This window comes from Medicago sativa, chromosome 7 (genome assembly GCF_051527215.1).
Source record: "Medicago sativa cultivar Bolivia chromosome 7, Bolivia_mono, whole genome shotgun sequence".
Lineage (NCBI taxonomy): Eukaryota > Viridiplantae > Streptophyta > Magnoliopsida > Fabales > Fabaceae > Medicago > Medicago sativa.
The window spans coordinates 65,258,298-65,329,940 of NC_140755.1; the positions used below are offsets into that span (position 1 = coordinate 65,258,298).

The window sequence follows — 71,643 nt, forward strand, 5'->3', positions numbered from 1 at the left end:
GGTCAAAGATGACTATGAAAATTGCTTAATAGGCATCTTAATTTTATTTTTGATCGGACCGTAATTTTCGATCGGCTTTGTTTTTTATGTAATTTTCTATCAGATCGTAATTTCTAATTGATTTTTTCAGCCAAATAATTTATTTTGAGATGATTATTGAACAACCATCGATGACTAAATGAGAATGGTAGACCAAAAATATATTTTTTGCTTTCTCAGAAGGTAGACCAAAAATCACTAAGCAAACAACAACAACCGACAACGAAAGGCCCAAAACCAGTGACGAATACGCTCCTTACAAAAGATATTGGAAGAATTTTTTTTCCACCCAAAAAACATTCCATGTAGGAAGTATTTGACTCCACACAAAAAAAAAAATGTAAGAGTATTTGAAAAGAAAATGCAAATTTGGTGTCGTTTAAAATATACCTTAAGACAGAATATATCATTGAATTTTGCTCTCCACCCAGCACGTTTTGCTCCCACCCTGCAGCCGTTCCATATTTACCCTTGCGCATGTTAACTAACGCAAGTGTAAAACTATGCGTTAGTTAACATGCGTTGCGCAACTTAAGTAACGCAGGTGTTAAAACACTACGTGAGTTAACTCAAGCACCCATTACGCACCCAATTGCACATGCGTGAGTTAACTCACGCACACTCTGTGCATACAACCAGAAGAGGCAGAAACCTCTTTTTTCCCTGTTTTTTCAATCATTCTTTCATACATTCATTCAAGAACAGAATTTTCATCATTCATTCAATAATACATTCAATCAAGAGCAACTCATGATTATATTACGAAAAATAACGGAATAAAATAAGCGAATAACATAACGGATAATGTCATAAAAACGTTAAAAAACACAAGTGTAATAGGATTACAACCAAATCCAACAAAATGTCAAACAAAAAATAAAACTACACAAGTCATAAAACATAAAAGCCAAGTCATGCTGGTCCATCCCGTGGACTCCTACTCCTCCTCCGCGGTGTCGGCATCTCCTCCAGCATGCTCCACTCAGACTGTATGCCCTGTATGATGCGAAGAACCTCTGGATTACCAAACACATCTGGATGCCCAAGTGCACTGTCCACTCTAGCCCTGATGTTGCTGATGATCTGGTATGGGTCCGGAGGATGTCTGGCCCACTGCTGCTCAACAAGAACCTCCTCGTAAGCAGGGACAGGACGAGGAGGGGCATCAGCTGCGTAGTCAGGAATGGCCGCAGGGGGATTCACAATAGGATGTGATACTCTAACGAACCATCTAATGTACCCCCTAGTATGAGCCCATGGCTGGTTATCCGGAACCGGATGACCCCTCTGCTGATGGCTGAGGACATGTAGAGCAAACTCAGTGAAGGCATGGGCCACATCATCCGCCGCAAGATCCTCTATGTCTGTAGGAGGCCTGGGAATTCTCTGGACATACCCGTACTGCCTAAGAACCCGCTCTGGAAAGTGACGGACCATCCTGTCTTTGCCGGCCATGATCCATCCTGAGTACCAGCATATATCCTGAAAGGGCGTGAGGTGTCGTCGTCTCTCGTACGACATCCAGGTGACATGAGAAAGGTCCATCGCATCGATGGCAGCTCTGTAGTGACGAGGATCAGTAAAGCCCCTGGGAGGTTTCCATTGACTCACAAGTGGGGAAACAGTAGGGTCGTAGGCATCATCATCAATCCTCGGAATGATGTTCGAGAAGTGCGCCAAAGTCCATCCCTGCAAACACAAAGAAACAAATATTTATATTACCGCAAGAATTATACAAACAACTAAACATTTACGATCCAATAAGTAAAAAAGAAGAAAAACAATTATTACCACAAGCAATGTCATGTAACCGTCAATGGAGGCCACAGATGAGTCGGAGGTAAGAGATAGCTGGTCATATAGGAAAGCAAGTCCCATCCCACCCCATGACCAGTTGTCCAACTCGTCCATATCTTGCAGCGCAAGCAGCCAAAGCAGATTAATGTTTTTGCTGTTCTTGGCGGAAAAAATGGTCCAGCCAAGCAAGAGCAACAGAAACGCCTTAACGCAGGCTAATCTAACTACAGCTCGCTCGTTCTCCTCCTCCACTGTGTCAACCTCAAGAAGCTGATTACACCTATTCAAGAGCTCCTCATATCGCCTCTTCAGTACACCAAAACTGATGTGAGAACCACCCTGTTTTATCTGCTCCTTAGCGGCATCCTCCTCTGTAAACAGTAGGTCTGTCTGCATCATCTCTAACCCCTCCTCACGGGTTAACTCTCTATCAGGAAGGAGTCTCCCAGTGATGGGAATGCCTAGGAGACACGCCACATCATCTAGTGTGATGGTCATCTCTCCAACAGGTAGATGGAAGCTGCTGGTCTCCTCATGCCATCTCTCTGTCATCGCACAGACAAACCCGTGAGATATGTTCTCATACCCACTTGTCAGGAGGGGAGTCAGACCGGACATATTCACTTCACTCCAAAACCACTCATTTTGTTCTCCCGGAATAGGCAATGCCAAATTTTTAATGCCCAACTTCTTCCCGTGGGAGATACCTTTCACCCTATGTTTTCTTCGAAACTAAAATACAAAAACAAAACACAACAAACAATAAGTCGTTAAATAAATAATAAGTAAAACAAACATTAAATATATGCTAACATAAATGTTAATTCTAACATTAAATAAGTAAAATAATAATTAGAATAAGTTGTATAAATAGTAAAAGAAGTAAAATAAACACTAAGAAGTTAAATAAACAACATTAATTATTTTAATTGAATTTTAAAACAAAAAATAAGTAAAATAAACATTAAATTATACTTACATCGGCATCAACCCATATCCTACATGCCACATGTCCACCAAAGTTAGGTAAAAGCGAGAGTTCATAAGGCCCCCCTGCATAGCCGTCCGGACCGGCCTCGTACACCACCCTCGGCACCCCCTGAAAACGAGGCTCGGGCTGCTCATGCTGCTGAGGCTGCTCAGGCTCATCATTCTGCTGAGGCTCCTCAATAACAGGCGGCTCCTCAACAGCAGGCTCCTCAATAACAAACTGGTACTGGTGAGGCTGAGGCTCATGAAACTGATACGCATCATGCGGCTGCTGATAGACGTCATAATGCTGCTGATACTGCGTCGGGTCCATAGTCTGGGATGGACCCGTCTGGGACGTTGACCCCCCTGCAGCATCATCTCCATCTCTAGCAAGTCTCGTGCCCCCACCTCTCCCTCGACCAGCCATAGGAGGGCATAGTGCTTGCTTCTCCCTCCGTGCACTACTAGTAGGGGCAGGTCTCCCTAACCTAAGTCTGTCAGTCCTATCCTGAGGCGGCTCAGGCGGTCTCTGAGACGTATTGCTCCTAGACATATCTGCACAACATTTAAAGAAGCAAAAAATCAATGACACATTTTCACACGGACATTGTGTCATTTCTAACAATTCAACAACAACACTAATATTTCGACAGTGTCATTTCAATCCAAAAAAATTAACAATTTGCTACCACATTGCAGTCAAACATGTTATAATAAAAATTAACAAACCATATGCTAACTAATTTGATAAGTCACAATCCAAAAAAACAAAATAATTACCATTGAGACATTTTACCAAACACATGGTGTGCAATTTTCAAACAACTACCTTAATCTAACAATTTGTAGACCCTAAACTACCACATTCTACTCTAAACAACTTCTAAACAACAATTCCTAAGTTAATTCGTCACTAACAATCATCAAAACTAACATGCAAACCAAATTTATAAAAACCTAAAAATGTCATATTTCTTAAAAAAAAAAAAAACTAAAATTTCTACAAGTTAAATGCAATTAAGTCGGGTAATCATCACTTACTTGATAATGTGGGAGAAATTGGCTTTGAATGGTGCAAGAATGATGAAAATCGGATATGGGGGGAAATTTTCGAAGTAGAGAAGTTGGATAAATGAGGGAAATGTGTTTCTGTGTTGCTGATAAATGACTTAACTAACGCTGCGCAAGTTAACTTGCGCAACGCATGTTAAGTCACGCATAAATCACAACTTGCGCATGTTAAGGTGCGCAGCGTGACTTAACTTGCGCAGGGGTAAAAATGGAATGGCTGCAGGGTGCGAGTGATTTGTGCTGGGTGGAGAGCAAAATTCTATATCATCAAGATTAGCTTTCTAAAAATATTTGTGGTTGGTTTTCTTAGAAGTATTGAGGCGGAGAAAGTTCCTCCCAAGTCATTGCACACTTGAGTAACATTGGAAAACCAAAACAAAAATTAAACATTTTTTAGATGGAAAACAACAATTAAACAAAATTATGGATGTCTAAGTCCAAAAATTAATGATTGAAAAGAAAAACTCACAAATCGTTCTTCCAAACAAAACAAATATTTATTAAACATTTGATTTGATTTTTGGTGTTAACCTTAAGTTTTCAGAACTTAGTTTCTCTCAAACGAGTCGTTCATTGGTAGAGTTTATTAATCACTTGAATTCAATCACTTAATGTTAAAAACTTAAGACTTTTAATATTTTTGGAACCGAACCAAACCATTTATAAAACTTTTTACATGTATTTATTTATTTATTTATTTTGTTAGTAGTATAAGACATTGTATTAGTCTATTATCTATTACTCCATCCTCAAAATGAGTGTCGTTTTAGGTGTTTACGCATATATTAAGAAATGCAATGATTAAAAGAAAGAGAATGGTTATTTTACCAAATTATCCTTATTAACTATTGGTTAGTTTTAAAAGTAATACTTTGGAAGTAGTGTGCAAAGTACTAATTGGAGGGTGCAATTGAAAAGAAAAATTTATTATTGCATTGGAAACTTAAAGTGACATTCATTTTAAAACAATTTTTTTTGGCTAAAGTGACACTCATTTTGAAACGGAAGGAGTAGTTTTTATAATGTTTATTATTAATATATAAAACTTTTTGGATGTTTCATATAATTTAAGAGTTTAATGGTGGTAGGTTGACAATTCAAAACAACTTTGCACACGCAACTAATCAAAACATTTAGAATTGTCACATTAATTAAATTATGGCTCAGTTTTTAATTGATGTAGCAATTCTAAATGTTTTGATTGGTTGCATATGCAAAGTTGTTTTGAATTGTCGATCTACTGCAATTAAACTCATTATTTAAATACAATTGATATTTGTTGTTATTTGTTTAGAAAAATGATATTTGTTATTTTTTTTTACAAGATTTGTTATTTTATAATGTTGATTTTAGTATGTTATATATATTGATGTTATTTATCTTGTAATATCTTATCTAACGTAATATAAATATGTTATTATCTGTCAGTAAAAATCAAATTAGTTGAGCTAACCCAAACTACACTTAATTGTATCATATTGGTTTTTTTTTTTTTTTTTACGGAAGCAGCAAAGGTGTAAAACTCTAAAACCATGTAATTTTCTTAATCTTTGAATAACATAGTTTTTTTTCCTCAAAATAGATCTAAAAATCAAACCACTAACACCCTTGAATAGAATCTAGGGGCACTGAGATGCACACTAAAGATAAGATCTCAAATCTCAATGCTTCAAAGTTCAAACAACAAAAAACCCTAGCAAGCCTAAGTAAAAAATCGTAAACGAAGATAAGGCACAATACTAAATTTATGTTTGGTTTCATGTTTTGAGCAGGTGTAATTGATTATGAAGACGTAAAATTAATTTTCATATGTTTGGTTGTTCTTGAATATAATTGATTTTTGTATTAAGAATTGATTTTAACTTGAAATTATGATTTGTTTTACGTAAATATATTAAAATATAAATTACTTTATATTCAACTCATTTTTTAACAACAAAATCCTCGACCAAATGGATTGTTGAAGAACATCTCTATGAAATGATTGTTGGCCTTGGAGAGACTCCAAGTATTGTGACTTGCGATAGTAAGCAAAAAATCCAAAACACAAAATTTGTCGAGGACACATATTTGCGATTGAAATTTATTTATTTCTTAAAAATATTATGAAACTCTTCTGTAGATTTTGAGAGAAGTATTTTGGATTATTGCTTAAACATGTTTAACTATTATATTACCCTAAACCCTGTATAATAAAATCAATTCGAGAGAAATTTCTTATTCTTTTGAGAGAAGTAGTACCTTCTTATTGCTTAATGTGAGTTCTTTTTTATGTCCTATTTCTGTCGTGTTTAGAACACAATTCGAGAGACGTTTCCACGGCTGAATCAGCCCAACAATTTAACTTGCATATGGCTGCACATGCATGAGTAGCAAGAGAGTCGTGCCAGAATCATCGTCATGAGTAGCAAGAGGGAATTGATGCTTCAGACAGAGTCGATGAATGAAGCTCTCCCAACTTCGTCTTATCTTTTCTTTAACATTATGGAGTAAATTTTAACGGTCCGTCTTATATTTTAGAATAGTATAAATCAGAAATTAATCATGTGCATAGTTTTGAATGGTTGAACAAAAGAAAATAGACAAGTTGTAACAAAAAGGCAAATAGACAAAAAAGGAAGGAAACATAAGATATCAGTCTATCACATTGTCATCTAAGCATTTGAACTCCCATAACAGGAAGTTCAATTTAATCAGTACAACAAAATGCAATCTGATTTTGTCAGAAGCGTTAACGCATAGGAGAGTCACAACTAGGCAAATCACAACAATGCTTAGTAACTAAACTGATGAGAGGCTTTGTTAGCATACATATATTAGGTGTTTTATCCACACATTCACTCTTACGCCCCATCTGGTTGAAGAAAGGGGTTTGCAATCTCATCGGTACCATCGGTTGGGGACACGAGCATGACAGCAGTTCCTCTACAAACCTGCATTTTAACAAAAACAGTAAAGTTCAAAGAGTTGATAATTTGCCTTTGTTTTAGCTCAGTGAAATTAAGACTATTGTGAAAAGAAAATAATCATTCAAATGTTGTTTATTTTTCATGTTGTGTGTGTAGCTTCAAACTTGCAGGAAATGCTTTTCAATACATGTAATGCTGTTAATAATTTGATATTATGATATAAAAATTTCAAATTTAGCTCACTTGTAAACAAGGAAAAATTACTTTTACTCTCAAGATTGAAGAAGCTCCCAAACAGCTCCAACCATTACAAAAATAAGATATTATCACTCTATTAAAATGAAAAGAGCAGGTAAATAGGGTATAAAACTCTTTCCTTGCAACTCCTCAACACTGCAATCTCAGGTTTTAACCTTAATTTTCTCTCCCGATAAAGATAAAGATTTGCATACAAACAAGAACTTCCTATTGGTTTCAATTAATAAATGTTTTCCCCATTCTCATCAATTCATCTGACTTGACTCATGGGTCATGACAGTTTAGCTGGTTGGACGAACAAAACATCTGTGTCACAAATTATGTTGCTAATTCAATATGCTCTACTAATTGATTAAAAACACAACTACAGCATTCTGATAATCAGACCAGACATTTATTCATGCAAGTTTCTGTTTAAGAAAAATTAGATGGGAAAGATAGAAGCTTACAATTAAGCCAAGACTTCTTGTCTGATCAGTGGTTTTCAACGGATCATCAGGATCTGCAGCACAAAAAGAAAATACCATGGATTTTAGTTATCAATCTAAGTGTGAGACACATTATAAAAGAATAAGAAAAGATGTTATTTCGTTTATAAAACATTTAACCATTCAAGTCAGTAACCAAAAAAAAAAAAACAGTCAAGTCTATCTTCTACGTTTTAGAAACTAAAACCGAATAGTTGATTTGCAAAGGGTCAAGTCAGTAACTCCCTTCTCAAGCATGGAAAAATTACAGAATATATTTGAAGTATGAATTACTATTATGCAAACAAAACATAGTTGGACTCTTGAATTACAGTTTTCCAAGGGTGAATTTACCAACTGCAGGACTACTGTATTAGATGATAAGCGAGTATATAATTACATCAAAATGACCAAGCTCAATAAGCTTGACAAGAAAGGCTTAGCATGTATGCAAGTACACATAATGTTTGTAGATTCACACAAGTAAATTATTCACGAAATCTAATTATCAAAATATGTGCAACACGTCTCCTTTGTCCATGTTGAGTGACTGTCTATCAAGCAGGTAATCTTGTTGCCAAAAGAATAAGAAAATGTAATCAAATCCAAATAGTTAAAGCAGTATCAATGTTGGTTATTTCAACTGTTGAAAACTGATGTTACAGTATGCTACTTTTAATTAATTGTTGATTCAGGCTTTCACTCTCACAAGTTGCCATAAGTACCTTTTAGTGCTTACTGCTTACTGATTAGATAGTATTGTAAAATAAACAAAAAGTTTAAGCTTAGGAAAGAAAAAAGCATTTTTATGATATAGCTTTGTTTAGAACCTAATTTTATAGCTTTTGAGAAAAGCACCAACACTAACACTGCTTTTTTGGGACTTTTTTTTCTATCCTTTGAAAAGCTTAACTAATTTACTATACAATTTTTGTTAACATTTTTCTAAGATTAAAAGTGTGCTTTTTAAATAAAAAATACATTTTAAGAAAAACACAACAATTGGGCCCTGAATCTGACTCAATGAATTTTCCCCTTCATTACCATCTAATCCTAAATCCTGAAAACCCATCTTATTTCAATGAGTTATATGAAAAATGAAGTCACTGGCATTATATGATCCAAAATTCATAAATATCAAAAACAAATATATCATTGAGTCACTGTGAAAACAAGGTCCTGGTACGATGTAGTGTTTACCTCTCAGAAACTCAACAGCTTCGTCCAGTACAAGGTTAAGTAATTGATCATATCCTTTCAAAGTTCCTGTCACTGAAATTCAACAAATTGAAATATGTTAGACCTCTCATTACCCATGCAAACAATAGTATGCAAAAGCACAATGACAAGAAAAGGGACAGTGAGAATAGTGATTTGAGTGGTAGACAAAAATATAACAAGAGTCTGCTATGAGTGGTTCAAATGCAGTTAGAAGAATAAGAGTGATTTGAATGGTTGGGAGGTTGTAAGCTGTTGGTTGCTTGCTCTATTGGTCTTTTTTTCTATTTTCAGTTCATAATTTCCTTCGCTCCCACAACTTCTTTGATGGTTTCAAGCCTTAAGTAAGAGTAAGGGAATATTCAATGCGAAGACAATATGAATTTGTTGCCTATCCATACTTGACCACTAGTTTCCTAACAAAATATAATGAGAACCCAGAACCTTGAAGCATTGGGTTTATGGGTCTTCTCGCTTATATATTGCTCAAAATTCACTTTTATATCCGATGTGACAAATATGGGACTTCTAACTCACCTCACTCGTACCAGTGTTGACACCCACCACATGAATGGGACCTTCCACCTAACCACCATTGTCCAGTAGACTTTCGACACAAGAAGCAGGTCGAACCCTTGTGCAACCATTGGCTCTGATACCATTGTTGGGTTATGAGGGGAGCCTGGGGGATCATCCACGTTGGGCCAAGAGCAACCACACAAGTGAGTTGGACACCGCATCTTTACCTAAAACCTTAAGGCATTGGGTTTATGGGTCCTCTCACTTATATATTGCTCAAAATTCACTTTTCTATCTAATTTAGGACTTCCAACTCACCTCACACACACTTGCCACAACAAACCTTAACTTAATAATTTTTCTCTTTGGCCTAAAACAAATCATTGAGATGACAAAGAAAATTAACTGTGAATAAAACAAGATTTCATTCCCAAACAACAAAGATCAAATCACAAAGAACATAAGGAAAGGTAAATAATGGAAGGCTTCAGAATCTAGGCTATCAGAAAGGTCAAATCAATTGAAAGAGCAATAGGGAGCACACAAGGGAGAAGCCGCGCATATTGTTAGGATATAGAACATATAGAATAAAGGAAATGCTCGTCTTTACGAAAGATGTAGAGCAAGAAACAAACGAAGTATACATGCTAATATTCTTTTTCACCCACACCAACTTGTTTTCCGCCAAATACGGGAATATCATCACGCCTTCCACTATATAAAACAGACAAGTCACTTTCTTGCTTTTTGTTTTTTCATTTATTCGTAAAAAAATAGCCTCCCCATAGAATAAAAGGGAGTTATAGTAATGAAAGGTTGTTAGTTAATTAGAGGAATATTTGTATAAATAGGAGGGGTGTAAGTGGTTCGGACAAAACCAACGAAACCGAAAGTCCAAACCGAACCAAACCGAAAAAATATCCGACCTTGTTTGGTTCGGTTTGAAACCGATCCAAACCAATCGAAACCAATCTAGTTTGATTTGGTTCATGGTTTTTCATTTCGAGATCCGTGAAACCGATAAACCAATCCGATGATAACCACACTCCTTATTTTACTAATATTATCCTACCTCACACAAACTTATGGTTTAGGCCCAAAATTAAAGTCAAACATAAAATATTTTTTAATCCATTCACTTTATCTCATCATCATCATCATCTCATCTCAACTCTTTCATTTCTACTAAAAAATAAACCCTAGCTGTCAAAAAATAAAAAAAACCTAGCTGTCAAGCACACCAAACTCATTGTTCATCGCTACCGGTCACCGCTGAGATCGTTCATCTCTTGGTTAATTTTATCATGTTTATGCCATTGATTTATACTCTTTATATTTCGTTGTTTTCCATGTTCATTTTCTATGCCATTGATTTATACACGTTTTCCATGTTCTTTTTGGAATTTTTGTATTTGTTGATGAATGATGCATGTATGGATCATGGATAATTGAAATATTTGAGTTTGATGAAGTTGTTTTTGTAGAATGATTGATAAATGAATCTTGGATCATATGTATGAAATATTGAGTAAGGTTAGTTATAAAAAGTTATTTGAAAAATAGAGAACATGAAAAAACAAAATATGAAATACGATTATACAAAGTTCTATGAAATATTTTGTGAGAATATGAATTTTTTTTAATTGTATTTTTAAACAAACCGATCAACCGAACCAATCCAAACCGATTAGTTTGGTTCGGTTTCTTTTTTGAAAAACAGTGAAAACCGAACCAATCCAAACCGATGAAGGTTTCATCGGTTCGGATATTTTTATGACTGAAAACCAATCCAAACCGAACCGTTACACCCCTAAGGAGAATATACAAATAGAGTGGACTCACTTAGACTTGTAAACGTTGGTGTATAGAGCAGTGATTCTGTTGTAAAGGAGAAACCTTTGAATGAGAGTTTTTTTCTCCTATTCTTCCCTATTTCATAATAAAATTGTTTGGGCTCCCAACACATAAGAAGTAAGTTCGAAAATATTTTTCAGCAAACATTTGTATGACATGAAAACATAATTAAGGCTCGTTTGGATTAGCTTATTTTAGAGCTTATGCAAATAAATAAGCATTAATGTATTATTTATATGTTTGTTAAGGTAGTTTATGAAAAAACAACTTATGAATATACAATTTTCGTTAGTAAAATCATATGAGTTAACATAAATACTTAATTATTTGCATAAGCTCTTTTCCATAAGCTCAAAATAAGCTCAATCCAAACAGGCCCTTAATGAGTCATCTACACTAAACCCATTTTGCAAGAGTTGAAATTAGCATCTGCACCTTACATTTCATAAACTAAAAGAGGCTTCTTCGTAAGTTAGAAAACAAGTATTTATAACAGTTAAGAAGCTCTCATAAGCTAGAAACCGATCCAAACTGGATAGTTATCACATCCTTCAGCAAATTTAAGAGTAAAGAGATGTCCGTGTAAATGCAAACATTGGGCTTCTTCATTCAACTGCACCAAAGGCTTCTTCATTCAACTGCACCAAAGAGTTTTATGAAGCACAAACTACCCATTCTCAACAAAAACGCCCCAAAATTATTCAATAGATAAGTGGCAACCTAAAGTTAAGCCCCAACTACTTAGCGTAAGTGATTAAGCCGTGAGTCCCCGTTAGCTTAGCTCAGTTGGTAAGAACAACGCATAGTATATGCAAGGTCTGTGGTTCGAACCCCGGACACCACCATAAAAGTGATTAAGCCGTGAAACATGAGCCGAGTTTAATAAAATGCTCAGGGTTCGAACTCTGATTACTAACATAACATACTAGCAACTAATATTTTGCCTATAAAAAATAATAATTAAAGGAAAAAAAAGGTTAAAAGCAATCCAAAACATTGAACAATTAAAAAAAAAAAAAAAAAAACTGGTAATGAAAGTAAGAGGAAAACGCAGCGTTTTATAAGAAGAAGAAGAAGAAGAAACCCTAAAAATGGGTTACCTTGTCTACCACCGGTGAGCTTAACTTGAACACCTTTGTCAACGAATTTTGCCAAATCCAAAACTGTTTCTTTCCTCCCTGACTGTTAATCACATATAAAATTAAACACACGTTAATCAATTAAATAAACTGTGAGATTAATTTAATTAATTTGAGTGTGTATGATTTGTGTAATTGTACTCACCATGTCGAAGTCTCAGTCACTCACTCAGTCGCCGCTGTTTGTACTATGTGAGAGAGAATACAGAGACGATCTGAGGTGCAGGTGGGTTAAAACTTAAAATGTGTTAGGCCTTTATATCACTAAAATTATATTATATTTTTTTTAAAGGAAAATTAATTTTCTTATTTAAAAAATACCCAAATTCATTTTAATAAATATAAAAGTTTAAATAAATCACACAAAAAAAAATGTACATATATTTTTATCCCTTTGTTAGGGAAAAAAATCTATCACTCCAAATGTATTATTTTTTATTTACTGTTTTTATGATAACGGAAAGAAGTTAAGGAACTAGCATAGAGGTGAAGATACATTTTGACATCACAAAAGGAAAAATAAAGTCAATATTTACTCCACCAACGAAGTTTCATGACCCTTATAGTAAGGAAGTTCGTATATTTATTAGTCTCTCGATACATATGACAAATATTGATTATCAAAGTTGGGGAGTTTGGGAGAGAAACAACCTTAGAAAAGGAGAAGTTTAAGAAAAAGATTTTGACCTCAGTGTATTTACCACCACTTTGGTTTATCTCACACTCCATCAAATCAATAAATAAATATTGCGTCGATTGAAAATGGTGTTGGAGGATGTATGTGAATTAGAGGGTTTGTGGTTTAAGTTGTTGGTCGCTCGATGTGGTTTGGAGAGCAATCTAATGAAGGAAGGTGGGCTTAAAGCTTAGGTGTGGTGGAAAGATATTATGGGAGTCTAAAGAGGTGTTGGGATGGGGGTGGTAATTGGTTCAATGATAATTTGGTTAGAGCGGTGGATAATGGAGCTAATACTTTGTTCTGGTTAGACTCGTGTTTGGAGAGGGGGCTTTTTATGTTTAAGATTTAGTAGGTTGTTTGGGTTAGCTGAAAATCACTTTGTCTATTGCTAAGATGTGTAATTTATAGCGAAGAGATGAAGGTGACGTATGAGGCTTCTGCTTCATGCACGAGAAGATGAGATGTTAGAGGAGCGTTGTTTGTTGCTTTATAATAAATTTCTTTCAAGAAAGCAAATCAGTTTTTTTTCCAAGAAAGAAAATCAGATGTCTAGGGTGGGAATCTTGATCCGGATGAAAGTTATCATTTTCTTTGTATACTTAGCCTGTCAGCTTTCTTGGATAGTTAGACAGGTATTTTGTTGCCTTCATATGACTTTTTTTGGTAATGGTTGATTTTAGTTTCGTTTTCGCTTCTTCAACCAAAAATAATTATTTTTGTCTTTAATTTAACTTTTATACTATAAACACAAACATTATTTCATTAGATGCATAAACAAAAATGTCAAACCTCCATAACCAGTTATTGTGAAATTGAATGTTGATGGAAGTTGCAACTCTCGTGGAGGGATTAATGCTGGTGGTCTTATTCGGGATGATAAAGGTAATTGGCTTGTTGGGTTCTCCTCCAATGATGGTCAAGGTGATGTGTTATTTGCTGATTTTTTTGCAATTTATCTTAGTATATATCACTCTTCTGCTTCAACATGGGCATTCAAGAGCAATCATATAATCAGATAGCCTTGAGGCTATTCAGTTGTTGACTCGAAGAAACGAGTTAGAGTTTCATGAATATAGTTTGTTATTGTTAAGGATTACCTGTTTGATCGATCATGCCCCATGATTGGTCTTGCATCATATATTTTGAGAAGCTAATCTTAATACTAATTGGTTGGCAAAATATGGAAATTCTTCCGCTATGGGTGTCACTACATGGTCCTCTCCGCCTTTTGAGCTCTTAGATCAGTTGTGTGGGGATGCCCTGGGCATTTTTTTTTTGGGAAAAGAAGCTAACAAAAAGAAAAGAAATAAAAAAAAACTAAAAACTAGTCTCTGTGATACATATCTTGTTGGGCATCAGCCTGCAGCAGCGGAAGCAAACCCTCTGGTGGCTCCAAAAGCTCACGCCAAATTCCAGAACTTGCAGCTTCTAGTTTAGCCATGAAATCAGCGGACGAATTCGCCTCTCTCACAGAATGCTTTAACCGGACACTCCAACTCCTTTGCAATAAATCAAGCACATTATTGATAATTGCCGCATAATGATGTCAATGATTCACCATGGTTGAAACTAACTGAATAACCAGCGTACAGTCAGAGTAGCAAATTACATCTCTATATCCTCTATCCCAAGCTGCTTTCAAGCCATGAAATAGAGCTAACAATGCTACATGTATGATTGTGGAAATACCAACATTTCCAGCAAACCCATATAGCCAACTGCCATCATTCCTACGCAGAACGCCACCAAAACCATATATTCCAGGATTTTCAAAATTGCTGCCATCAACATTCAAGGCAAGCTGCCATCAACATTCAAGTCAACGGCCGTACTCTTCTCCGGATGCCAAGTCACGTAACGACCACCTATATTCGTTGGTGAAGCCGGAGAGAAAACAGAACGAAGAAGGGCTGCTAAGTTGTTAATTTTTAGCTTCAAGGAGAAAATATAAATTATCTCATATTTAGTGTCTTTTTCTATTATTTTTCTTTTGATTTATTTTAATTCACCAAAAAACCATAAACACAAATGTAAATGATTTATAAAAAAAAAGGTTGAATATGTTTTTAGTCCTATAAATATACCTATTTTTCGTTTTAGCCATTCTAAAAATTTTCTGTCTTTTATTCCCCAAAAGTTTTCCATTTAAACTTTTGGTCCACCAATTTAAATAAACTTATATATAAATATATAATTGATATTTTTGAATGAAATTTTGCATGAACGTTTATAATATTATAAGAATATCTCCTAAAAAAATTATATTTTTTTACAATATTATTGGAATTCATATTTAATTCGTGTTTTGTTAAAAAATTTAATTTTTTTTGGAAGAGATTGTTATAATATTTTACATATTTTTACACATTTCATTAAAAAATAATAATGAATTGACTTAAAAATAAGGATCAAAAGTGGTGATTGAAAATTTTATAAGGATTTTTTTGGTGGTGGGACTGAAGTTCAAACCTCGAACCTTGTATATAGTATCTATTGTCCATATTAACTGAGTTAAGCTCACCAGCACGAAAATTTTATAAAGATTAAAAATGGAACAAAATCTTTAGAAAAGAGTAAATAAGCAATTACCCCTCTGAAATTGTAAGTTTAGTCAACATGATGTTTTGCAAATACCCCCCCCCCCCCCCCCCCCCCAGGAAAACAATTAACAATTAACTCAGGCCATTTTCATTGTTAAATGTCAAAATGAAATATGGAACTAGAAACAACATATGGAACATCTTATTAGGCCATTTTCATTCCAATGAGAACACCTTTGGAATCAACACTCACCCACCTACCTCACAATTATCATCTTCTTCATAATTACCTTCATAGTAGATTTTACAATTTCCATAAAATGTTTAACAAGGAACAAACTTTATATCACCACAAGCCTCACATTCACCATCACCTCAAGCGATTTCTCAAGCTTATTGTCATCATGAAGTTTCTGAATTTCCTCAACTCCACCAATGTATTTCTTTTCAAAAAACACTTTTGATAATCCTCCTTTATACCATAGTACCCTTCACCGTAACTCTTTAAGCTATTCCTTAAATCCCAAATGCATTTCTCAAGCTTCCTTGTTTGCCTCTAATATCGTTTGAGTCAAGTATAAGAAAAAAATATATATAAATTTTTAAGTCAGGGGGCATTTTGCACATAAGTGTAAAATTTCAAGGGGTATTCGCAAAACGTCATGCTGACTAACAGAAGAATTTAACAGAGGGGGTAAATTGATTAACTTAGTGCAATTTCAAGGGTAATTGAAGTTTTGTTAATTTCATGGGTAATTGACGAAACTTACCATTTCAGGGGTAATTGCCTAATTACGTCCGTTTGGTTCGAGAGTTTTGGAGGGGAGGGGAGGGGATGGGAGATTTTTAATTTGAAGTGTTTGGTTCAATTTTTAGAAGGGGAGGGGAGGGGAGGGGAGAGGAGCAAATTTTATTACATTGTCAAAATTATCCTTATATTAATTTAAAATCTCAATATTATCCTTGTAACAAGATGTTTTTATTATTATGCTAACTTTGAAACAACTTTTACTATTATTAGGTTATAAATTATATTATCTTGTAACAACTTTTATTCCATATTATTAACAATTTTTTATTGTAACTACTTTTATTCCATATTATTAACAATTTTTCCTTGTAACAACTTTTATTACTCCTTGTAACAACCCTCTTACTAATCCATTATTCCATGGTCTACATTATGTTGTTATCGATTACATCGTTATTGTTTCGTTACTCTATTATCCTTATCCTTATTTAATTAAATTTAAAGGTAAAACAATAAAATAATTTTTCCTTCAAAAAAAAAATAATTTTAAAATCTCTCCCTTTCTCTTGTGAACCAAACACACTTTTAATTAAAATAATATATCCCCTCCCCTCCCTTCCGTTAAAATCCCATCCCCTCGTAATTCTCGAACCAAACGAAAAAAAAAAATGTCAATGAGTTAAAACAACCTACTACCAACACACATACACTTACACCGCGAAGCATCTTCAACTTTCTTCTTCTCCCTTTCGCAAACCAAAAACACTCTCATCATAAACGACACATCGTCGATCACCAAAACCCTAACAACAATGGCCACCGACAAATCAGTCCTCGCTGTAATCAGAGCCGCGCGACCAACCTTCCGCAACCAAAACGACAAAATCGCTTTCGTCGTTCACTCTTCTTTCCTCGCTTCCGGTTACATCCTCACCGCCACTGGTCCTCAAGCCCTCTCCGATACCGCTCTTTCCAACCCCTCTAATGGTAACCCTAAAAAAATCTTCTTTTTTCTTTCTTTCAATTTTTGGTGAATTTTGATGTATTTATTGATTTTTGTGTGTAGATGAGGTTTCTGTTGATCATTGGAATGAGTTGAATGATGAATATGCGTTTGTTTACGCGAATTCGCAGAAGGAGGGTTTGAAGAAAGTGCTTGTTAAATGTCTTGTCATGAATGGGAAGTTGCTTGTTCATGCTTTGTGTGAAGGGTTTAAAGAGCCTCTGCATCTTGAAATCAAGTAATTTTTTTTTATATTTATGGTTGGAAATTTTGATTGTTTTGATGTTTTGTGTTGTTGATAAATTTGGATTTTAGAAGATGGTTTTTTTGTTTTGTTTTGTTGAATTATGCTAATTTTGGAAATTGGGGTATTACTCTTTTTCTTTTGTGGGTTTTGTTGTAAACTATTTAACACTTACACACAGAGAGACACGACACTTACAGGTCTATATCAGTAGTAATTTAAGAAAATGCATAACCGAATGTAATCACATGTGTCAGACGTGGACATTGGCTGGACTCTTCGATCAGAAGTGTCGGTGCTACTGAGGCTGTAAATAACTTGATTTTCTTATTATTTTTGTGTTGAAAATTTTGGATTTTTGCAACTGGGTTTTCTGTGTTGGATTGGATTATGATAATATGGAAAATGGGGGTGTTGATTTTATTTTTTGTTATGCTGTAAAGGATCTGGAACAGTGTTGGGCTTTAAAAAACCAACACGAGAATAAATTAAGCGTAGCAGAGATAAGGTTGTTGCGTTGGATGTGTGGTAAGACTAGATTGATTGGATTATAAAGGACAACATTAGAGAGAGTCAGGGTAGCACCTATAGTAGAAAAGATGGTGGAAACTAGCCTAAGGTGGTTTGGGCATGTAGAGAAAAGGCTTGTGGATTGTGTAGTAAGGAGCGTATATCATAGATAGGGTAGTCGAATCACTAGTGACAGAGGAAGACCTAGAAAAACTATTAAGAAAGATAGAAATATGATATATAATAGAACATTATGGTGTCTGTTGTAAATTCCTCCTTCATCGTGGTCCTCCCCTAGCCGCCTAATTGCGGTATTTCGGTTGCCTCCGTTGCAGCCTCCAACACCTTCATTATGCTGGCTGTGAAGGGGTGGGTTTAGTTCCACATTGTTAAGAGATATGGCCTATGTAGTGTTTATAAAGCATGCCCTCACCTTACAAGTCGGTTTAGTAAGGATGAGTTAGGCCCAATATAAATCTGAGAACGTTGTTTGATCCATGTAGCCGACCCCACTTAGCGGGATAAGGCTTGATTGTTGATGTAAATGATCTGATTTTTTGTGTAGGACATTTATGATTTTCATAACTGTGTTTCTTTGTTGGATTGAATTCTGCCCTCGTTGGATAAACATCTTAATATAGTGCTTACAACATAGACACTTATCGTAAAAGTGCTTGTGTATAAACTATTTCTATATCTATAAAATAAAGCAAGAATAAAGTCAAACTATTTTCATGTAAACTATAAGTTGTTTTTGTAAGCTATCCTTGTGCGCTTATATCATGTGTTGTTTCTATAAGATCTCCCAAACAGTTTGATAAATGTTTATACCAGCTGATAAGCTCAAATAAGTCGATACAAACAAATTTGCTTATTATCTGAAGTGTCTAAGGAGCAAGTAAAACCTTGATTTTAGTTTAGGATTTTTTATCCGTTTGTGCAAGGCTTAGAATTTTGTGATTTTTGTGTTTTATTATGCTCCCTTTGAGACGTGTTCTGTGTTTTTCTATGTGTGCAGTGTTGGGGACTATGCTGGAGAAGATGGAGGTAGCAATTTTTCTCAGCAGTTCAAGAATTTGGACAAGCTGGTGAAGAAAATAGATGCTGATATTTTGTCAAAATTAGATGGTTCAGCCAATGCCAGCTCATCAACTAAGAGGTAAATATGGATTCTGTGAACTGTCCTTTTCAATTTTCAATGTAATATGCATGTGCATGCCTTATATAATTCTTCGGGAGTACATACTTGAAAATTTTGAATTGGGCAATTGCCCAGTCATGACTTATAAGAGTACAAATCTTTATGCTGATAGTGAATGGAAATGATCTGTTTAAAGCTTATGATTATTATTGATTGTTGAATCATGCATACACGAACGAGTGATGGTGTAAAAAAGCTTCTATATTGGCAGTGGATGAAAATTAAACTTTACATCGTTTTTTCGGATAATGTTTGTTATTAGCCATGGAACATAGCTACAAACGCAAACACCGAACACAGTCTCTAAATTTCATTAGTTTTCTGTTTCCATGTTAAAACGAAGACAGCAAAACAAATTGAAAGAATTAAAAGTATCTTTTCACACCAACAAATGTTTTTGTATATGCTTTTTTACTTGGTTCATTGCTCCATGGGTGAATGCTATATTAGCTAGTTTCTTATTTGAGTTGACCAAACGAAGCACTTCAATAAGAGGAAGTGCACCCTTCAAACAAATCATAGTGTGCTTTTAGAACTCCTGGTCTAGTAAACAACATCCTCGGTGGCTTTCCCATCCCTTCTCCGTGCAAAGCTGCTGGACTTTCATTCCTTACATGTCAACATTCTTATCAAAGCATCCTTGATTTCTCAAATTCTTCTCTAGCATCAAATCAAAACAATGTTTTGTACAAGGTGTCCAATATAACCTTTTTCTTTTCTGTTTCAATATCTCACCAACAGCTTTGTATTTTGCTACATTGTCGGGGGCAATTTGGATAACATATTCTTCTCCAACATCTTCCACAATGGCGTCCATCCATCGTCTTAATTGTTTTCAGTTGTTTTAGATATATGAGATGCATCTTTCAACTTCAAAATGACTGTTAGTATGGTGCACCCCAACCTCTTCCATTCAGCTTAATTCAGTTTCATATTCTTACAAATATGCATTTGTTAACTTCACTTCCTTTAGATAATTCACTTCACTCTAAGTTCATTATAAGATGCTGGCATTACTGTAGGAAAAATTCACAAATGCTTGACATGCTTCCTCTCGTTTTTTTTTTCTTTTTTTATTTTAAATATACTGTTATAGTAACTTTGTGCTAATTTCCCTCCTTGAAAAAATTACTAGAGCCCTAAAAAAATTTCTTCGTTACTTTTTCTTTTTTACACGACCTCCACCTCTTCATTAACTTTTGGATATTTTGATCGGATTCTGCTGCAAACCAACACGCAACAGTGTTCAACCAATGTAAGATAATAAAAGGTTAAATTAAATGATTTGCAGTGTGCACAATTAAAGTTAGAAGCAAATTCAACAAATAAAAAACACAGCAATAGGCAAAAAAATCTAAATATCCAGAACAAGTTACAGACTAATGTAGTAAAACTATACAAAATAGGCACAATACATCATAAGAAGGGTATCACATCCATGTCGGAGTAAAAAAATTACCTTTTTAAATGGACACCCGAATGAGGTGTTTGACATGCACCTTATGGGTGTTGGTTGTAGGATCTATGGGCAGCTTTCTGTTTTGTTATTATAAGAATGATGCATTAGTAAACCTGGCCATTGTATTTGTTACATTTGGGATAGTTATGTTGTACCATGATGCAATCCCTATGTATTACATTCTTCGTGAACTGAGACAATTTTTCCAAAATTGTTTTTGTTTCCTTCACAGCTCAGGAACTAGTGACAGCACAAGACAAGAGACATCTGAACCTGTTCCTGGATTTGGTGAACCTGCTGGTCCTCATGATTATCACCCTGGGTAAGAAATTTCTAATTCCTGATGCTATTTAAGTTTCACTGTGTTACATTTTAATGCTGCTCAGTGGTCTGATTGTCGAATATGTGATTAATTTTGGGCTGTCTTATTGTTGACTATTTTGAGCTTATTGGTTTGACCACCCTGTTTGGTATATATTTTATCCAACACAAAAGTGGTATTTCCCACATTCTGATGCAATATTTTAAAAAAAAAAATCTTTAGCTCCTTTCATTGAAGTGTGTTTCTGATTTCCAAAATCTAGAACTAAGCGGAAAAAAGAGGGTGTTACTGTTAGGATCCTCTCCAAATCAAGACTAATTGGACCCATCAAATGTCACATTATTATCTTGACCCTGCATGTATATATGTTTTCCTGGGTAGTGGGGTTATTTAGTATTGATGGAAAGGGAAGTTACATGTGTGACTTCAATTATGATGTTCAACATATGGTTGCTGTTTGCTATTAGGCCAAAAGAAACCCTACTATATAAACGTGCCTAGTTTCCTATTGGCTATCTTGTCAAAGATTTAAAAAATTTAAAAATTGTTAACTATGATATTATATTTATCTTTCTTGGACAAAGATTTCTTCATGTATTGAGCATACTTGCTATGGCTAATGTAACCACTAGTCTTTGGAAATTGTTGAATTCCACTATTCCATATCATGATGTTACTTCAACAGTTAAACCTCTATGTCTAGTTTATGATTTTTTTTGTTGTCATCAAAATTCAAAACTGTTTTTTGCTTAGCTTATGAAAACAAACTGTTTTTGCTTATTCTCCTTTTAAGTTACATACTTATCCACTTTAATGGAATAATTAGTTACCTTATGCCGTGCTATCTTTATGATCCCCTTCTCTAATTTTGTACTTGTACAAGTACTTTTGGCTTCTGTACTAATTCATCGAGAGCATCAATATTTTGTTGTGTTTGTACAGATTCATTGTCCCTCCAGTTCCCGCTGGTTCTGGTAGTGATCTTTTTCCAGGGCCTGGTGCCGGTATGTATCCGTCAAGGTAAAACCCCACCCCACGTTACATTTCTTTTGTCTCTTGGGACGATTGTAAATTCTTGTTTTTAACAATTCTTATATCCTTCTAAATATGCACCACTCAATTTCAGGGGTGATCATGACTTTGGAGGCAGCATGCTCGTAGGGCCTAATGACCCCCGTTGGTTTGGTGGTGGTACTGGTGGTGGAGGACCTGGTTTTATTGGAGGAGGATTGCCGTAAGTCATTTAAACTCTATATTATTGATCTTTGACTGATCAGTGTAGTTAAATGTTAAAGGCAACAAAACCCCAAGGCACACCCTTGGGTGCTAAGTCTAGGGAAAGGAAGAAGAGTCCACCGTATTTTGTAGAGGGAACCTAACATTTAACAACTTTACTTATTTTATCATTTCTATGTATATAATCTGTTCAGTGTCGCAACCTTGACGTGTCTTGCAAGATATAATTTTTACTTTTGATCGCCAGCGACTATCTTCATGGGGTGTATGGCTTTTGTTGCCTCTTGCCTCTAGGCATTAAAATGCCGTTAGCGCCTTTGAGGGTGCCTTTTGTATTTGACTACCCTGTGATTGATACATGTGGCTAATTTCAATGCTTATATCTAACTATGAATTTATCTAAATAGGGGTGTTCCACCGGGTGCTCGATTTGATCCTATTGGACCTCCTGGTGTCCCTGGTTTTGAGCCCAACCGATTTGCTAGGTATGGTTGAGTATATCATATGTGTTTGTATACATGTATATCATGATATATTTCAAAATAGAATTTTACATCATGTTTTGAACATAGCTGTTCCACAATTTGTTTTAGTCAATCTTCGACTACATTTTTCACATGTTAAGGAATTATTATATAACATAACACTTTTCTTTCCTATCTTGCAGGAATCCTAGAAGGCCAGGATTTGATGCTCATCCAGATTTGCAACATTTCCGAAGAGACACTGATTCAGATTACATATAGTCGCATTTGATATCAACACCTCTCTCTCACTTTCCATTTCCATATGAATATGACAATAGGATGATTGTAAATTTGTGAAAATTCAAGAATTTAGCTGTAAGTTTTGTTTAAATAAGCTTCATATATATTATATTAATCATCAGAACATCAGACATAATACTTATTCCTCAATTTAGTTTATATTCGTTATAATCCTTTTGCTAATTACAGTGTTGATCTGTTTTCAGAATTGGTATTTTTGAATTATTTATTATTTATTTTGTTGGGAAATATTTATTTTTGTATCTAGTTTCATCACTCTCAATTCAATACAATATATTATATTTTGCATTTATGATACTGATGAATGCACCAATATTTGATAAATACACTCAAAACCATTTTCTCGCTCTTTCATTTATACATTTTTTCTTAATATATATGAAATGAACAATATGCTTAGTTATTTTGAGACAAAGGGAGTATCTAGTTTCTAATATAGACCAAATCATTTGTTGAATGAATATAAAAAGTGAATTTTTAAGAATAATAGTGATCGAGAGGTAATAATATTTTTGGATCTTTGTAATATATGTTGATTTTTTTCTACGAATTCTGCTCTTTACCCAAATGGTTTTGCTCGTTCCCAAAGAAAATTTCAAAAATACCCCTGTATGGTTAAATTACAACTAACATGACTTAACCTAAGTCACGTTGAAGCATGTTGCTTTCTGCTTTCACGCTGAAATATAATGGTTCTGCTTACTGCCTAGAAACATTTTCAATTCAATAAAACGGTAATCTCATGTAAATCAAATTGCTGTGTCAAATCTTGTTATGAAATATAATATAGTTGCATGAGCTAGCTAGCATACCTGATTACCTTGGTTGTCCATATCAAATTGCCGATGAAAATATATGAGAAGCTATTAACGACAACCAATATTATATAAGAGAAGCATTTTTTTCATGGGGATGAGTATTATTTCCTGTTATCGAGGTTGGAACAGTGATGGAGAATAACCCTAGTTCATCCAGAATTGACAGAAAATTCATTGAAAGGAATAGAAGAAATCAAATGAAATAGAAAGAAAAATCTTTCATTACCGTAAAGAAAGAAGAAGAAGAAAAGAAGAAAAATGGTAGTAAAAAACCAAACTCACGCAGAGTTAACCTACACAAGGGCAGTTTAGTCTTTTCACTTGAAAATGAACAAAACCATTTGGGTAAAGAGCAGAATTCTTTTTCTACATAAAAAAGATTGATGGACTATAGTAGCATTATTTTCGTTAAATGTAACATTTAAAAGTGAATACAATTTTTTCTTTTAAAAATAGTGAATACATTTTTTAATTAGTCATCCGTAAAAAGTAAAAAAAGGAGAACTGCATAATCTTTTTTTTTTTTTGTTGGGGAAAACACTGCGTTAACGTAGAATTCATAAAAAGTGTTTAAAAAAAGATATGAACACATCATGAGCTAGTATTTCTAAAAGTTGTTTGAAAAACTCATAAACCTTTAATGTCACAAATTGTTCCAAACACGTTTGTACGGTGAGAGTTGAGACAATTTCTTAGTTAGTTTCAAAAGTTTTTTTTATGAATAAGTTAGGTTCAAAAGTTGATGTTACTTGGGCCAAAAAAAAGTTGATGTTACTAATTGTGAATTTATTGTATTTTGTGTTAATGTGTGGCATCTTTTTTCACAAAAATAAAAATTGTAAGTATTCGACATACAAATTTTATGTATAATTTTAGTATTTTTTTTTGGGAATTAGTCACTTTAGTCCCTGAATCAGAAGGGATTCGTCACGTTAGTCCCTGAATGCAGATAAATTGCAAAATAGTCCCTGAATGTAGACTTTGTTAGTCAATTTAGTCCCTGAATGCAAACTTCGTTAGTCAATTTAGTCCTTGAATGTAGACTCCGTTAGTCACTTTAGTCCCTGAAATTGACCATGCAGGGACTGTTTTGCAATTTCTCTTCATTCAGGGACTAAAGTGACGAATCCTCTCCCATTCAGGGACTAAAGTGACTAATTCCCCATTTTTTTTCCTTCTCATGTATCCATTTTTTTTAACGTGTTTCTTTGATAAAGAAAAATGACTAGTTGTATAACAACTGGTAATTTGGTTGCAAGTCCACAGGTGTTGTCCTGGTTTTCAATTTGTTGCATCCACATTTATTAATTTACACTGCTTATAATATTATAGTTAAATAAACATAATTTAAACAACAAACAAAATGGTTAGTTAATTAGATTATGTTTACCAAAGAAACTTGTATGCGATGGTAAGAGACATCTTTTAGTCTAATTCAAATTCAGCTTTACGAATGCAATAGCACGTTACACGCTTGAGAGTATGTTAAACTCTCAAGAGGGAGTGTTACCACTCATTACGATCCCGACAAAAAAAAAATTAATTTATACAATTGCGCATACAAGATGCTTCATTCACACAACAACAAAAATCGATATGTTTGAAATGGTCTTGCAAAGGTATAAAGTGAAAATTGGAAAACAAGAACAAATATTCAACATTGAGAGGGACAAAAGCAAGCTTATTATCAATCATGTTTCTATTTTCTTTTGCCCATTAAAGAAAAATCTTGACTTAAATGTGGACTTGAATAAAACCAAAAAAAACGTTAGCGAAGTGGTAAACGATGTCTTGTTCATGAGCCCATAAGAGACGTAACGAAGTAAGAAAACGTGTGTCCCCTTGTCTTTTCTTTACAGCAACTTAGATACTTTGTTCTCTTTCGTATGTCTATTAAAATATTCTTAATTAAGAAGGCAAAGGAATGTGAAATGAGAAGAGAGAGGTTCAATGTATTTCTTGATTGATACTCCATTAATATATTTTGTAGAGTAGGACCAAAGATTGGTAACAATAATATGGAATCCCCTAATGAAAACATAGAATGAAAAAACTTTGTTTACAATCTATATTTTTTAAAACTCCGCATAAGGCTGATTTGGTGACTGAGGTGTAAAAGGTAGAAAGTGGAGTCATCTCGAGTTCGATTTTCAACTTTTTTTTTGTGGTGGTCGGGGTTTAAACCCCGAACCTTGCATATATTATACATTGTCTTTATCACACTGAGTTAAGCTCACCGATAATACTAAGATTGACCGTTTAAAAAGAGAATTAAACATTGTATTTTTAAAACAATGTAATGTTGGTTTGATGACTAGGAAGAGAAGTTACAGAGTACAATGACAAGGACGTCAACTATTAGATCTATATTTTTTTTGAGGGAAACTATTAGATCTATATACTCTCGATATAATGCTAAATATATAACATTTTCTGTATTAAAAAAAAAATCAATTTATTACTATTATTTTTTCGACAATTTTTTATTACATAATTATATGCTGGGTTTTTTATTTTACAAGAATTATATGTTGGGTTTATTATATAAAAAAATTAATGGTTAAATATGTTTTTCGTTCCTATAAATATATCACATTTTGTTTTAGTTTCTTTAAAAAAATTCTTCAATTTTTTTTTTTTGGTACAAATTTCCTTCAACTTTTAGTCTCTATAAAATTTTCAATCACTACTTTTGGTCTCTATTTTTAAGTAAATTTTGTATTTTTAAATGAAATTATGTAGAAATGTATGAAATATTGTAAAAATCACTCCAAAAAAATATATAATTATTTTTAAGAAAACATAAATTAAATATGAACTTTTTATTGCCAAAAGTAAGGTGAATTCTACATATAAGTTTATTTTAAAGAGATTAAAACGAAAAATTGAAATATTTATAAGTATCAAAGATTAATTATATGTTGCGTCGTGTATTTTATGTTTAGAGAAGACATTTATTTCATTTTTTTAGGAAAGAATACATTTAAATCTGTTATATAAACCTCTCTTCTTGGATCGTTCCATTTCTAACGTACAAGTCCCACCCAATCCAAATAAAGAGAAACTCTAGAAATACGATTTGTTTTTTTAACAATCACTATAAATACGATTTGCTTTGTACCAAAAAATAGAAAAAAGAAATGCAATTTGCTTTATTTAAAAAAACTTAAATTTAATTAGATTTTTTAAAAGAAATTTGTTGAGATCTGCATGCTTCAAGTCGTCTTGGATCTGTTGACACCTTGATTTTGATATCGTGTTAGCGGTCGATCTATTCGCCGTTTTTATACTCTAAATGTTATTGGCAAATGTTTACTTCTCATATTTTTTGTGGTTTCGCGCCTGTACGTGAGTTCGTTGGGTTGCGTCTGTGACTAATGGATCTCTGTTATGATAGATTAGAGTTGATCCACTAAGTCTGTTTTTATCGACGTATCCCCTTTTAAGTTGTACATGAGTCATGTTTTATGTCCCCCGGTCTTTGTATCTCTTTAGAACCACTAATAATTATTCTAGCGCACCTACCCCTCTCTCTCTCTCTCTCTCTCTCTCTCTCTCTCTCTCTCTCTCTCTCTCTCTCTCTCTCTCTCTCTCTCTCTCTCTCTCTCTCTCTTCCCCTTCTATCTTGTGAGTCGTCACTAAAACTTAGTTTCTTCTCATTCATCAATCAAAAAGAGGTGATTTAAGATCAATTTTTGATTCAAAATTACCACCCTAACTCGTTTTTTTTTCCCTTTTATTGAAATAAGTGATTTTCACATTTATTTCATTTTTTCTTTCGCGATTTCGTTGTCTTAGTGCTACATTGTTTTTTTCATCGTCTTTTTGCGACGTTGTTTGTTTTTCTTGTTCCGTTCATATATTTGTTTGATTCAGATTGTCAGACCAACTTCAATCCAATGCAGATCCAATCAATGACTTTGGCATCATTAACATTGTAGATCCGGAGACATGAGTATTCCGAATACTTGAATATAGTAATATGTGCAGGCTTTTGTACTTTGTCGTTTTATTCTATTAACATAGATGTTGTGAGTTTGTTTGCAGATCATTCTTTTTGTTTTAACGAATTTGCATTGTATCGATGTACTCTATCAATTTAGATGAATTAATATCATATATTTCTAGTCCAAAAAAAAAAATTGCTTTAGGTTTCATTTACAATTAAAAATAATTGGATCAACATTGAACAAGTATTATAAATAAATCTAATAACTACGGTGAAAATTATAGAAAGTATGTCGTGTTTTGATTAAATCAGAAAATCACATCATTTTTAATCAACAAAAAGATGCAAACAAATTTTGTTTAAATGTAAACAAGTGTAATAATCACTATATAGGATTTCCAAACTATGCACTCACAATATAAAATAAAATGTTGTACGGGAGTTATCAATTCATATTTGATCACGAAGGTATTTTTTTGAATTTTTTAAGTATCAATATAATAAAGTAGAAATGACGTTGTACCAAAAAAAAAAAAGAAGTAGAAATGACGTTTGGTATATATCAATTAATTTGTTGTTATATCAAATGTAAGTCGGTTCAACAAAAAATCAAATGTGAGTTTGTTTTTTTTTTTTGACAAGATCAAATGCGAGTTAAAGTCTCAAATTAAATGCAAAGACATATAACGTTTAAAAAGTTATAACCTTACCTTCCCATATAAACAAGACAAGACAAAAGACAAAAACGTTATTTATTTTTTTTTACAGAAAGTTTAGATGAGTTCGGCTCCGGTCACCACCAGGGTCAGGGCACGTCTCTGAGCCCAAAGGACACTTATAGAGGTACTTAAAGATCACCCATCAACACTGTCCTCACATCGGTAGAGGAAATCGAACACACAACCTTCTGCAAGGAAGTGACCCGTTCCTTACCAACTGAGCCAACGTGTGTTGGTAAGAAAAAAAGACAAAAATATTAAAATTATCTTATGATGCTAAAGACCATAGGAAGTAAATAAATTTATCCCCAAAAAAGATAAAGTTAATGAATAAGCCAAAAATTTCCTTCTAGACACACACAATAATAAAACATTATTACAAAACTATATGCATGTCACTCTCACCGTTATTTTTCTAATTAATAATATAAAAACATCAATCATGTGGCTACATACTTTCCAAGCAGCATCCCCCATCCTACAAGTTTCCTATCCTTTTTATATATCTCCCAACTCATCAGTGCTCCATAGCTCTTGAACCTCTAACTTTGAGGTTTCATAAGCTCATCAAAAAATAAGAGATTTAGGTCAAATTAGTATCAAATATGAGTCCAAACAAGCCTCATGTCTTTATATTACTAATCATCATGCTTGTTTCAGTTTCTAATAAACCATCACTTATAGAAGCAAGGACACTTTCCTTAATTTCAAACCAAGGTAATTAACTATAATAATAATATTTAGAATATTAGTTTTACAATTTTTGTTCCTCTCTTCCACTAGATCTAATTTTTTATTTTTATTTTTATTTTGTTATGTATTTTCAGGGTACTCAAAGATTTTTGCAACACTTGGAGTTGTTTGCAAATGTTGTGATGGAATTGGAGGTACTTGCACTAGTACTTGGACACAATCTTGTAATAACTTAAAGTGTTCACCTTGGAAATCACACTAGTTATTTTTTTGTGATTTTTCTGGTCTTTCATTTTCTGTGCCTATATATCAAGTTTAGAGAAATATCAATTTTATAATTATAAATATGAAGTTTGTGTCTGCTAGTGCTAATGGGAACAGAGTGTATTTGTAAAAAACTTTATATGTGTCCATAGTTTTTTGGTTTGAAACAAGTCAATGGGTATAATAAATGAGTATATAATGATCACCACATGTCTATTGCAACTTGTTCTAGTTCAAAGCTAGATCTCAAATAAATTGTTGTACTCTATTAATGATTTTTCATTGATGATAAGGGAAAATTATGACCTTCAACTAAAGTTGACTAAAGAGTTTAGAAGGATAAGGGATGGATATCCGGTTTTAGCTCAAAAGATGCTATGTGTGTAATTTTATTTTGTTTTGGGTTTGTTGAATTTGTACAATTATGAAGTGTGAATCTTAGTGCTTGTCTAGAATCACTTTGATTTACAAAATTATGGTGACACCATGAATTGTTACACAATTCATGGTATAATTATGAAGCATATTTTAACTTTTGGGATGATATTTAAATCCATTTAACATAATATCGAACTCGAATTAATGATTGCAATGCAAGAATTAGACCTAAGACCTAAGTTAGACGTGAGGATGAGTATTGAAGTTGTAATGGAATCACACACTGTTCAAGTTGTTGGGTTGTTGTGCGAGAATTAGACCTATGACACACGCTAGGCGTGAGGATGAGTATTGAAGTTGAAATGGAATTTCACACTATTCAAGTTGTCGGGTGTACAAATGTGTTTAAAAACCCTATTGCAATACGTGAATTAGACCTACGACCCAAACTAAATGTGAGAGTATGTATTGGAGTCTCACATTGCTGTTCAAATATTTGGGTTGTTGGATGTATAAATATGTTTGGATACTTTTGCCCTCTAAGCTAACTTTTTGGTTGAGATCCAAATCCATTTAGCACTACCATTAAACACAACAAAATTTCACGCCTTTGCTATCTAACTTGCACGAGATTTTTTTTATTACTATATTTTAGAAACATCACACACATTTTAGAACCATTCCAAAGGGATTCCAACTCAGGACACATTTTAGAACCATTCCAAAGGGATTTCAACTCAGGACCTTGAGTTTAAAAACTAAACTCTTACAATAGAGTTAGCATCTTGCACATGATCTTCATTGATAATTGAATAAAAGTTGAAAAATGTTAACGAGTGTCCTAAGAACACTCTTTAAAGACCTTTAATATGCATTAGAATTTGCAATATTTAACTTTTTAAAATCCTTGAAGAGTGTCTCCGAAACACTTGTTTACATGACCTATTAAAGTTTTCAACTTCAATACTTGAAGTTCATCAGCCACAACGATCACAATTCAATGTTTAAAAGTTCAACAATCGCAAGTATTACAAACTAAAACGAGTAATGGTTTTATCGAAAAAAAAGAAAAAACGAAGTTATAGCCGTATTTAGGACGGGAGGAAGTATTACATTATTTGAGAGAGCCATGTTCATAGAAAACCTATGCGATTGAGCCCAACAAGTGAAGTTGCCTATTCCAAGTTGTTTGAAACTAACAACATACATCATGAGTCCTCTATTGATGGGATGAAGAAAAAGGACTCCTTACGGTCACATAATCTTATATTTATATAGTCAAGCAAATTAGGGACATTGGTAAAAGATCAAATGGTTTAAACTAAAAACAAAATTTCAATATCTTGATCTTAAATTTTTTATGGACTGAGTATTACAAATATTATTACTTAGTGAGTAGCTTGTTATTATTTGGTGTCCATATGCAACATGTAATCACCTCATGTAAGACAGTGAGAGTACTTTTTCATCATTTTGTTCTAGTTTACATTGATCAATATAGTAGAGATTTAAATTTTTCTCTCTTCTTTTCATAAATGTCATGTTTCCTAACATTGAGGTTACCATGTAGTCACCGTTAACCGGATGAAATCTATTTCCAAAGAAAAGAGGCTTATTTTTATTTTATTTCCCCCTGAAAATAAGAGGCTTTGTTAGGTGAATGATTGAATCCTAAATTAGTTCAAGAACAAAAAAAAAAAAAAAGAAGAAGAAGAAGAAGATTGAAACCTAAATTATCGCCAATATACTCACACAACTTGATACATTGGGCTTTCGGATATTGGGCCCTTATACTAAAATTCAACGGCAATTGTTTTTCAAACACCTTAAAAATTGCGTATCTTGCGAAAAATAGTAGGTCAGGAGTTATTACCCGATCAAATTTTACACATAAAAATAGTCAATCGGAAGTTACGATCCAATCGAGAGCAAACATTAGCTGCTAAAGAGCAATTGTTGAATCCAAACAACTCATTGTTTGAGCATGTTTTAACGTGTTTTTTACTCCTTTTGGATTATCCACAAAAAATATCTCTTAAAAATGATTTTTATGAGACACTATTCAAAATAGATTCTCATTTTAAGCATTTTTTTTTAATTTTTTTTTATTATCCACAAAAAAGGCATAGACCCTCATAATATGATTATTTTAGTGTTTTATCCAGTCTTTTACTGCTCATTTTAGGATTTTCTATAGGTTTTAGAGTAAGTAACTCATGGTTTAGAAAAAAGATTTGTAATGTATTGTTTTAAGTTATTGTACTTCTCTTTCTTCCATACCCAGACCACTCTATAAATGTTGAGTCTTTTTGTGCATGAATCATATGGAACTAAGTTAACTAGTACATCTCATTGAAATTATGGAAGCAAGAATATCAAGTGCAATGAAGTTATTGAAGTTCAAACAACTTGGAGAATATATGTCCCAAGTTCATATCAAGGATGAAAAGCGCATGAAAAATGGAGAAAAAAAAAGAAAAGAAAGGGAAATAGCCTCTGGTTTGTTCACCCCATGCACGCTGAAGGATATATGTCTCAGATCCATGCACCCCGTGTGTAGGAAAAAAACAACTTTTACTGTATTCGGGCCATGTGCCCCGGGAAAAAGTCCATGCGCCCCACACATCAGCATTATGAAAACGACCGATTTAAAAGCCATTTTTACCAAGAATTATTCATTTGGAATCCTGACAGCTTTGAGACTTAGAGGTGCGATCTGACAGCTTAGAGACTTAGAGGTACGATCAAAGCAAGCAAAATGACTCTTTTTCAACCCCCCTTTATCTTGTTTATATTATGTTCATTTTTATTTTTGCTTTGTTGATGTATTCATTTACCATGAATAACTAAACACTTTTACATTAGGATTTCAAGATGAATATCTTTTAAATCGTTAGAAACACGTGATCTGATTTTCCTTTTATTAATGCAATTTGATTTATGCATATTAAATATATCTTGTTCTTAATGACTTTACTAGAACCATGACCCGTGCTGACGCACGGGTCTTATTTTCATGTAGAATAAGTCATAATAAATTTAACAATAAGCCGTAAAACACAAAGAGTACAAAATTTATGATACATTCCAAGCCATGAATCATAGGAATAGTAGAACTTTAATTCTGTTAAATAATAGAAAGTACACAACCTAGGGAAAATTGTCAGGCATAAATAGTTAACAATGAAGAATATTAATTTCAGTCAATCCTTCCAAGTACATAATTTCGGATACATTGCGAAAAACTTCGTGATAAACTACATTAGAAGTTACATCAGTGTCTTCACCATCATCATCATATATTAATATCTTCAAACCTTCTCTTGAAGTAACCCTGAAAATTTGACGCTGACAAGAAATAGGTAGAAATATAACAATGTTTTATAATTTAATTAAAATAAAAAATCCCTACCAATAACCTTCTCCTCCTTTGTGCAACTCAATACGTCCTTGAGTGTCATGAACTCAAACACATTCATCGGAATTTCCGGAGTGTTGATTTTGGTGAATTTTGAGTGACCCATCATAGTCAACTTGTGCTTATGACTTATAAGCTTAAAAGGGCCATCATTGAAACCAACAACAGCACTGTCAAGAACGTATGCACATCCTTCTGTCACCATTTTCTGGAATTTGGACACCAAATTTCTTCGTACAGTTTCCTGCATCCGACCACCCTAGAAAAAACAAAAAAAAAACAAATTAAAGCACAGTTAGCAAAAATGCTTATCGCAACAATTCAGGAGCGGTTTCATAACACTTGTAAGGAGACACAAAACCAACCTTGTCATCAACCAAGAGGATGTTCATGAAAGTGATGTCGTTAGGATCTTTCTTAGAAGGTATACACCATACATGAGCGACGCACACTTTCATCTTGAGATCTCTTTTCCCACCAGTTACAACCAAAAGGTTTGTGTAAGCGTTGGCCATAGCTGCAGCAGACAAAAGCAATATACTATTTTTTAATCTATGGAATGTTGCAATTGAGAATTCAGAAACAGAAGTTATTACTTATAGGAAATCAGCCACAACAATCACGTAAAAATGAGGAGCAGCCAATAAATACAGGTTTCCTGAATTTGTAATGTTGACTTTGCATAATCAATGAAAATTGAAGGTGGCAGCATCAGTGGCGCATCGGAAGGGGAATGTGGAGTGTGTTATTTCAGGAAACAGATTTCGATGCACACAATGAAAATGTGTTATAGTGGCTTACAAAATATCTCTTATGGTGGGAGAATTATTTCAAACGATAAATTAATGAAAAATTAGGTACGTTGGAAATTTCCTCAAGAATTATGTTAGGATTAAATACGTTGAGTTAAACGGTAATTCCATTTAAATCATGGTCCCATCGAAAAAAAAAAGAAAATTGTGTTACAGTGCGAAGCCAATAATTCTTACGGCGGTATATTTATTTTTAACGTTAACCATTATGAAAAATTACTTGCTCTTAAATTTAATTTGAACACGGTGCTGTTTTTTTTTATTTTGCAATCTTGTGGCCTTTTTTTCCTAAAGAAATTTTCAACCGTGTGGTTTTAATACTACTTAATGTACAATTGATTGGTTCTAATACTAAAGAAATTGTGTTATAATGCTAATAAATATACAATTGATTGTGTGTTATTTTATTTCCATTATCAATTTTATGTGTTATTTATTCACATTTCAAATTTGGGATGCCAATTAATATGCAATCGTGTGTTATTCTATTTCAAAAATTAAATTAATATGCAACCGTCTTATAAATGAAAGTTTTCAACTGTGTGTTTTTATAGCTAATAAATATACAATTGATTGTGTGTTATTTTATTTCCATTATACAATTTTGTACGTAATTCACGGGTCTAATTTCTTAGCTCGTGTTTTTTTTCTCGTTTTAATGGTATCGTGTGCTATACTATTTTCAATGTACCTAATTCACATTTCAAATTTGGGATGACAATTAATATGCAATTGTGTGTTATTTTTATAGACTAAAATTAATAAATATGCAATCGTGTTATAATGGCGTGTATTAAGGGTGAGGAGGTCAAACCTACACATAAATGCTTGATAAAGAGCGGGAAAAATCTAGGTTAGTTTTAGGGTTAGGGTTAGCTTGACCAGACAAGCTTTAGTAAGTAAGATAAGGAGAAGTAGTTAGACCTAATAAAAAAACTAATATATATATATAATATTATAGTCTATCAATACAATGCTATGTGCTAATGATGTTTTGGAAAAAAAAATCCAAATTCCTTTTTTTTTTAAGAAACAAAATTATGCAAAAATAAGAGACAAATCACAAGAAATACTTCATTTGAAGATGTCAATAATCACTCAAATTCCATAATGAATAGAGATAAAACATTAAATAAGTTTATAAAGTGACCTTAGGGACAATTTTATAAAGTGAATTAAGCCAAAATATAAAAACGTAATAGTAAATCACCCAAATATTATTAGCTCATTGGTCTAGACAAGACAAGATTGGGGACACTCCTTGTGCGTGGAAGTGGAAAATAGACAAAGCACGTATACTAAGGGATGACCCTTGGTAGTGAGAAGTGAATGTATTGGTGCCTTCACAGACTCAGCCTTTAATGTGGACCGTTGTTCTGCCATCTTCCACTTAATTTATCGTGTCAAATGTGATGCCAATGGGGTCCACTTCCCATCATTAATCCTGATTATCTACTTTAATCAATCACTATATTATCACTCTTTTCTGAAAACTTGTTAAATATAATATCTTGATTAGTACCTATCTTGTGTGCTTGGAACCCAATTTGTTGCTTATAATGGCCCATATATGTGTGTGATGCTTATCTTGTATTTAAATAATTCAACATAATCTTATGGGAGCAACTCAGTTGATAATTTATATTGAACTTGTAAGTGAGATGAGATGATCAATGTCTGATTTCTCACATTTTAACATAAAATATGTCAATAATTTTGATGAGAGAAATGCACTAACACATTTTTTTTAAGGATGCACTAACACATTTTAACGATCTATTTTCGAAAATCGCTTTCCAATATTCTTGTGAATTTTAGTATTTTAAAAATGAATTCCATATACGATATAGAGTGACGAGACACACATAATTTCACCCATGAAGATACCAATTGGTGAAAAGAGGGTGAAAAGAAATGCTTAATTAGCTTGTCAATAAAAATGGCTGATTAGTAGCATATAGTAATACAAAGAGAAAATCTCAAAAAATTTCATTAAAAAGTTAAACAATAGTGTTTATATACAATAAAATAGGAACTCAAAAACGTTTAGATGAAATGACACATGTTTTTTCTAGCTTAATTAAGGTCACGAGTTTTAGAAAGATTAGTCTCCGCAGTGACTATTTTTTTCAAATAATTAAATCCTTAATAATGATTTTAGAGTTCATTTTCAATTTTGTTTCTTAAACAGCATATCTGTAGATATGACAGCCAAAAGCGGTCCATTTTATTGGTAAATAAAAACTTTTGCTTTAGACCTAAAGATTAAATTACTATTTAATAGTACTTTTTTGAGGGAAAATTACTTTTTAATAGTACTGTTAACTTTTTTCGAAAATTCTTTCAAAAAAAACTTTTTTTTCGAAAATATCTCAGATAAAATAGTCCAACATTATTGACTATTTGTCAAGAAATCTCTCATGCCAACTGTGATTGAGTTAACCGAAAGTAATTAGTCTTCTACCAGTAGGAAAAGATGTTCATATTCAACGTCTCTCTAACATGATTGATTAGTTGAGGGGGTACATGTGAAGAAACAAAAAAATGTCTCTCGTGATAACAAAACAAGTTCAACTTAAAGTTCTCATAGTATTACTGGTTTTAAAGAAAAAAAAACCAAAGGATCCTATGGGAACAAAAAGGAATCAAGAGTGTTTAGATGATATGACTTGAGTCTCTTTTAGTTTAACTAAGGTCTTGAGTTCAAATTTAACTTTAAGCATGCAACATCTTTAAAATTCGATGAACTAATCTCACAAAGCTTGATGGACTAGTCTTTACAGTTCTGCGTGGAAGATACTAGTTTACACTGAAAAAATATTAACAAAAACGTCAAATTTTAAACTTTTACTTTTTGTAAACGAATCTCTCCTAAAATTTATTTTAAATACAAGTTTGGAATTGCATTGGATATTCTTTCAATGCATGAATAGAACGAAGTTACTAATTAGAGCCTTAGACCATCTCCAATGGGAGGGTCTTAGACATTTAAGACCTGGTATCTATTAGGTACCTCTATTGGGGAGAATCTTTTTCAGGGTCTTATAAGATCTGGGGTCTTACTTAAGACCCCCAACTTTAAACGGGACCCGCACTCTTTTAATATTAAAAATTAAAATGTAGTGATATAAAGTTATTGATAGTTGATTAGTGGGTATCATTTAAGAACTTTGTGTGAGATCTGGGTTGGAGGGATTGAGTGCTTATTAGGTACTACTATTAAAAAATTATAAATGAGTGATGTGTACGCGTGAGACCCATTTAAGAACTCAAAAATGGGTGTCTCCATTGTGGATGCTCTTAGTGTAAACATGAGTTTAATTGCTTGAAAACCTCGAAATAGACATACTAAATGTAACTCATTTTGAACCTCAAAGCAAACACACAGAAAAGTTGAAAAGAGAGAAATAAGCAAGAGAGAGTTTGAGGAGAGAGAAAGAGATGAGAAATAGATAAGATTTGATTTAATGTTTGGTATAAGAGAAAGAAGAGAGAAATAGAAGAGAAAGAGATGTTACTATTTTTAAAAAGACAAAAATATCATTGATAAGACAACATTATAATTTATGATTAATTAAAAAACCAATGGTATATTAGACTTTTTTTTGTCTTCTCCCCTCTTTCTTCTCTCTTTTGAAGACAAAGAGAATTGCTATATAAAGCGACAAATTTACTCACGAAGGCTTCACGAAATCAAAGGAGTACATGGGGATATTGTTGATAACACGGAAGTGAGATGCAACCCAAATATGCCAATTTCTCTTTGGGACAGATTCACGTGAATATATTCGCTATGAATAGCATTTTTCGAAAACAAAAAGGTATGAGACCCACCATTTATTCTTCTCTCTTCTCAATTTCTCTTCTTGCCAAACAAGAGAAATCTCCAACTTCTCTTTTCTATCTCTCTTCTCTATTTCTCTCAAACCAAACAAAGGCTAAATCTAGCTCATTTTTAAATTGGTCCTGGTATAAGGCCGATTTAAAAACTTGATAGATACTTATATGATTACAACCACTAACAAAATTCGTTAATTTAAAGAATACAAACATATAAGTACTTATCATTTAATTACATGTCACATTATTTTTATTTTTTTTGACAAAACATGTCACATTATTTAAATCTTTTTTCTTTTACCTTTTTGTCATTTGTGTATATATGCTCAAATAAAAATTGTTTAGAGTTGTGATCTAAATCATATATGGTAAACAACATTATCCTTTGTTTATCTTTTTATGAGTGTGCCTTTTTCAAATACTAAATGTAGACTTGGGTCCCCCTCAGTTCCTCAAAATGGCTTTCCTTCTCCAACTGTCATTCCATTCTTTTCCTATTCAATGACTTAATACAGCAACAAATCTAAACCATTTTAAGTTGGTATCGACGAAGAGAAAAGATATATAATTCATTTATCAATAGGATGGATAAAATGATAAGATCACATAGCATATGGTCGGGGTTAGGTGAGGTCATTCTCTAACTAATTTTTGACTTCCTTCCCAAAATGCGTTCCTAGAAACCTAAAAACAGCCAAGAAAATCATATCAATCAATATTTGTAAGAAAATTTCTTCGACTTTTAGTCTCCAAAAATTTTTCTGAAAAACTTTTTCATCTTCACTCTTGGTCTCAATATTATAAGAATTTTTTTTTTTTGTAAGATTTTTTTTGTCAAGTGATTGTAAGAAATTTATAAATGCTCGTAACACTTATTTCAACTTTTAGCGATTGTTCTTGACAATTTTCAACCATGTTTTTCAGGTGTATTGTTTGTAAATTCTTAACTTCAGTTCTTCTTTATTTCATAATTTTTAACCTATTTTACTGAAATTTCTTAATCTTTATTTATTTATTTTTTACTAAAAATAAACGAAATTCATTCAAATTGATAGACTATCTCGATACAATACAAATTCGCTAAGAACAAAAATGATGAATCTATGAACAAACTCACAACATTCATGATAATAGCATAAAACAACATACATAAGCATGCATATACGACTATATTCAAGTGCTTGGAATACTCATGCCTTCGGATATGTAACAATGATGACACCAAAGTCATTGATTGGATCTGCACTAGATCGAAACTAATATGACAATTTGAACCAATCAAACATCGTAACAAGACAAGAAAGACATACAATGTATATTGATTTGTTACAAATATATCCATTATTGTACATTTGAATAAAATATTTTGATATGCCATATAGGTGTACTAATGACTAAATTTGGCAAGTGCACCAAACCGTCTAAGTAGTAAAGTAGTAATTATCGTCTCCACAAAGATTGTCATTTCGACGAGGCAATTAACTAGATTTATTAATTAAAGAAGTTAATTAGGGGGATTCTGCAAGTTCGATTTGAGTGCGCAAATATTAAAAGGGAGTTGATTTAAATTATTAGCGACGATTACGATTTTTTGAATCCTCTCCACCTCTTTGTTGGACTTAATGCAAATATATTTATCAGTTAAGAAATAAGGATTATATCAAAGTGGTTAGTTCGTGGGACAAAATCCCTCCAGGTGTCATGTTGGTTCTCATCACCCTAAAGGTCATACAAGCAATAAGGTAAATGTTCTTCATTCCTCTAGGTTTTCGTACATAAATTACATTTTTTCGTTGTTCTTGAAATGTTTCCCCAACTTATAATGTCTTTAAAGTCTTCTTAAACATTGATAATCTTCATTCCATGTCTTCCAAAACTTCTACGAGGTGTCTTGCTCACCAAATTACATGACTTCCCAATAAAATACTCAAAACACCGATGAAATTGTCTGGTTTAGGAAAGAAACATAATTACATGAATCAATTGAAAATATTACAAAATGTCCTTTAAACCATGAACATTTCTAAAACTCCTCTCTTATGACTCACTTGTCTAATAAAATAACTCAAAAACATAATGAAAATAACGTAAGATAACTTGTCATCATGTACTATAGTTGAAATAAAAAATATTAATTTAAAGCATGAATAAAAAAAGTGTTTTGTGTGTGATTCTATTGGGATTCTCCTAATACTTAATGAGACCTAAAACAAATTCTAAATACAATTCATTGGAAAAAGTAGAGATCTTTTTTATTTAAATAATATATTTTATTATAATTTTTATTTAAAATTCACGTTTATGGCCTTTTTAGATGCAAGGCCACTTATGATCAGTTGGCAGAGCCTTCCAAATTTTGTCAATCTAGAGAATGGAAATTCTCTCCCTCTTTGTAGAATCATGCATGATAAGAGGATGAGATATAAGAATCATATGCGTCCTTCAAAAAAAAAAAAAAAAAAAAAGAATCATATGCGGTGTTTTTGGGTGCAAAATGTCATGTATTTTTTAGTGCAAAAATATCATGTTTTTTTTCATTGTACAACATAAAACTACAACGAACATAACTTTTGCATCGTATATAACAAAATATTATGATATTTTGTATATAACAATGTTATGTTTAACATTCCTTATGTTTAACACTGGTATCTATTTATTTATATCTTAAAAAGGCATAAATACATTGTGTTTTGCAAGAATCTTACATTCTTTAACTAATTACATATATTCTATTCTATTTTCTTTAAATCAAACACTTTTTCAATATAGTTTTGTTTCTTGGTCCTAAGATTAAGTTTATATTATTAGTCCTTAAAAAAAAGATTATATTATTAGTATAAATTAGTTTGGGATTTGTTCTCAAATATGTGATTCTTTCTTCTTCTTTTTCATTTATTGGGGGATTTTGCTATAAAAAAATTTCTCTAGATTTGTCTCGCCAATTTAAATTTCCATATTTGGTCTATCTTGAAAATGAAAATTATCTTCTTCTTTCTAGCATCACGATTATAGAATGATTCGTATGAATCATACAAGTTATTAAATTTGATGAATGAGTTATAACACATTTAACATCATGTTCTTTTTGGCTACAAAATTTCATGTTTAAGTCATTATAAATCATATATTTTTAACATTTTTATCTTTTTTTTACAAACATTTTTATCTATTATTTGCATCTTAAAAACGAGTAAGAATCCTCTCTATTTGACAAAATAAATGGAGTATGCAATTTGCAGAAAGATAGACATACCACTAAGTAATCCCACCATCATTAATTATTTTGTACATTTTTTCAAACTTTTTTGTGTCCTTATCTCTGCAAATTGAAGATTATCTTAACTCCTCCAATATACTCGCTACTTAGTGGTGGGACCCACTATATACTTTTTTGTGTCTATCTTTCACCCAATGACATTATCCATTTATTTTAAGTAAATGAAGTGGATCTTAACCCATCTATGTTGAATTAGGATTTCATTTGAAGAGATAAATACACAATGAAGTTAAAAAAATAAATAAATAATTAATAGTGGTGGGACCCACTTAGTCGTAGGACCCACTATATACTTTTTTGTGTCTATCTCTCACCAAATGGTATTATCCATTTGCTTGTGTCTATCTCTCACCAAATGGTATTATCCATTTGCTTTAAGTAAATGGAGAGGATCTTAATTCATCTTTGTTGGCCTTAAAATTAAGTTTATATTATTATTACTAGCGAAAAGACGGGCACTCACGTGCCCGTCTTTCCGCTCTTTTTATTGCGCTAACGTTTGAAAATTATTAACGGTGTTTTTTTATGAAATTTTGATTTGGATTAAAACTAAAAATATAAATGTTTGTTACTTTCACGTTATAACAAATCAAACTAATCATAATTGTTTATTTAAATGACACCAACAATATAACAAAAAAAATATAATCTAAATTCTTTTTTTAAAGACACCAACAATAATCTTTATTATAGAAAAAATTGTTTAAGGGTATAATTGGGATAATGAAAAAGTAAGCATAAATATATTCATCTAGTTTGTTACACTTTTTAAATGATAAAATTAAAAAATAGACATATATATATATATATATATTATATCGTATTTGTTACATTTTTTTTAATATTTAAATTTGTTCTTATCTATTTGTTACATGTGTTTTTTTTTTGTTGACAAGTTGTTACATGTGTTATTTGTATTGAAAATTGAAAACATTTTTAGAAAGAGAAAAAGTCTGCTCAAAAGAGATAAAAGAGGTTATTTTCTTTATATATTAGTATCAATTTGAATTTTCTTTTTAATATGTGATTTTTTCTTTTCATTTCCGGGTGGATTTTGTTAAAAAATTTGTTATGAAGTAACCTACCAATTTAATTTGACTTTTTCTACGAACAAACCAAAAATATCTGGTTACACCAAATGTATTTAAAATATAATTAACCAGGTTACACCCAAATTATTTTAGGAATGGTAAGTCTATACGCGGTCTTAGTTTAATGCAAAATTCATGTAGGCGTACATTAACTATTAAAAATTCACATGATTTAGTTTATGAATTGAAAAGAGGATAATTTGCAATTTGAAAGTGCAGTTTAGAGGTTCAAGCAAAATCAATCCATTCCACAACTTGCTGGTCAATTTATAGGGTAATTTGTTCACTTGTTTTAATTCAAGGTCTACGTTTATTCCCAATCGTGGAGATTTAGGTTAAGTCAAGTTTAATTTCAAATGGAAGATCAATTACGAAAATGGAATCACATACACCAGTTACTTCTTGTTTGGTTATGCTACAGATGATGTCAATTATAATAAATAAACGCTATAAATTGGTTTAGTGCCAAATCATATATAAATGGTTGAAAATTTTAGAATAAATGTTGGATATTTCTGTGGTGTAACTCAAATTTCATAGGGTGTAATTAGAATAAATCATTTAAATTTCCATAGTTGTTAATTTAGAGAATTAAATTGTTGATTTTTTTTAAGGAAAAGAAAAATAATATTAAATTAAAAGAAAGAGATATAGAGACTGGGGGACATTATACCTGACCTAGATACAACCCAATCGGGGATAAATGGTGATAAAAAAGACCTAGTGTACCAGACCTAATACCTCATAACCAAAATTCACTCATCACGGACGTGACCCAACAAACCTACGTGCGGACGCGAAATCAAGTTGCAAAAAAGATGAAGTGTGAAAATCTAAGCAAAGAACAGTGAGGGTTTTAAACTGACGAATGAATCGACCGTCAACACGATACCTAAATCCAAGTGCCAATAACTTGAGTAAGAATTCAAATCGAGGGATGAGTCGAATACGTTAGTAATCAAACAGACACATTTGAACCCATATGAGTCCAACACATGTTAGTAACCAAACAACCTTTAGATTAATAGAACAAGACCCAAGTAGAAATGAACAAACGAAGAAACCTTCAATGGTTTTTATCATCATTTAATCCACCCACATTTTAAATATTTGACTTAATGAGTAAATTTATAAATTTGCAATTCTCTTAATCTATTTATTAGAAAAATGCTATCTCATTTCTTTCGAAACAAAAGTCAATATTGCCATGTTATTGTCTCGTGACTTCTTTTAAAAATACTCAAATCGATAACTTTTTCATGTTTTGACATGAAACCGATATTGATTTAAGTAATTTATTTAAGTATACCTATATTTAGAGGTAAACATTAGGTAACTTATCTTCAATCTATTGTAAAAATAGATTGAGTTTACATGAATATAGGCTATGTTGATTTGTTGCTTGTTTATCATTGCACTCTTTTTTCCGTTTTATCTTACTAGTTTTTCATGTAAAGTTTTTAATGGGACACTTGTTTTTGTACTTTGTTCTCCCTTTGGATAAACAAATAAGACTTTGTCTAATGGATACAACTAAATTAGTGTTATATCACATATAAAGATGTTTTCTACCATTAAATTAATAAATCGTATCGTATCACATTTGGTCTATATGTAAAACTTATTGAACTAATAATAGAAACAAATAATAATAGAAACAAATTGTGCTTGATGTAAAATTTATCTGATAATATTGACCTGCGAACAAGAAGGAGAGTAAGAAAAAGGAAAGCAATAGAGAAAATGGAAGGTTTTTTTTTTTTTTGTTATAAAAAAAAAATGGAAGGGTTGTTATTTTAAGCAATGTCAATATTAATATTTTGCTTTAGAGTTTAGACCCGACATATGACCCCAAATCCACGTGGCAGTAATCAGTTTGACCTCTTGACACTTTGAAGGAGTAGAAGAGGAGGCAGAGACTGATACTCCCTCCTCTGTTTTTATAAGGACTTAGTTTTCTGCTAAGAAAAATGAAATTAAAAAATACGTAGCATTATATTATAAAAAATAAAATAAAACAATTGTATTCGATATTTATTTCTTAATATAGTGTTAATTGTTTTATTTCAATTGTATTTTTAAATTATAATATATATCACTAGTATATTATTATCATTTACTTTTGTATTTTTAAATTATAATATATATCACTAGTATATTATTATCAACAGAGTAAGCAAAACCATAAGCCATGTTTTTCAAAAAAGGATGAGTGAGAAACTAGAGAGAGATGCTCTGGGGGGAATGGGTCCACAGGGACAAAAGTGAGAGGGGTTTCTAAGGGCAAAGATCAGGCAGAATCATCTAAGGAGGCTCAGAGGCGGCGCGTGAGCTTCAGGCACCTGGACAGCAACACAATTTCTTTCTTCTTTACCTGTTTTCCGGAAAATGCAAATAATACGGATCTCAAAAGGTTGTTTGCGTGTTACGGGCAGGTGGAAGAGGTTTTCGTTCCTCAGAAGCGGGATAAGTGGGGAAGAAAATTTGGTTTTGTGATGTTTAGGGAGGTTGGGGACTTGGAAGAGTTGGAATCACGGTTGGAGGAGGTATGGCTTTGGAAGATTCGTTTGAAAGTCAACAGAGCGCGGTTCGGTAGGGAAGATCAGAAGGATGACGGGGTGAAGACGAACAGGGAGCTCGTGGACAGGGGTGGTGGAGCAGTGGTTCAGAAGGCACCATCAATGGAACCATTTTTATGGGATAGATCCCACTTCCCAGCGCTTCAGAAGGAGATTCCGAGTCTGGAGATTCAACCTTCTGAGTCTATACTTCAATATTTGGAGGGAAGCTTTGTGGCTGAACTCCATCTTAGTTTGGAGGCTAAGGTGCTACAGCAGGCGATGGTGATGGAAGGAATTCACAGGGTCAAGGTCACTACTATGGGTGCTAAACGTATGCTACTGTTCTTTGATGGCATTGGTGATATTGAGGCGGTACGGAATAACCACAAGCCTTGGTGGGATTCAATGTTTAAATGTGTTAAGCCATGGAGTCCTCAGCTGTTTGTAGATTCCAAATTGGTGTGGATCAATGTCCATGGAATCCCACTTCATGTGTGGGATGAACCCTTGTTCAAAAAGATTGGGGATTTGTTTGGTCAATTTGTGGATTTTGACGAGGATACCATAGGGAGGCAGAGGCTGGATGTGGCCAGGATCAAAGTGGAGACAGGGAGGAAAGGTTTAATTGATGAAATCCTGAATCTGAAGGTTATGGGTGCTGTTTTTAGTTTGTGGGTGGTGGAGGAAGGTGGTGGTAAGGGGTGGTCACCGGAGTTGAAGGAGGTGGTGGGTGAAGATGCAGCTTCTGTGTGTTCACATGAAGGTGACGTTGTGGGAGAGGAGATGGGGATCTTTCCAGATGCTGATGTGGAACCTAGGGAGTTGGCTTTGTTTCAAGGTGGGCCCCTCCAAGGTCAAGATTTGTTGCTGGAAAATAGGGAGCCAGAAGAAAATGAGGAAGAGCAGGTACACATCTTTAAGGAATGTCAGCCAAAGGAATTATTAAATAAGGAAGATTCTTTGGTTGATCCTATAGTGGGTAGACAAGTGGCAAGTAGGGGTGTGGGAGTTGACATGAGGAGGGTTGAGGTGGATAGATGTCTGTGGGCAGAGGGAGGATTAGGGAAGGAGCTTGTGGGACACGTGAAGGACAGCTTGCAGGCTGTGCCCCACGCGCCCAGCAATCAAATTGGGGAAGAGCAAGGCCAGGTGGGTACGCACGCGCCTGTTGGTGCGGGACCAGTGCAGGTGGACCCGGGTAGTGGGTCAGGCAGCACTTCTGGGCCGCTAGCTGTTAAGGCCCACTATCCTGGAGTTATTTCTAATCATAACAAACCCTGTGGGGGGGGGGGGGTAAGAAGTAACAGTATAGACCACAAAATCAGCACATCCGTTTTTTATCGGAAGAGTCTGATTTCTCGGACTTCAGTGATTCAATTGAAGAGTTAGTGGGGCATGAGCAGCAACTTTTGAAATCAAGGCAAAAGAATAGGAAGAAGAAAAAAGAAATTTCCTTGTCCAAGAAGCATTTGGGGTCGGTCTTAGATGATATGGTGGAGGGAAGTCCGAAATTGGGAAATGGCGTCAAGAAAAATTACCAAGTTTGCTCTACACATAGAAGAGCGGTGTCGCACCCGGTGGAAAGGGAGGATGAGTGGAGTGAAGTTGATGGTATGGTTAGTGGTGTTGGAAGGGGTGGTGGGAGAGTCCGATCTTTGGAAATTAGAACATCTCAAGGGTCCGACATTGGTCTTATTTTTCCCAATAATGCCGATATGGACTGTGAATCCCAGTTGAAGCCTAATGGTGATAGTAGGAAGCAACTCAAAGTTTTGGCGGCTAAGAAAGAGCTTGTAACCCAATTAGAGGCCGGAGTAACTCATTCCATGATGGAAGGAGGCATACTTGAGAAGCTTGTGGAGATGGAAGACAAAGCGACGAAGTTCAAGTCTAGCAAGGTGGGAGAGAGGTTGTCTTAATGATTATTTCAACCTTTAATGGGCGGGGGCTAGGTGGTAGAGTTAAGAAAAATAAAATCAGTGAACTTGTGAGACACAATAACCTTGATTTCTTGGCCTTACAAGAAACTAAGTTAGAAGAGGTAACTCCTTCTTTATGCTTCTCCATTTGGGGAAATGAGGATTGTGATTGGGCATTTAGAGCCTCGGAAGGTAATAGTGGAGGCATTCTCTCTATTTGGAGGAAATCTTGTGCGACTTTGGTGGATTCTTTTGGTGGGGAGGGTTATGTTGGAGTCACCTTGGATTGGGGGGTCGCGAAAATTCGGTGTGTGGTGGTTAATGTTTACTCAAAATGTGATTTGCCGGCAAAGAGGCGTCTTTGGGAGAATCTTATTAATGAGCGTCATAATAGAGTCCGAGGTGTGTGGTGCGTTCTTGGAGATTTTAATGCGGTTTGTAGAAGGGATGAAAGGAGGGGGGTTAATGGGGAAGCTTCCTCATCGCAAGTTTTGGAAATGTTCCTTTTTAACTCCTTTCTAGGTGATATGGACTTGGAGGATTTAAATGTGGTGGGTCGTAGATTCACGTGGTATCATCCCAATGGCAGAGCGATGAGTAGGATTGATAGGATGCTTGTTTCGGAAGAGTGGGAGAATGTTTGGGGGGACAATGCGCTTTGGGTTTTGCCAAGGGATGTTTCCGATCATTGTCCGTTGGTGCTTAAAAATGGTGGTTGGAATTGGGGGCCAAAACCTTTTCACTTTAATAATTTTTGGTTTCAACATCAAGATTTTAAAAGGGTGGTGGAGGAGGCTTGGAGGAACCAAAACGTGTCCGGTTGGATGAGTTTCGTTCTTAAAGAGAAATTGAAGGCTCTTAAAACTATCATTAAGGGGTGGAATAAGGAGGAGTATGGGGGCATGGAGGAAAGGGTGGAGAGGTTGGTGGAGGAGATAAAAAGCATCGATGAAAAGGGGGAGGATGGAGGTTTGGCATCGTGGGAAGTAGATATCCGGAAAGTTAAGTTTGAGGAGTTGTGGAGAATCCTTAAGGCTAAAGATGCATTGATTGCCCAAAGATCAAGGTCACGATGGCTTAAGGAGGGTGACGCTAATTCGAAGTTTTTCCACAAATGTATCAAGTTAAGGAAGAGTAGAAATTCGATCAAGGCGCTTAGGGAGAATGACGGTTGGTTGGTGTCACCGTTTGAGGTTCGTAGGAAGGTGGTGAACTATTTCATTACTAATGTAGCGGAGGATAGGTGGGAGCGTCCGAGGTTGGATGGGGTAGAATTTGAAAAATTAAATGAGGATGATAATGGTATTTTGGTGGCTCCTTTCTCCTTATTGGAAATGGAGGCGGTTGTGAGAGATAGTGATGGGGATAAGAGTCCGGGTCCGGATGGTTTTAACTTTGCTTTTATCAAAGAATTTTGGTACTTGATTAAGAATGAGGTTAGAATCATGTTTGACCAATTTTATGCTAATGAGATCTTGCCGAAAGGTATGCTGGCTTTCTTTGTGACGCTTATTCCCAAAGTGTCATCCCCGTTGGAGTTGAAGGATTTTAGACCAATATCTTTACTAGGAAGTCTTTATAAATTACTAGCTAAGGTATTGGCGAGAAGGCTTGCAAGTGTTATGAATTCTATTATTTCTCCTTCTCAATCGGCGTTCCTTAAGGGTAGGCACTTGGTGGATGGAGTGTTGGTTATTAATGAATTAGTTGATTATGCGAAGAAAGCAAACAAAGAATGTCTCATTTTCAAGGTGGATTTTGAGAAGGCGTATGATTTGGTGGATTGGGGTTTTTTGGAGTATATGATGAGAAGGGTGGGTATGTGTGACAAGTGGGTGAATTGGATGAAGGCTTGTGTTTGTGGTGGTAGCATGTCTATTCTTGTCAATGGGTGTCCGACGGAGGAGATTAGTTTTCACCGGGAACTTAAACAAGGTGATCCGCTTGCTCCATTTTTGTTTTTGTTGGTAGCGGAAGGTTTTAGTGGGTTGATGAGAAATGCGGTGGATCGTGATTTGTTTGAGGGCTTCAACTTTGGAAATAGCGGTTTAGTGGTGTCACACCTACAATATGCCGATGATACTCTTTGTATTGGGAAGCCAACGGTTAATAATCTTTGGGCTATGAAATCCCTTCTTAGAGGTTTTGAGATGGTGTCGGGTCTTAAGATTAATTTCTTTAAAAGCTCGTTGATAGGGGTGAACGTTCCAAGTGATTTTATGGAGATGGCGTGTAATTTTTTGAATTGTAGTGAGGGGTGCATTCCTTTCAAGTACTTGGGCCTTCCGGTAGGTGCTAACTCTCGAAGATTGTCAACTTGGGAACCGTTGGTAGAGAGTATTAGTGGGAAGTTAAATTCATGGGGTCATAAATATATTAGCTTTGGAGGTAGAATTGTTCTCTTGAATTCGGTTCTTAATGCTATTCCCATTTTTTATTTGTCTTTTTTGAAGCTTCTGGTACAAGTTTGGAAGAAGATTGTGCGGATTCAAAGAGAATTTTTATGGGGAGGAGTGGAAGGGGGAAAGAAAATTTGTTGGGTGAAGTGGGAGACGGTTTGTCAAAGTAAAAGAAATGGGGGTTTGGGGGTGAAGGATATCCGAGTGATGAATGTTAGTCTTTTGGCTAAGTGGCGATGGAGGTTGCTAGATGGGAAAGTGGCTTTATGGAAAGATGTGTTGTTGGCCAAATATGGTACTAGTGTGGAGGGTTTGGTGACCGAAAGGTTTAGTGGAGTGCCGAGGTTGTCTTCTCTTTGGTGGAAGGAGCTAACTAAGATTGGTGATTTTGGTGAACTTAATTGGTTCAACTCCGGGCTTGAGCGGAATGTGGGTAATGGGCTTAATTCTAGTTTTTGGGATGATAATTGGCATGGGGAGAGAAGCTTTCGGAGCAAGTATCCTAGGCTCTATTCTATCTCAGCGCAAAAGGAGGCTAAGGTGGGAGAGGTAGGTGTGGTCTCGGAGTTAGGCTTGGAGTGGATTTTCGTTTGGAGAAGACATCTTTTTATGTGAGAAGAGGAGGTGATTTTAAGGCTTAAGGAGGACTTGGAAGGAATGCGGTTGAATAATCAAGAGGATAAGTGGAAGTGGAAGCTAGAAGATTCCAGAACTTTTTCGGTAAGCTCGGCATACTTGAGGTTGGAGGGTATTATTCTTAGTGAGGTGACTTGGCGGATTAATGAAAATGCGTTTTTGAGAAGCTTTGGATGTCCCCGGTACCGTCTAAGGTGGTGGCTTTCGCTTGGAGAGCTTTTCTAAACCGGGTTCCTACCATGGAAAATCTTGCCTTGAGAAATGTTCTAGTGCCGGGAGTTCAACCTTTGTGTGGGTTATGTAATAGGATGGAGGAATCCGCGCATCACCTTTTTATACATTGTGATGTTGCTAGTGCGGTGTGGCTCAAGTTAATGAGGTGGTTAAATCATTACTTTATTCCTCCTCCGAATCTCTTTATTCATTGGGAGTGTTGGCATGGAGGAGATAGAGATAAGAAGGTCAAAAAGGGGAAGGGGATTATTTGGCTAGCAACAATTTGGGCGTTGTGGAAAACTCGGAATGATAAAGTTTTCAACGATGCTATTTTTGAGGTGGATGTTATTGTGGAGGAGGTAAAAGTGTTGGCTTGGAAATGGGCGATGTGTAGAATGCAGATTCCGGTATGTTTTTTTGAGTGGTGTTGGAACCCTCAATGGTGCCTTAGTAGGTCCCTCTTCCGGAGGTGATTGCTCGATGGCTGGGGCTGGGTTGTTTTTGGCGCTGCGACAGTATGCGGTTTCCTGGCAGCATATCAGCTGGTTTTCCTTGGTGCTGGCAGCTGCTGTTTGGTGCGGTTTGTTTGTGGTTTGACAGTAGTTTTTTTGTGCCTTTGGTCTGGTTCTGTGATGGGAGTTGCTGCTGCCCTGTGATCCTTTAATCTCTATTGGTGGAGCTGTTCTGGTCTGCGGTTGGGCTGCCTGCTTTAGTGTTTGTTTGGTCCTGTTTGCTGCGGCTGTTGCAGTTGGTTTTGTTGGTTGGGCAGCGGCCTGGTGTTACTTCTGCAGCAGGGTGCAGGCCTGTGTTATTTTTGGGCTGCGCTTGCTTCTGTTTTGGCATATGTATAGGAGGGTGGGTGGTGGCGTCTTGGTGAGTTTGGTGTGTTTTTGGTGGTGACGCACGGGTATGCTCGTGTCTAGGCCTTAGTATAAGCGTGCGTCATTATTTGTTTTGGGTGGTTTTTTAAGGGGTTTTTGTTCGAGCAACCGTTATTATGGCAACCGATTTCCCCTTGTTGTAATTTTTTTCTCCACCCGAGCTTATTAGTGTGTTTTACACGGGCACGTTGGTTAATAATATTTGCCATTTCAAAAAAAAAAAACTAGTATATTATTATCATTTACTTTATTTGCATGATGATAGATAATATGTTATTTAAACTTTTTCTCATTTTTATTGTAGTTTGACCACATTTTATTGAAGCTACAAAATGTAGCTTTAAGGTTGCATTTACAATGTTTGTATTTAGAAAAAAAATATACTATGTATATCTACTCTTTAATTTTTGGGTGTAAATCGGAAATTTCAAATTCGTAAATGCAGATATTTGGTGGTGGCAAGGCTTTGAACCCTGGACCTTACATATATTATGTATTGTTCATACCAATTGAGCTAAGCTTACGAGGACAGATATTGTCTAATGAAGTGGTTGATGCATAAGATGTGTGTTTTTTTAGTAAATCATGTTATGTAAAAAAAGATTTAAAGAGGACTATTAAACTATGAAACACGAATACAAACATAGACATCAGATAACACAAACATCAACATGCTGGCACCATTTATAATTTAAGAAAATCATATAATTCAGTATAATTATATGTGTTGTGTCGGTTTCTGACACAACATATGTTTGATACTTAAACATGTCTAATTTAAGGAATATCCGTTCTACATGGCTATTAAAAAATCAAGGCTTAATTAATGATTTGGTCCCTTAAGTTATTTGTTGGTTTCATTTTGGTCCCATAAGTTATTAACGTTACAATTTGGTCCCTTAAGTTATTTGTTGGTTACATTTTGGTCCCATAAGTTATTAACGTTACAATTTGGTCCCTTAACTTACGTTTTGGTTTCGTTTTGGTCCCTTAACTTATTTTTTGGTTTCGTTTTGATCCCTTAACTCTAATAACATAAAGGACCAGAGTGGTTGACGGAGGAAGAGTTAAGGTACCAAAACGAAACCAAAAAAATAAGTTAAGGGACCAAATTGTAACGTTAATAATTTATGGGACCAAAATGTAACCAACAAATAACTTAAAAGACCAAATTGTAACGTTAATAATTTATGAAACCAAAATATAACCAACAAATAACTTAAGGGACCAAATCATTAATTAAGCCAAAAATCAACATGGAAGTTTGAAGTTTATTTTCACAAGAACAAGAAAGTCATCATATTTTGCCTCATGAATGACGCCTATAAATAAATGGATATGACCAAAGGTTACTCTTACCCTCTCTCTCTCTCTCTCTAGTCTACAACCTTTTCACGTGTCTCTCCTTTTCAAACTTCTGTTCTCTTCTGACCTTATTTCTTCACTCTGTTTGTTTCCTAGGAAAAGCAAAAAACCTCATTTGCAAACTTGTTTATAGTGGCGGTGGTTAATGTTTCTTTGCAGATTTGTCTTTACATAAAAGTCTAACATTGTTTCAAGTGTTGAAGCAAAAAAATGGAAGGAAGGAAACAATTTGGTTCTTCTTCTTCTGAAACTTCTTCTTTCACTTCTGAACTCTTTGGTTCCAATGACTTGCATAAATCCTCTTCTTCTGGAATTTTTGACTCTATTTTCTCTCCATCTTCTAAGGTTTTTTGTGTTTTCATTTTTTTGTGCTTGTTTTAGTTTGACTTTAAAACTATTAAGCACAAATACTCCTCGGATTAGGCGTGTCTCGGTGTCTGACATGTATCGTGTCTGACATCGACACGACATCGACACATATAATTACGCTAAATTATGTTATTTTCTCAAATTATTAGCTATGTCGGCGTGTAGTGTCCGTGTCGTATTCGGTGTCCGCGTTAGTATCCGTGCTTAATTCATAGCTTTGCAAACTCCAATTCAATGCATTTCTCAGTTGTTTGCATATTTCTACTATGTACTATTATTATTGTATAGTTTAATTATCATTCTGGTTTTGTATATGTATATGGATTTGTGTTGAAGTTGTTTTGAGATTTTTATGGTTTGGTGATGATTTAGGTATTTGGAAGAGAATCTCTGCGCTCAGCAATGAATGGAAAAACTGCCACTGAAGGATCAAACTCCAAAATCGGTACTCAAGGTTTATATACTCTGTTTTTATGCATCTCTACTTAAAGATATTTGCATGTTATAGCAGTTGTTTGTATTAATCCAAAATGAGGTTTTGATAAAATCGCGTGTTGTTAAATAACAGACGTAGCCGAATTTGAACAAATCGCTATTGTTCTGTGATATGCTAGTTAGTACAAATTGATGTCAAGTAGCAGCTATAGCACTATAGGGTAGCAGAATTTGAACAAACCACTATTTTCCGCGATTGACAGTACCGATAAAATCACATATAGTAGCACTAGCACCTTTCTTGTTGGCCTTATTTTCGTTGATCTTAATGTTTAGAGTGTTAGTGATTCAATTTTCACTAACTTATATTTATTTAATGATCAAATTCTATTATAGCTTTTGATTGATTTATACAGAAACAAGTAGTATAGTTTTTATAAGGGTTTATTAATGCTTTTTTTTTTCATTGTCTTGGGTTTGTTCTTAATGCAGATTACATCAGTAAGGGAAATGATTGTGAAACTCAGAACAAAACAAATAAGGATATGAGTTATATTTATCAAGAACAAAGAGTTCAACCATGTCACCTTAGCTCATCAATTTATTATGGTGGCCAAGACGTATACTCTCGTCCTCAGAGTGCACGAGATTCAGGATTGAACACTATGGTAATTGCATATATTAATATTATTTGTAATTATAATATATCAGAAGTTATTTAAACAACATAACCAACATTTAGCGCGGTGATTTCTACTATAATCTTTGCTAAATGTATACATTTTTTTAATGATAAAATGAGTTACTAGATGGTTATGATTAAACTAGTCCTATATAGACTTCAAGACAGAATATTAAGCCTAATGGCTAGGATGATTTCTGAATGGAGCAATGACACTTTTTGAATCGAAAAAATGGTACTTTCTCTATGGCTCGGAATGACTAACATGGTTTTTACTTTATCAGTACAAGAAAGATGGAGGAGAAGATGATTCAGAAAGTGCGTCAAGAGGAAACTGGTGGCAAGGTAAGACATATATTGTCTAATAAATTTGTGGTGTAAACATTGTATTCGGCTTCGATGGCATGAATTTCTCACCAATTTCCTATGCTGTAACTTGTCTATAAACAGGATCTCTCTATTATTAAAAGAGTACACTTGCCGAGGGAAATATGCTCCTCAAGGTATACGAGTTTCTTGATCCAAATGGTAACCAAAATATGTGATTAACTTTCATTCATTAAGTTCTTAAATTTATGATTCGGCCATGTGGATTTCACAAGGACTATGAAAGGTTTGAAATCAACTTGGCCAAATCAGTAATTCGGTATGTACATGTAATTTACCGATTTGGATTTCCTGATGCCACGAGACCATGCAATTGGGAAATTTACGCTGCGCGAATGTGCGATTACTTGACTACAGGGAATCCAAATCCATGATTAACATAATCTTGACCATGTTTTGAAACTGCTAGATAAGATGTGTTACTGATCTGTTGTATGCATATTTGCAGATAAATATGAAGATATTGTGACAGAGTTGTCCATCTTTAGTAACATGGAAGGAAACATTGTAATGCAGTGACAAAGTTATGAATGGCTAGTTGCTTTTTCCAGCCAAACGACAGAATCACAATATGAACCTATAGTTATAGTTATTATATACATATTTCATTCTATTTTCCTGTACAGAATAATGTACCTAGTCATGATATTGTATAAGTTGTATGGTATAGTATAGGAATATGTATTATCAGGTACTTTTATGTGGCTGATGCTAGCTTTTGCATTAATGGGTGATGCTCTATTTTTAGTGGTTTCCCCTATATTGTAATTTCTATTTTATATGTACTTTATGACCGTAATTTTATGAGTATATTTCCCTCTACTTTATTAGTATTTTGTACTTTAATAGTATTTTTTTCTCGATTTGTACTTTAATAGTATATGTATGAGGTTAGACATTATGATCTTTGAAACTAAGATAACCTTGTAATCATTTTGAAAATTTAAAACCATTGACTGAAATTGACATGTTAAAAAAGGTTAGTATACAAAAAAAAAAGGTTAAAATTAATTAATGACATATTAATCATTGCGTTTGCATTCAAGTGTGAATGGTAGCCTCAAATCAATTATGAAAGAGTTTTTTAATATTGAAATATGGAAAATGCTGTTTCTCGCGAAAAATTGTTTCAAGAAAGCTTCGCGACCATTGAATTTGGTAATTTTGTAACTGTAGCGTTATCACTTCTATTAACCCAATCACCCATGATTTCCGCAAATTTGAAATGTTAAAATTTTCAACCCCACAATTTGGATTTATTCCAGCCATTCCCAAGTTTTAATTGGTTGAGGATATTTCGTGAATCACTCGAAGATTTCTCTCGCTGTAAATAGCACTACTCATCGAAATATATATGCGAGGCGATTTATATATTCAACACCTTAAGATATTGGATAAAAATGTGGTGTCAAAGTCTTTTGGTCATCCTAATGATTTGGCTCGTTGTTGCTCTCGCCATTCCCAGTACAAGTGATATCAGAGGATCGATTCCTACAACTTTTTTAAAACTAGGAACCTTAGCATGGTTTAATGTACTTATGATTCTTGCAGGAAGCATCTTTTGGTGAATTTTCTCCTTTAATCACTAAAAAACCAGCTGAGAATCATATGTGAACAATGTGATATCCATGGGTTTTTGGACACACTTCTATTATCTAATTTATGCCATTCTATATATTCTTAAGTCATTTTTAGCTACACATTCAAGGGTTGTAGATGATACACTACTACTAAGAACAATAAAATATTCTTGAAGAGTGACAAAAGTCATATAGATTCATGAACCATCTTTATTACACTCAATGAAAGCCAAAAAGATTTCCACACAATGCTATAAGTTCAAAAACCCTTCAAAGATAGAGTGTGGTCCACTCTTTCTTATCCTATGAAGCATAATTATCTAGAAACATGTACAACACTATTAGTAGTAACAGTCTTGTCCACTCTTTCTTATCCTAGTTTTTAGAAAGACAGTTTCTTTGTCCATCTTATGAGGTTCTCACGCGCTTTATACAGTTTGGACTTTAAAATCTAAACTGTATAAAAACCTCATAAAACCTTCAAAAATATATCGAAATATTTCAGATTTTAGAATCTGAATAGGGCTTGCTAGAAATTCATAGGGAGTGAAAAGTAATGGTCTTCTAGAAATTGAGCATATGAAATTGATTTATGTATTATGTCTAAAACATGATCCATCTCATCGATATCCATATCCATCTATGGTGGGACAAATCCTGTAGCGGTTTCTGTGCTTGGTTGTTTAGATTTTCTACTTGTTTTTTTCTTGGTACAATGTTAAAATAAGTATAGTACTTGATACTTGATAGATATACAACTACTATTTGAGCATATGTACTATAAAACGTCTTGCTGACGCATGGGAACTCTAATATTCTTCTGTTTCAAGTAAAATTTTTGGAAAAAATGTATTTGACTTTGATCTATTTGTTTATGAATTCCTAGGTCCTCTCCTGGATGGTGCAATAGTCGTAGAGACCGTTAATTTTTTTTCTTCAAAATCTAACGATTTTTACGGCTGTTGCACCGTGAAATTGTAGGTGGATCAATTCACATGTCTTCATCATCTCTTGATTTCCTTTATCCTTTTACTCTTATCTTATATGCTGCAAAAGTAGGAGGGTGGAAGAAGATCCAAATACGCATAAAACAACTTTTTATAGACTATTGATATTTAATAGTAAAATACATGCTAGAATTTCTCTGTGTTGATTCCTCTTGATACTAATTTGCTAAGGAGTGTTTAAGGGAGTATAAAATGTCATTCTCCTTTGTTTGCATGGAGGGGAAGGGAAATATTATAGTTTTCGAGAAATTTGAGAGGGAAGAAAAAAATGATAGGTAATTGTTGCATTCTTTTTAAAATTGAGAAATTAATCTTGTTAGAATAGTAACATGGTACGGAAGATAAATGAAAGGCTTAAATATGTTTTTCGTCCCTGCAAATAGGGCTCGCTTAAAATTTCGTCCCTGCAATCGCTAATCCTTTTTTTTTGCCCCTGCAAAGTTTAATCAGTTAAAAATTCGTCCTTTGACCAAGTTAATGACTGCCACGTCATCAAATTACCAAAAATGGCATGGGAATTGACGAAAATACCCCTGGCTTATTTTTTTTTTCCTTCAAAAAAAAAATTTTTCCAAAATTTTGATAATTCTTTTTTAAATTAAAAAAATAATTAAAAGTCAAAAAAAAATTCGGAAAAAAAATGTTAAAATTAAAACTGAAAAATTTTCGGGAAAAAATCGGAAAAAAAATTCGGGAAAAAACTGATTTTTTTTTTAAGGAAAAAAAACAAAAAAAAATAAGCCAGGGGTATTTTCGTCAATTCCCATGCCATTTTTGGTAAATTGATGACGTGGCAGTCATTAACTTGGTCAAAGGACGAATTTTTAACTGATTAAACTTTGCAGGGGCAAAAAAAAGGATTAGCGATTGCAGGGACGAATTTTTAAGCGAACCCTATTTGCAGGGGCGAAAAACATATTTAAGCCTAAATGAAACGATAGAACACAAACAATGAAACATGGTATTTGGTAACGAAGTTAAGCCAAATATGCCTATATGTCTCCGACTATAGAATAGTTGTAGTTCTGTATTATTATCTCTAAATAAAAATAAAATTAATGTTTGCATCAGTACCACTCATATTTAAATACTACGATCCAAATTACAACAATATCTTTGAATTGTACTTGCACGTGCCTGGACCATACCTAGAAAATTTAAATTTTGTAAACTAAGTGGACTAAATTATCCTTATCCATTCTATATTAAATTTTAAAATTGTCCCTGCAAATGCTATTTTTATGACAACTCTATCCTTCTCCAAAGGCCATTATATCATAAACTTCTATTACCTTTTCTCTTCACATAAGCCAAACCCTATAACTCAATTTTTGATCAATAATGATTGATTTTCTATATTCATATCCTTAGCTTTTATCTTTCACACCAAACAGGCATGAAACATTTTTGTTAAAGATGTCATTGCCGGTGGCTAAGCCCAAAATTAAACCTCAGTGGACCATGAAAAGACCTCAACTACCGTTGATTGAGCGAGCAGCAGTTAACTATCGTTCACTCACAAAACGGTTAGTTAAGTGTCCTTTGACACTTTTTCGATCGGTCCAATCACTTTTTAATTAAATCAGTTTAATTAATTGATTTAAAAAGTCCCCAGAATGATATTTAACTACCGTTAAGGTTATTTTCGGCACTTGTTGCATGCTAAACATCGGTTGGGGCATAATAATTTGCTGATTTTGTCCGGCATCATGCTATGTTATTTAGTAAAAAAAAACAAACTCTCATTCTACCACTCTTTGTCCAATTTTCATCTCTCATTAGCCTAGCTAGCTAGTAGCAATATGTATCTACACTTTCGGGCACACATCACACTCGCCTATTATCATGAAAAAATACCTCAGTAATTAACCAATCATATGGTCATAGAGTAATGGTTTGTTTGTGTTATTTTAAAACAAGTAATTGAGTGTGTAATCTCTGATGAACTTATTTTAAAGCATCCATTACAAGTCCTCGTGAGCTTAGCTCAATTGATATGAACAATGCATAATATATATAAGGTTTGGGGTTCACCCCGGCCACCACAAAAAAAGCATCCATTATAAAATTTTAGTACGAACATAACATAAAACACTTGTTTTATTCAGGGTTTACACCAATGAGCTGCTAGCTTATCCACACTATAAACAAACAAGAAAGTTACAATACAACACAACTAAGTTGTGGTTTACATCAATGCATATCCCATTATCTTTGTTTTCATCAACAACCTCAAGTCCCTCAACTCTTTCAAGGAAGAGTATAAGCTGCAAAGTTCATGATTTTACAAGAGGAATTAGCATATTTGATCAATAAAAAAAAATGACAAAAAACAAAACATTAGCAACATGCTATTTGACATGTTTATTTGGCACACAAACAAAATTGTTTCTAGTTCCATAAAAGAGAATATATTTCAGAAAATAAATATTGTTACGGTTAATGAAATTATATATTTCTTTTCCTGTTACTCTTAACTATTTATTATCTCATTTTACCGTAACTATTTATTATCTCATTTTACCGTATTATTGATAAAACAATGATTAATGAGTGAATCATCAATTTCTTCATTGAATTTGTACGAATTGGTCAAATTCGTCCCCCAATTATGCAAAATATCAAATTAGTCCCTGAATTTGTCAGACGTCCATCAAAATGGTCTCTCTGTCCAAATGCTCTATTATTGTTGCTGATCTGTCGCCCTGCATGTTGTGTTGTCTTGTACACATGTCAACATGGAAGCCACGTGTACAAGGATCAATTTGATGGAAATGAAAAAAAATTCAGTTTCAACTTTTCAATTTAATTTTTTTTTTCTGTTTATCATTTCGTTTTCAACTTTAAACTTCATTTGATGCTTGCTTTGTTGTTTGTTTGTGAGTGTTGTGTTTTTGAGACAGTTGTTTAGATTATTCATTTTAGGTTTTTCAATTTAAGACTTAAAAATTTGATTTTTTTCTGGTTGGTTACTAAAATTGATGAACACTAACTTAGTAATGAAGGAAATTATTGGTTGATTAAAACAATTTCTAAAAAGAGTTTGCATTTTAGGGTTTGCATTTTGATGTTGTTTTGTTTGTGATTAAGACTAATGTTGCCAAAATCCGTAGGGACTGATTTGATTGAAAAATGTAATTGCAGGGTGTTACTACAAGAAGGTATGACATTAGAGGACCAATTATTTCAAATGAGAGGCCTAAGCAAACACTAGTGAGGAGTCCTGCACCAGCACATCCAACTGCTCCTGGCGTTGTTAGAGTACCATATCCACGTTATGGTCCATCCAGTTCGATTTGATAGTTGGTCAAATAATTATGGTTTGAAGATTTTTGAATTGGGGAAGAACGTTACTACTAATTATTGGAAGAAATTTTGGGGATTTTGTAGTGTAGATTACAGATTGTAAAATTAGAGTTCTAATTTATTATATTTGGGGAAGAAATAACCGTTGGAAATTTTATATATTTGGGGAAGAAAGAGCAAAGCATTTTTTGCAAATCAATCAATTTGGTCCTTGGAAATTTTGGTCACTATCGGCCAAATTAGTCCCTGCTTGTGTGACATCTGACATGGAGACCCATGTGAGAGGTTAACGGCCACGTCAGCACCGTTAACACCCAAATTGGACGGAGGGACTAAATTGATTGACATATGCCAAATTCAGGGACTAATTTGATATTTTGCATATTTGGGGGGCAATTTTGGCCGATCCTTACAAATTCAAGGACGAAGTTGATGATTCACTCAATAATTAATAGGGTTTTTCTAACCTGTGCAAGATAAGGGGTAATTAATGCACCCATTTCTATAAGTTTTTCCAAATCTTATTAATGACTCCATCCATTTTCTTGAAAATTGATTTTTTTTCCTTCTCTCCTCTATTATTATTTTTCACGTTTTATACTGGTTCCTTTTTTTCACGTTTTATTTTTTCCTTCTCTCCTCTATTTACACACTTAAGGCTCTTTTTCTTTGAAACAGTTTTTTTTCCACATAAAACTCACTCCCATAACACATGCTCCATGCAAAAACATCAGTATTCCAATGTAAAAATGTATGAACAGACAGATATCAAGTACTTAAATGCAAAATGACGGTGTTCAAATTGATAGCAATATAACCAAATTCAAAGTTGAAGAAGAAAGTGGCAGTGGAGAGAAGAAACAAAAATAAAACGTGAAAAGGAGAGACGGAGCCGGTATACTAAAACGTGAAAAATAATAAGAGAGGAGAGAAGGAAAAAAAATCAATTTTCAAGAAAGTGGGGTTATTAATAAGATTTGGAGAAACTTATAAAAGTGGGTTCATTAATTACCCCTTATCCTGCGCAAGATTGCACATGTTAGAAAAACGCTAATTAATATCATGTTAAACTTTAAAAACAACAAGTAAATACGAACAAATTTGTTCTTCAAAAACGACAGCTTGAAAAGAAACAGAGGGAGTCGTTAGTTACTTACGTCCGCACTTGTAACCGACAGGACGATCAGCAAGGTTGCAACGTTTAGGGATAGTAACAACAATTTGAGGGTTAGCACCAGACATTTTAGCAACGTTTGAAAGCATAACAGCACGAAGACAACTTGGATTCTGACCAAGTTTCTTAACATGAGCACAACAACTTTGTGACACACTAGCATTTTCATCTTTTGCTGCACTTGCACAAGGAAGTAGCTTAAAAGCTTCATTATCAGGTGTAGTACCTCTTCCACATTCACCAGCACTTTCAACTCTATGAATTCCTGCAACAAAGACTACAAAACAAACAAGGCACAACAATTTCATAGCACCCTCCATTTTTCTTACTTAATATATGTCTAATATCTCTTTGTGAAAATAATTAATTCTATGCAACAATGCAATGCATTTGATGGGATTTTATAGTACTAGAAATATGGTTGGTCTAGTCATCCACCTTAGATTAATGGATCTTGCACCAGTACTAATTGGTCAGTTTTTGCTATATCTTATTGCACCACTTAGTAATAAAAAGTTTGTGTATTATCAGTCTTCTCTTAAGTTGATGAACTGAAATAATGTACTATATGAGTGTCATTCCCTCTAGTTTTTACTTTGTCCATTATTATTTTTGGTTAAATAAACATATTGGTGTAAAGTGAGCAACCACTTTGCTCCGGCACATTCGTCCGCGGAACTTTTTCTCAAAGGTTTTAACGTTGCTTCATTTTCGAGTCATGTTTTAAAAACTTTGTATTAATTATGCATGTTGGGTACAGTTAAGAGGTAATCTTATAAATTGGTTCGAATTATTCGAACATAATAAGTTATTGCTGTTGGACTATAGTCGGAGTTGTAGGCACAATCCATTAAACTTCTTGATCAAATATCGTGTATTCTCTATTTGAACACGACTCGAAAATGAACCATAATTGATAAAAAAAGTATTGCAGTTGGTGATTTTTTTTTTAAAACTAGGAACCTTAGCATCGTTTATGTACTTATGATTCTTGCAGGAAGCATCTTTTGGTGAAATTTCTCCTTTAAAATTCACTAAAAAACCAGCTGAGAATCATATGTGAACAATGTGATATCCATGTATTTTTGGTTTTTTGACACACTTAAATTATCTAGTTTATGCCATCGCTATATATTCTTAAGTCCTTTTTAGCTACACATTCATGGCTAGTAGATGATGTAGTACTACTAAGAATAATAAAATATGCTTAGAGTGTCAAAAGTTATGGATTCATGAACCATCTTTATTAGACTTCATGAAAGCAAACAAATTTCCACACAATGCTACAAGTTAAAAAAACTCTTGAAAGGTGGAGTGTGGTCCACGACCTATGAAGCATAATTATCTAGAAACATGTACAAAACAGTTGATTAACTAACAGGCTTGTCCACTCAATTTCTTATCCTAAGTTTCTAGAATTCAAGCCTATGTTTATTTATTTACTATGTCCAAAACTTGATCGATCTCATCCATATCCATATCCATATCCATCAATGGTGGGACAATTTCTGTTGCGGTTGCTGTGCTTGTTGGTTGCTAAGATTTCTCTGCTTGTTTTTTTTTTTCTTGGTACAATGTTAAAATATTTATTGAAGTATATAGTACTTAGTACTTGGTAGAGATACAAGTACTCTATATAGTGGAGCAAATCATGAGTGTTGTAAATCTTCATGTACTCAGTTCATTTTTTATAGATTAAAAATAAAGTTTATGAAAAAAGATTTGACTTTTGTGGACTTAAGCCAAATAAGGGGTGATAATTTAATTTTTTTCTCTCTCTATTACAATTATTTTCCTCTCCTTTCCCTTTCTCTTTCACACCAAACATACCTTAATGTCGTTCTCTTTCAATCATGTTATTGGTGCGAAGTATCTATCAATTTTGTTGATGGCTAATCTACGCCAAAAAATCTGATTGATCATCTTTAATGGGATATCTTCTCCTAACCATTTATTTTTCTATCCACAAAACTTGAACCCAATGTTTTATCTTGGTTTTCGGGTGTCAAACATTGATTACGTTTGAACCTTTTCAACCGGTGATATCTTATTTTTTTCTTGGGAAGGGAAAAAGTAAGCAAAACCCTTGAGAATCGAGGTCCGGGAGTTGTTTTCGCTACGGGAAGGTGTTAGGCACCCATAACGACTATAGTATCCTATAGGAACCGTCTTTAATTTCTACGCGCGCGCTTTATTTTTAAATGCTATTTTAAAGGTGTTTATTAAACCTAAGAATTTTCTAAGTGAAGAATTGGAGGGAGAAGAATGTGTTTGAATTTTTATTTTAGTTGAATTGAAGGAATTTTGTTCCTTGCCTACGTACCCGTTTAAGGGATCAAATCCACCGTAGTTCTCTTCCAAAAATGTTTTTGTTTTCGTTGGTTGATTTTAAGTTTGAAAATTGGAATTTTTAAGAAATGGAGATTGAGAGGCCTTAAAGGCATGAGAATATGAAAAGAGTGAGGTGGAATTAGTCATTTGCAAAAAGGGTCTAAGTATGATTATTTTTCATTGAAATTTGATTAAGAAAATAAAAGGGAAAATTGCAATGGGATTTTGATCCCAAGGTTTATTAAGAAAGAAATTTGAGTGAAGTTTGTTCAAGTTTTTTGGAAAATGATTTTTTCTAAGTATGAATCCTAGGCATTCATCTAAACATACAATCCTAAACATACATCTAAACATGCATATTCTAACTATATATCTAAAGTGAAGTGTGTGCATGTGTCGGTGCTTGTGTCGGTGTACATCATTAGAGTCCATTGTCCTTATTACATCATACCCTAGATACATTCTATGGCCTCTTTGCCAAGAAATTTAAATTGCATGAAAGTAAAATATTACAAGAACTCCTAAATTTTTACATTCTAATTTTTGCATGAAATTGAAACTTAAAATGCAAGAAATAAGGTGGAGAGGAAGATGAAGTGTGAATGCTTATGATGAATATGAGACATGAAATGGAATGGTTAGTAACACATGGCAATATCAAAAGAAATAAAGCAAGAGAAACATTATAACATAAAGGATAGAAAACCAATCACAATAAAGGCAAAATGAATGCAAACATGACTAAAATTTGTCCGTAGAATGCAAGAGCCATATGACCTAAAATCCTCAAATTCCAATACATTTTTAAAGGTTTAGAATCAAATCTTGGAATGGGAATTAAGGCAATATGGACAATCTTGACATTTTGGAAACAAACTTAAGCATATTTGCATTAATTATTTACACAAGTAACTTGTAAACTAAGCAACCTATCAAGATTCACACTAATGCAGCAATATCAAACACAGACAGTGGCTAAGACCCCATGAAATCAAGTGATATAGGTCGCAAATATTCATCAAGCAATTGAGATTAAAATCAAGCAAATTTTCATTCATTTTTAGCACAAAATATCACAAAAATAGTAAGAAAATTAGCCACATTATTTTTTTACCAATTTATTATGTAAAATTAACACTAAAAGGTCACAAAATTATCAAGAAGCACTCATGAATTTTTTAGGAATTTTTTAAAGGTTTTTTTGATCACAAGAACATGTAAAATTTTCACAAGTTTTAACAAATGTAGTAAACAATTGAAAAAAATGCTACTTATTTTTTATCCAAATTCAACACATAACAGCATCACAAGAAAGTCAAGAAACTAGTCAAAAACACATGAAAAATTAATTGGAATTTTTTAACAAAGTTTTTGAGCATGAAGGTGTGCAAATAGCAAGAAGTAGTGACAAAAATAGCAAAAAACAGGGGAAATTCGCAGGAAAACCAAGCCCAAACCCAAGCCCAAGGAGGAAATGGATCCTGGATCCTTCAGGAATCAAAGAAGGCCGTTGGATTGATCCAACTGGATCAACCCCTAGATCTAATGGCCAGGACGTAAAGCCAGTGAACCAAGACTGAACCAGACCGGTTCAGTCACCTATACAAAGGCTGGTGGACCGGTCCAATTCATTATCACCATTCGTTTCTCTCTCTTCTCTCAGGTTTCTCTCGTTCTCTCTTCTTCTCACCCTAACCCTAACGGCGCCGTTCATGGTTTTCACACATCAAACATGATTTTTGGACTATAAACTATGAATCAACACTCAAATTAACACTGAATGAACATGAATCACTTCGATCTTGCTATCTTTCCGAAGAAAGTGGTTCTAACCGTTCGATCTTGACATTTTTGAAGAGAAAGAGTTCGAAACGTTTCGATCTATGTGTTTTTTGAAGAAGGATGCTCAAAACGTTTCGATGTACATGTTTTACACAGGTTTGATTTTGGATCTTTACGGTTTTTTAGGGTTTCAACTTTCTTTTCGAATTTTTCTGAAGCAAAACCCTAATTCGAACTACTTTCTTCACTGATTATGGATTTGAACCTCAATTGATGAAATAAACGGTGAATTCTTGGACGATTCACATTTCTAGGGTTTCGTTCGAATTTCTTCGAATCTTTTTCAAATCATTCTTCGATTCACCGTTTATTCTTGATTTCAAACCTTCGATGATGATTATAAGCAAAAAACGAGAAGATTTTTCTTGAATATACCTGGATTTTTGAGGTTCGAACGAAGGATCCTTGAACAAGCTTCGGCTTCTTCTGGTGAGCTTCGAGACCGAAAATAAATCGGTGTTTTGATCTTCTTCTTCTTCGAACTGTGATCTGGCTTCAATTCCTCTTCTTTTCACTCTCTTCTTCGAACTGTGATCGCACAATTTCTTTGAAATTGTGCTTGAATTGCAGTTTTTCAATTCGATGATGAAGTTTCGAATGTGAATCTCTGAGAATTGCAGTGAATTCACTTCAATTCGATTCAATCCTTTGTTCTGGAATTCTAGAGTTCTTCATTGTGTTCTTCGTGTTTTTGAGAAACGGTTATGATTTTGATCTGTTTGGGAGAAGAGAGAGAAATGAGAAAGTGTTTTTGCTGATTTGGCACGTTGTGTATGGATTCTGATACTGCATTGATGAATTGGCTCCTTTTATAGGCTGCCAAGTGGCCTTGGTGGCCAATGAAAGCTTGCCACATGTTCTGGACTTGTAACTAATTCGAAGCTGGACTGAAAATTTGCCTGAGGACCTTTGTGCAATTTCTGGACTTTGAGGGACTAACCTGCAAAATTGTTAAGATTCTGGACTAAAGTGTAATTGACCAAAAGATTTAAAAAGTTTGACTTTAAAAAAAACGAATAAAGAAAAGGACCCAAAAGAAAATAAAGTGACTTAAGGGATGAAAATGCAATTTTTGGAATTTTGATGATTTAAAAGAAAATAGCAATAAAAAATAAAATTGGATTAAAAAAATGATAAATTTGACCAAACGTAAAGTGAAACGATTAAAATTTGACAAAACGGACTAAAACGAACCAATGGCTTAAATGAGGTACTTTAAAGTAACCTCTCTCTGCCAAAATTTCGTGTGAAATGACCAAAATGCCCCTGGGGCTATAACGACTGAAAATGACTCAGATGCAAATTTTAAAATGGATTTTTAACAAGGGATTAAAGCAAAACTCATACAAGCAAAGTTAAAAGACTCAGAGACAAATTTAAGAGTTTAAACAGAGTCTTGACACATGAAAAGACCAAAATGCCCCCAGGGGCAAAATTGACTCAAAATGACTAAAATGCAGTTTTTGAAATGGACTTTGACATAGAATGAAACAGAGGCTTATTCAAACTCCTTGAAAGGACTCAAACAAAATTTTAGAAGACTGGAAGAAATTTTGACATAGGAAATGACTGAAATACCCTTCCATGTGAATTTTGCAAATAAAATTGAAATAAAATGCAGGGAAAGATGCAATTGATCAGAGACAGTTCAAATGACATGTAATGCAAAAAAGAATTGAATCAGTATTTTTAGGTCCAAAATTAGGGTATAACACCCAAGACTTCGCTTAAGAGATCCGAGTCCAATTTCACTTAAACAATGTAATGTTTGTATTTTTGAACATCAATTTGTAATAGATGGATAACTTGAAATTATTATTATTATTATCCACCATTATTTTTTTTTTAGGGATTTAGTTTCTTATTTATAATAATAGATAAGTTTCCCCTTCAAAAAATATAATAGAGAAGTTTTGGCGAGTTAAATCCAAGAACATCACCCTCGCCAGAAAAATTTAAAATCCAAAAAACGCTTACAAAACTACTTACTACTATCGAGTTAAGATCTTCTCCATTTATGTTCCTTTCATAGGGCTGGCAATGAACCAAACCAACTCGATTAAAGTTTATAATTCGATTCGATAATTGATTCGTCGAACTTGGTTCATAAACCAAATGACTTGAGCTGAAAATTAAGTTCGTCAACTAATTGAGCTGAACTTGAGCAATATGTAGTTCGACTCGTTTGGTTCACGAGATGACCCGATCATATATATATATATATATATCACTTAAAAAATATTTTTAAATTTATATATAATTGATTATATATAATACTTTAAAAATTAAGACAAACACTTAGCAATAATAGGATAAAAATGAGCTACATTAAAATTGATAGACAACGCCATGCACAATGTTGTTGTAGTTTTTAAGGATTTCAAAAATGAAATAGTACCGCATGAGAACATGGGTGAAATATGGAAGATACCATTATCTATAATAAGTGAAACATATGACACAAGAAGGAAAAACTGTATTTGGCAGTTGCATACTGGTGTTAATTACTATGTGTAAATAATAACCTGATCTTGCCCATTAAAAATGGGTATAAATTCCAATATATTTATGGGTCAAAAATTTAAATTCTTTGACTTTTGAGTTTTGTGGTTCAAGTGGTTTTACTCATTTTCATACCTAAAGTTACGTGCTTTGAACAAACAAATTGAACCTAATGAACCGAACCAAACTGTTCGTGAACTTTAAACGAGCCGAACTTGAGCTGGAAAAAAAGTCCGTGTCAAACTCGAACTGAGGTTCGAACCGAGCAAATTCTTAAAGAGTCGAGTTGAGTTCAGACATGTTCGATTCGACTCGACTCATTTCCAGCCATATCTCCATTTCTTCTATTTGGAGAGATGAAGACACAAAAAAGTTAGAAAAAAGTATAAAATAATTATTGATGATGGGACCCACTTAACAGTATGACCCACCATCTATTTTTTATGTTTATCTCTCTCCAAATCGCATCCTCCATCTATTTTACCAAATGGAGAAGATCCTTTCTTGCTATTATCCAAATGGACAAGTCATCACATCAGCAACGAGATTCGAAATCAGATTTTTGTGAGATCCAAATTAAATCCATACCAACTATATTAAATAGTAACCCAACCAAATATAATGTAAAAGCATCCACTAAAAAGTTTTGGAAGGCACATAAAATAAAACACTGAAAATGAAACTGTTTTATTCAGGGTGTTCACAAAGGAGCTGCTAGTTCTTATCCACACTATAAACAGTAAAGTTACAATACAACACAACGAAGCTGTGGTGACCATAATAGCAGCTAACAGCAACAATGCATATCCCTCTTATCTTTGTTTTCAGCAACAACCTCAACTCTTTCAAGGAAGAGTGTAAGCTGCAATATTAAGAGATTGTGAAAAGAATTAGTTAGCATATTGATCTACCAAGAAAAAAGATAAATAATTAAAACATATATTAGCAGCATACTTATTTTGACATTTTTTTAGGCATAAGTATGTTTTTAGTTCTATAAAAAGAAAGTAGATTTTAGCAATTTTTTTTTTTTTACTTTTGATAGAATATTTATCTATTTTCTATAATACTCTTAACTATTTATAGTTTTATTTCACTTATTTCTCTAACATTGAGCTTTGAAAACAACAAATAAATACGAACAATTTTTTTACAAAAACGAAAGAGTAGTTATTAACTTACGTCCACACTTGTAACCGACAGGGCGATCAGCAAGGTTGCAACGCTTAGGGATAGTAACAGCAATTTGAGGGTTAGCACCAGACATTTTAGCAACGTTTGAAAGCATAACAGCACAAAGACAACTTGGATTCTGACCGAGTTTCTTAACCTGAGCACAACAATTTTGTGACACACTAGCATTTTCATCTTTTGCTGCACTTGCACAAGGAAGTAGCTTAAAAGCTTCATTGTCTGGTGTAGTACCCCTTCCACATTCACCAGCACTTTCAACTCTATGAATTCCTACAACAAGAACTGCAATACCAACGAAGCACAACAGTTTCACAAGACCCTCCATTTTTTTCTTCTTAATATATATTTTTAGTGAAATTAATTAGTTCTATGCAACAATCCCATGCATTAGGTGGGATTTTATAGTACTAAAAATGTGGTTGGTCTAGTCATCCACTTAGATTAATGGAGCTTGCACTAGTGCTAATTGGTGAGGTTTTACTATATCTTATTGCACCAATTAGTAATAAAAGACACAAATTTGTTAAGTATGTTGTCCAATATCAAGCTAGGTGAGAATAGTGTTTATTTTCATAGTTGTAGGTGTAGCCATCTTATCTTTTGCAGTATGTAATGCTGACACCTCGTTTTCAAACTAATGATTAATTGACCTTTTTTGAAAGCTTAGGAACAACTTTTAAGCCAACTACCACATAACACTAGCTCACACACACTTAGCTCAATGGGGTGGCACTTGGATGACATTGTGGTTGGTGACGTTGAGTGCTTATGTAGACTCTATTTTGGCCCTATTTTGATTGTAATTTATTTGTTCAATTATCATCAACTTAATGATTCTATTTAACTTGTGAATTGGATAGCTCGCCCGACCCTCGTGCTTGGGGGATTGTAGACTGAATGTGACTTGGCCTATATGCCCATCGCTCCTTATGCCTGGTTGAAGAGAGACGAAGCGCAAGATCCGAATGCCTAGATCGCGTAGCTTGGAGGTTAATCATCTAACTGACTAGGGCAAAGATTGGGGAACTAGGGAGCGCTTGAATATCTGGCCACAACTATAAACTTGATACTTGAGGGACATATAGTCGCCCCAAATCAGTAGAAAAGGTTGAAAAATCCTAGGAAACAAACCCCAATAGTTCTATATAAAAGGAGGTATCTAGCCAAACCCTATTCATTCACTTTCTACCTTCTAAATACTCAGATGGCCTAGCAATGACTCTTTGCCTACTAGGTCTAGCCTAAAATTTGTTAGAACCTCTGTCGGGGGTCTGGTACAATAACTTGACCAAGAAGATGATGATGAGTGCACATAAATTTCGAAGTTTGTGTGTGACATACTAATCTTTAGGTTCGATTCACCCCTACCAATTAAGCCAATCAGATGCAAAAGGGAATACTGGTGTATCCTCTTAAGGATAGTATTGAATCCTTAACGTGACTTTCACATTCACACCAAACGTATCGATCAATGATTTAATATTATTTTTGGCAGAATTCTAACTCACAAGAATGAGATTTTTGTGTCTCTTTTTTTTGGATGATTGTCTGCCTCTAAAGTTATATAGAGAAGCTTATGTCTTTTGGTTAAAAGAAACAACTATTCGAAAGAGTTTCTTTATGAATAGACACAATTGTTACATTGCTTCAATAATCAAGCATTACATCCTTTCACTGAAAGGTCTCCATTCAACCAATGCAGCTTTCCAAATTTATATTTTGGAAATTTCTCTCATAATCCCCCACCATTTTCAAAATATATCTAAATCCATTATTCCAAAAATCTCATGGTTTCAGATAAAGGTATCTCACGATTTGAACATTTACTTAGTGAGTAAGTTTTCACTCATCCCCAAATAGAATAGTATGCAAGCTTTGAACCAACTATTCATTAGAACAAATGTGTATAACTCACACATGAAATCTTGGTACCATTGATCGAATTGTAGAAATGACATGTTTGTTAAGGTCTTGTGTTGTTTATCTTTTCATGAGAATTTAAGAGTTGAACTCGACTAAGCGATTCATTCTCATATAGGTAGACTATATCAGAAATGCCTCATAGTATGCATTCCGACAAATATATGTGTCCATTAAGAGAGAGAGAGAAAAAAAAAACTCATCCTATCCCTTTTCTTCTTATGATCCAAGTACTTTTATCTCATTGGGATGTATCTATCGTCTACTTTTAATGTTTTCGGAAAAGTGACAAACACACTCTTGGAAGCACAAACCCATCTTGGCTTTTGGTCTCATAATTTTGATAACTATTATGGTATGAAAGTTGCAAACCACTTTGACTCTTTGAAAGATAAGAAACAGAGATATTAAAGTGATAAATGTGATATGTTGATGACATAATTAGAAGAAAGAGATAAAGAAAAAAAATGAGGTGTTAAATGAAGGTTAAGATATTTGGCATGTTTAAATATCATTACTTTTAAAAAAGATTAGTGTGATTGATGATTTAAGAATTAATTTATTAGTATTAATTGTGAACGATAGTCACACATCGATTTTGAGTAAATTCAGTATATGATATTATATAAGAGTATTTTCTCAAAATCCTATACTGAATTTACTCAAATTCAGCTGGTTTGGTGAATTTTCTCTTTGAAA

General features: G+C 33.8%; 6 protein-coding genes and 1 long non-coding RNA gene across 9 annotated transcripts; 3 read left to right on the plus strand and 4 right to left on the minus strand.

The window, feature by feature from the left end:
- Positions 1-6,500: 6,500 nt before the first annotated feature.
- LOC146907726 (sm-like protein LSM7) lies at positions 6,501-12,504 on the minus strand. The gene is made up of 5 exons (XM_085723567.1): positions 12,389-12,504; positions 12,205-12,286; positions 8,714-8,785; positions 7,496-7,548; positions 6,501-6,812 (listed from the first exon to the last, which is right to left on the minus strand). Exons 1-5 carry the CDS (start codon positions 12,389-12,391, stop codon positions 6,723-6,725), a joined length of 300 nt encoding a protein of 99 aa, XP_085579693.1. The 5' UTR covers positions 12,392-12,504; the 3' UTR covers positions 6,501-6,722.
- Positions 12,505-16,919: 4,415 nt separating this feature from the next.
- On the plus strand, positions 16,920-23,204 carry LOC146907727 (proteasome inhibitor-like protein). The gene is made up of 8 exons (XM_085729617.1): positions 16,920-17,200; positions 17,280-17,454; positions 18,989-19,129; positions 20,863-20,952; positions 21,895-21,972; positions 22,079-22,186; positions 22,596-22,673; positions 22,856-23,204. The coding sequence occupies exons 1-8, from the start codon at positions 17,026-17,028 to the stop codon at positions 22,932-22,934; spliced, it is 924 nt and encodes a 307-aa protein (XP_085585743.1). The 5' UTR covers positions 16,920-17,025; the 3' UTR covers positions 22,935-23,204.
- A 5,787-nt stretch (positions 23,205-28,991) lies between these two features.
- Positions 28,992-29,627, plus strand: LOC146907728 (uncharacterized). Its single transcript, XR_015020297.1, has 2 exons — positions 28,992-29,179; positions 29,290-29,627. It is a non-coding gene; the product is annotated as an uncharacterized LOC146907728 (long non-coding RNA).
- A 3,347-nt stretch (positions 29,628-32,974) lies between these two features.
- On the minus strand, positions 32,975-33,730 carry LOC146907729 (uncharacterized). The gene is made up of 3 exons (XM_085729157.1): positions 33,581-33,730; positions 33,217-33,474; positions 32,975-33,145 (listed from the first exon to the last, which is right to left on the minus strand). Exons 1-3 carry the CDS (start codon positions 33,728-33,730, stop codon positions 32,975-32,977), a joined length of 579 nt encoding a protein of 192 aa, XP_085585283.1.
- Positions 33,731-52,207: 18,477 nt separating this feature from the next.
- On the plus strand, positions 52,208-54,910 carry SIS (E3 ubiquitin-protein ligase RLIM-like protein). 3 transcript variants are annotated; one of them, XR_015020298.1, is made up of 6 exons: positions 52,208-52,560; positions 52,957-53,038; positions 53,512-53,687; positions 53,986-54,046; positions 54,152-54,229; positions 54,537-54,910. XR_015020298.1 is itself a non-coding variant. In XM_085729618.1 (6 exons), the coding sequence occupies exons 1-5, from the start codon at positions 52,426-52,428 to the stop codon at positions 54,166-54,168; spliced, it is 471 nt and encodes a 156-aa protein (XP_085585744.1). In that variant the 5' UTR covers positions 52,208-52,425; the 3' UTR covers positions 54,169-54,204; positions 54,537-54,910. The 3 variants fall into 3 exon arrangements, 2 of the variants coding, with proteins under 2 accessions (XP_085585744.1, XP_085585745.1); XM_085729618.1 differs by having other exon boundaries at positions 54,152-54,204; XM_085729619.1 differs by having other exon boundaries at positions 52,957-53,029; positions 54,152-54,204.
- A 3,833-nt stretch (positions 54,911-58,743) lies between these two features.
- Positions 58,744-61,886, minus strand: LOC146907731 (uncharacterized). Its single transcript, XM_085729621.1, has 2 exons — positions 61,139-61,886; positions 58,744-58,942 (listed from the first exon to the last, which is right to left on the minus strand). Exons 1-2 carry the CDS (start codon positions 61,473-61,475, stop codon positions 58,926-58,928), a joined length of 354 nt encoding a protein of 117 aa, XP_085585747.1. The 5' UTR covers positions 61,476-61,886; the 3' UTR covers positions 58,744-58,925.
- A 6,607-nt stretch (positions 61,887-68,493) lies between these two features.
- Positions 68,494-69,397, minus strand: LOC146907732 (uncharacterized). The gene is made up of 2 exons (XM_085729620.1): positions 69,013-69,397; positions 68,494-68,692 (listed from the first exon to the last, which is right to left on the minus strand). Exons 1-2 carry the CDS (start codon positions 69,347-69,349, stop codon positions 68,676-68,678), a joined length of 354 nt encoding a protein of 117 aa, XP_085585746.1. The 5' UTR covers positions 69,350-69,397; the 3' UTR covers positions 68,494-68,675.
- Positions 69,398-71,643: the final 2,246 nt, after the last annotated feature.

Coding starts and splice junctions, on each gene's coding strand:
- LOC146907726 (XM_085723567.1), bottom strand. Junction 7,549..8,713: donor AGCTGTTGAGTTTCTGAGAG/GTAAACACTACA, acceptor TTTGTGCTGCAG/ATCCTGATGATCCGTTGAAA. Junction 6,813..7,495: donor CAAGAAGTCTTGGCTTAATT/GTAAGCTTCTAT, acceptor GTTAAAATGCAG/GTTTGTAGAGGAACTGCTGT.
- LOC146907727 (XM_085729617.1), top strand. CDS start 17,026: ATGGCCACCGACAAATCAGTCCTCGCTGTAATCAGAGCCGCGCGACCA. Junction 22,187..22,595: donor TTTATTGGAGGAGGATTGCC/GTAAGTCATTTA, acceptor TTATCTAAATAG/GGGTGTTCCACCGGGTGCTC. Junction 22,674..22,855: donor GAGCCCAACCGATTTGCTAG/GTATGGTTGAGT, acceptor CCTATCTTGCAG/GAATCCTAGAAGGCCAGGAT.
- LOC146907729 (XM_085729157.1), bottom strand. CDS start 33,730: ATGGCCAACGCTTACACAAACCTTTTGGTTGTAACTGGTGGGAAAAGA. Junction 33,475..33,580: donor TCCTCTTGGTTGATGACAAG/GTTGGTTTTGTG, acceptor TGTTTTTTCTAG/GGTGGTCGGATGCAGGAAAC. Junction 33,146..33,216: donor GTTGCACAAAGGAGGAGAAG/GTTATTGGTAGG, acceptor ATTTCTTGTCAG/CGTCAAATTTTCAGGGTTAC.
- SIS (XM_085729618.1), top strand. CDS start 52,426: ATGGAAGGAAGGAAACAATTTGGTTCTTCTTCTTCTGAAACTTCTTCT. Junction 52,561..52,956: donor TTTTCTCTCCATCTTCTAAG/GTTTTTTGTGTT, acceptor GTGATGATTTAG/GTATTTGGAAGAGAATCTCT. Junction 53,688..53,985: donor ATTCAGGATTGAACACTATG/GTAATTGCATAT, acceptor TTACTTTATCAG/TACAAGAAAGATGGAGGAGA.
- LOC146907731 (XM_085729621.1), bottom strand. CDS start 61,475: ATGGAGGGTGCTATGAAATTGTTGTGCCTTGTTTGTTTTGTAGTCTTT.
- LOC146907732 (XM_085729620.1), bottom strand. CDS start 69,349: ATGGAGGGTCTTGTGAAACTGTTGTGCTTCGTTGGTATTGCAGTTCTT.